We start from the raw sequence: 72,089 nt of genomic DNA, 5'->3' as shown, positions 1-72,089 counted from the left end.
ACAAGGTCAGCATTCATTGCTGATCTTTAATTACCCTGAGAGGTTGGCTTGGCTATTTCAGAGGCAGATTAAGAGTCAGCCACATTACTGTGGTCTGGAGTCACATGTAGGCCAGACAAGGGAGGATTGCAGACTTTCGAGCTTAAAGATCATTAATGAACCAGGTAGTTTTCGATAATGATCAACAGTGGTTACTTGGTCATCAATGCACTAGCTTTTGTGGCTACAATTAGGTTAGTGCTTTGAAATGGTCTACCAAGCCATTCACCTCAAGGGCAGTCAGTGATGGGCAACAAATGTGGGCCTTGTCTCATCTGATATAATAAATAACATATGTACATTACATAAAAAAGCAACCTTCAACAGGGCTGACGTACAGTGTCATAAACTCTGAATCTTACACACAGCTATGTACTGAAATATAACTTTAACTCAAAAAGTTAAATCTGGATAAGCATCTCTAGAGATGTATCCGTGGCATCCCGTTGCCATGGGGAGAGAAACTCAAACCTAAACCCATTGAACTGTGATGGCTTTTGACCCAGAGGAATCCGCAATTGTTTTATATTAAACATATATATATTTCAAATTGAAAGGGACATTTAAGCATATGTGGCACTTGTAAAAGGGTCAATTATAATTTTGTGGTAACAGACAATACTAGTCATGTGGCCTGGAGACCCTTGACCTGGAAACTACGAACAGAAAGTTAAAATACAGAAGCTGTACTGAAGATGGGTACAAAATGGAAAGGGGAAAGCTTAAATAGTAACATTCTGGTGGATCACAATTCGATGGGAGCTGAGGGTTAGGAGGGTTCTGGAAAGAAGCACACTCTATATGATGATTGCATAGGTGGAACCCTGTTGATATTGAACCTGTTGCCTGCAGTGAACAAGCTAAATGTGTGAAGGAAAGGCTTTGATATTCTGCTGGAAGGAACAATATGATTAAAAGTAGGATAGATACAGTAGACTGCCTATTAACTCTATTAGATAGAACAAAGACTGTCTATTGTTCTAGTATAATTTTATTTTTTGTTTTGACTGTGATTTGCCTGTTAATTATTATTTAATTGATGTTTGGACTGACTCATGTTAAAGTACAATTTACAAAAAGTGAAATTTTGCCAAGTAATTTCTTCACTTTATGGTGTTGCGGATGGGGCGTGGGAGTTGGAGGGTTTCAGTTCATTTAGTTGTTCTGGTTTATGGATTCCCACAGGGCCCACAGCAATAGGAAGAAAGTCTGACTGAACCTTGAGGGTCAGTTTACATTTTCGTGGATTGATTGTGGAGTCAAGCTGCATCATCTATTATTGGATTGCAGACAGTTCATCAACAGTACTGGTCAAGTGATCAAGCTGAATGTTCCAGTATGAGTACTCCAGTTTTCTGGAACAATCGAGGAATCGTACAGATAGGAAGTATTCTTCACAATTTTTAATCAGAATCTAGCATTGAGCCAAACAATCTTCCTAACTGATGAAATATGTGGATCCTTTTATTAATTAAATTATTTCTTTTCAATTGTGATCGTAGATGTTGCAAACAGTCATTCGCAGTTAAGGGCTCGAAATAAAATGTAAGAATTAAAAAACCATATAATCATTAATTATATTAGAGACAAAAAAAACTGCAGATGCTGGAATCCAAAGTAGACAGGTAGGAGGCTGGAATAATTCGGCAAGCCAGGCAGCACCAGGAGGTGGAGAAGTCAACATTTCGGGTATAACCCTTCTTCAGGACTAAAGAAGGGTTATACCCAAAACGTTGACTTCTCCACCTCCTGATGCTGCCTATCTTGTTGTGGTCTTCCAGCCTCCTGCTTGTCTACTAGTCATTAATTACAATGAATTTTTAATCATTTCACCAATCTAGATTTCTGATTGGGTTTTGTACTGCAGCCACTTTTCCATCAGTCTATATATAATTATTTTAATATTGGAGCTCAGTGACATTACACGTGAGTTTTTTAAGTAGATATGCTAATATGGAGCTCAGCCATCACCCAGCCCAGATAAAATTATGTCTAATATTCTGTGATAAGCAAACCTAGAAAAAAATGTATTTACATAGCAACTTTTGTAACTGTAACACATTCCAAAGCATTTTGCAACCAATTCAATAGATTTGAAATGTAGTAACCACTGCAATGTAGGAACCAAAACAGTTAATTTGCAAACAACAAACTCTGGCTAGCAGAAATTAGGTAAAACACCAAATAAATCAAAATTTCTAAAGGAACAGCTGATTGAAAAATACTGGCCAGAACACCAAAAATATTCTACTTGGTTTCTTCGAAATTGTGCCATGGAATCTTCTGTATCTGCTTGACAGCAGACAGGCCCACAGATTAAATCTCATCTGAAAACGATACCTCAGAGCGCAGCCACTCCTTCAGTGCTGCATGGGAGAATCAACCAATCAACCATGGTGCTGAATTTGTGAAGTGGGACTCATAACCTCTTGCTTCAGAGGTCAGGGTGTGACCAACTGAGGTCTGACTGATGTATAAATTGTATGGCATTTCCCACCCCAATTTCACATCCTTGCTCACTGGGCAAAACTCATTAAGAGCTACTTGCACGTAACACCTTATCATATTCTAGTGAACAACTAATGTCAGGCTATATCTTTGAGATTGACCTTGCTCACACCTATAAAATTAATTGAACTCAGCATATTAATGATTAAGCAGAAGCTATTAGTATGTTACCAACTAACAGCTGATTGAAGAATCTACTCTATGGGTTTAGAGGAAATGTAAAACTTTAAGCACAAATACATGTGTTAATGGTATGACGTCAAACATGAGTAATACAATGACCATTACTAAATAACCAAGGAATCACATTGCTTCATATATCAGTCATGTTGGTGTTTTATATTGTCCTCCAACTTACTGGCCTTTGCTCTCAGAAAGGTGCATCCTTTTAAGTTCTCAGAATCAATAACATTATTGACAGTGTAACGCTTAAACATTTAATTTCAGAAGGCAATCATTGAATGAAAAATAAACAAACTCAAAGAATGAAGAACAGGAGAAGGGACAAGGAGTGAAACAGTAATATGAATTAAAGTGACTCTGGCCACAAGCTTATAAAAGGTCGATTTTATAAGAAAGTAAATTTCTCTGATTACCCAGTGGGAATAAGACTCTGTCACAATCTGTTCTGTTTCAGTTCAGCTCAGATTGATGTTACTAATCTTTCAGCTTTGCTGTTGGCATCGCAAGCTGTTTTGCAAGTAGGTTCACATGCAATGTCAATGATACTGTGGGAGGAAAGTAGGCAGATTGATCAGAATCATTTCGTCTGCCAGTCTTTATTTAATGCAGAAGTTCCCATCCTGGTCTATCACAGTCCTTAAAAAGAGCTGGTATGGCAGTAACAATGAACGGTGGATCACCCTTGGTAATCAAGGATGTCTTAGAGAACCTCTGCATCACATTTTAATAATACCATCTCTCTCATTAGCTTAATTTGTGTGACAGAAAAGTATGACGTTGCATCGAATAAGGCAAATTAATGAACTGTCCGCGTAAACAGACCTTGTGGGCAATTCATCTGAACTCAGCCAGGAAATATTCTTTACTGACAATGGTCTCATAAAGCTAATGTTGAAGGTGCATTAATTTCCCTCCCTATGGCTCTTATTCAGGCAGTGCAATCTCAACAGCTCAAGAGTTTCATCTCCCAACAGTTGATAAAGGATATTTATATTCATTAACATACTCCTACTAGTATTGTGCTGCAGTTTATGGTTTATATATAATTCACATTTCAGCATGCAATTAAGACACTTGTTTTCATAGAACACATCAACAATGTTTGATCATTGCCTGTTGTATAAACATTTCAGTACAATTGGGGCAGCATTCAAGATTCATATTGTGCTTTACCACTCTAAAAAAACAATTTGAAAGTTGGGAGACTGGGACATAAGAGAGCATTTCTGGAAACCATGTCAAAACTTGTTGTGATCTATTGAGTTTCCCAACCCTCTCACTCCTTTGCTCTTACAGTCTGAGAATGGTAACAGCACAGAGAGAGGCCATTCGACCTGCCTTGCCAATGTAGGCTATCCATGATGACTACTCAGCTAGCTGTATTCATCATTGCAAGTCTGCAAGTCCTTTCTTTTCAAATTGTTATTCAACTCAATTTTAAAAGGGCAGGATTGAACCTGTCTCTCCCATACTCTGCATTCCAACTGAGGTTGAATTAGAACTCTGGAAGGGTTCATCATAACTTTGTTGCTTTTGCTGTCGGCTGTGCTCCCCCTGCCTCTCAACCTGCCACCTGCTCCTTCCCACTACCAGCACACAGATACTGCCAGGTCTTCCCCAGATTATCAGTTTCTGGATCAATGGTGCTGGAAGAGCACAGCAGTTCAGGCAGCATCTGAGCAGCTTCAGCAAAATCAGTCCCTGGCATACAAGTCTTAGTTGTTCTCGGTTAGTATTGAGAGATGATGTTGTATGGCCCCACCTGGAACCCTGCTCTGTTTACAGGACCACACTGGCCATCACACAGTGAGCAGTGGGAGCCACCTTCTGGGTTCGCCAGGTGAACATCTTCTTGAGCTCGCCCCTGAAGCTGTGGTGGAGCCAGGCGTAGATGAAGGCGTTGTAGCAGGCCGAGCTCATGGCCAGCCAGTGGCATAGCAGCTGGATGAGGTTGAAGTACTGCTTGTCGATCAGATCAAAGTCAATTTCCTTGATCATGTTGAAGAGGTGCAGGGGGAGCCAACAGAGACCGAAGACGGCCACCACCAGCACCAGGAGGCGGAAGGTCCTCCTGCGCCTGGCCCGGTCCCACTCGGCCTGGGACTGGGTGATGTTGCCAGGCACCACGCGGTTCTTCAGCTTGACGGAGATGCGGAGGTAGGACAGCGAGATGACCAAGAAGGGCAGCACGTAGGTGGCCAGCAGGGTGCTGTAGGCATAGAACAGCCTGGGTTTCTCCATGCTCACCCAGAACTCCTCGCAGATGGTCAGGTCCTGGTGGAAGAACTCCACGTAGTAGGTGTGCACCAAGGCCGGGGCTGTCAGCAGACATGCCAGCAGCCAGATGGTGACCAGCAGGTAGGCACAGCCGGGGATAGTCAACCTCTTCCTGAGGGGGTGCACTGTGGCATAGTAGCGATCCACGGCGATCACAGTCAGGGTGAAGACTGAGACAAAGACAGTGACTGGCTGCATGAGGAAGACAAAGTAACACATGAACCTGCCGTAGATCCAGCCCCGGGGCTCAAAGACATAGGCCAGGGTGAAGGGCACGCAAGTGGCACACATCAGCATGTCTGAGAAAGCCAGGTTGCCCAGCAGGAAGTTGGTGGTGTTGTGCATCTTCTTGGTCTTGCAGATCACGTAGATGAGCAGGTAGTTGCCGAGGATACCGACTAAGACCACCAGGGCGTAGCACGGGATGATGAGGGGCTTGAACTCCTGGATGAGCTGGATGCCCTGGAACAGCGAGGACAGGTTGGCGAACTCCTGCAGGAAGCTGAGCCGGGAGCTGCGATTCTCCCCCTGGGCCAGGCCGGCTGCCCGCTGCTCCATCGGCCCCTCTAGCAAATCCTCTCTCCTCTCTTTCTCTGTGTGCCCGCTCTGCCAACCAACCCCCTGCAGGGTTTCCAGAGACTGTTCCCAAAGCTTTCCGGCCAAAGTTCCGATCTGCTGGTTGCAACTTTGGACTTTTGGGCTGGTGCTGAGAGAGAGAAACCACAAGCGACCCGAAGTCCCACAGCAGTGGGGCCCACCAACGCTATCCCCGCGGGCTGAACCGTGTGGAAATTATCTCCTACTCGCACACCGATCCTTCTCCTGTATGAATTACTTACGGTTTTCTTTGCTCAGTTCAAGCTCGGCTGAATCCCCGAGTGGTTTTTATTTTGTCTGTCTCTCTCCTGCTTTTTGTTCACAGTCTGCTCGGTGTTCGCTGGATGAAAGCGCTTGGGTCTGATAGAGTGAGGGAGGAGATTCTCTCTCTCTCTCTGTTTGTGTGTGTGCGTGTGTATGTCCCAGCTTTCTCTCGCTGCCTTTCTAGCTCCGTGTGAACTCAGTCAGAGACCCCCCCACCCCCCCCTACCCCAGTACAAAGGTGTGTCTCCGGACCTGTCCAATACAGCCCTGTTTCTGTCGGCTCCGTCTGGACTCCGGTCAGTTCTGTTTCCTCCTTCTGCTGCTTTTTTTTTTCGCGAATGTTTTTTCTTCTGACTTTTGATGAGAAGGTACAGCCAGTCCCCTGCCTGCCATTGGTGGAAGGTATTAGCACGGCGGTCCACCTCAAACAAATCTATATCACAATCAATATTAGACACTCCCGAGCGGATTTAGGGAATAGGCATTTCAAAGTCACGCTCCCTTGAAATGATGTTTCAGTGTACTCGAGATCTTCAAGTAGTTGACAAAAGAGGGAAGTCAGGCAAAGTGGGTAAGGATTGACCTCTCGGCCCCTTTAACTTGCTTCGTCATACAATCAAGTTTGATTTTCCCTTGAATTTCATTTTTCCTGCCTGCCCCACTTCTCCCCTCCCCAACCCCAATCCCTCTCTGTCTTAAATACTCTCAATGCCGCAGCCCCCTCAGCTGCTTTCGGGTAAAAAAAGAAGTTGCAAAGATTAACCAGCATCCGAGAGGATTCCTGTCTCAGGACTTCCGAGGTTTAAATTCCATCGGGTTCCCGAAGTGAACGCGCCTGACCAGGCTGGTTAAAAATCTCCAAGTCCCCCTGAGAGAATCAAGTTCGCCCAATCAATTTGAAATGGACGGCTTCTTGTGCGCTCTCTACTTCTGGGTTCCCCATGACAAGAAACCCTTTAGTACTTACACTGTCAACCTCCCCAACCCCTCCACACACCCGCGCCCCAGATCCCAACTTTTTTCACTTAATTCTCCTGCTCTCCAATGCCCATAGGTCATTATGTTAACCTTGGGGATTTTTACACCGTTTAAAAGATGCACGCTAGCGGAGTAAAGGCAGATTCAGGGACAATCCTCAGGTGAATTGCCACTGTGCATGTGACAGTCACTGGCTTGCCTCGACGCCCAGCAGTGCGCCCCAGATACAGCCCAAAATCACAGCTATCACCTTGAGTCTCCGCCCCCTGACACTTTCCCCAGGGCATAACACAACACAAACTAACAATTGTGTTTGCAAAATTAAAGATATGGGGTTAAAAAAGACAATCTTCGAGGAGAAAGTGAGGACTGCAGATGCTGGAGATCAGAGCTGAAAATGTGTTGCTGGAAAAGCGCAGCAGGTCAGGCAGCATCCAGGGAACAGGAGAATCGACGTTTCGGGCATAAGCCCTTCTTCAGGATTCCTAAAGAAGGGCTTATGCCCGGAACGTCGATTCTCCTGTTCCTTGGATGCTGCCTGACCTGCTGCGCTTTTCCAGCAACACATTTTCAGCTCTTAAAAAAGACAATGGCAACAATTCCACAAATGGCTAAGGGACAGAATTGATGGTGGATATTTGTTCTTCAGGACTGGGCAATAGAATGGGATGGCATCTCCAAGTGTTGGAAACCATTGCATTTTTTGAAATGTCTCCATGACCTAGGTTCAGTGTACAGGACATTGTTTCTAAGCTTATGGATAACATAAATGTGCAGTAAGCAGCAAATAGATCAGTAACATGTATTGGGGGAACACAGATGCTAAAATGCATAATTGCAAGGCAGGTGCAAATGAATATAGAGAAATGTGACAAATATGTTTTATTGGGTAGAAAGAAAAGAGGAAATATGAAAGTAACATACAATGTTAAAGAGGTTACAGGAGCAGTAGGTTCATGGGGATATCTGTCCATGAACATTTGAAGATAATTCAAGAAGTCTATCAGAACAGCATATCAGGTTCTTTGCTTAATGAATGTTGTACAAAGGTAAGAGAATTAATGTTCAACATTTAAACAACATTGGTTAGGTCTCTGTTAAAGTGTTGTGCTCATGCTGCTTCAGAAAGGATATCCAGGTCTTGCAGATGGTGCAGAAGAGTTTCGTTACTGACAAGGACCTTCATTGATGAGAGACTGGAGAGGTTGCTAATGCTCTCCTCAGCAAACGAAAGGTTTGCAGGGAACCTGATAGAGCAGCTCAAAACCAGAAATAGTTTTAATCATGGAAATAATTGCTTCCAGCATCAGCATGTTCAGTAATCGGTGTGCACACACACAGTTAAAGAAGCAGAAGTTGCATAAAGAAACATTTTGTACCCAGTGAGTGTTGTCTGAAATGCACTGCCTGAGAAAGGTTATGGAAGCAGACTCAGTACTTCCTAAAGATAAAGGCTGAATCCAAGACTGGAAAAGGGGACGGGACTTTACGGGTCCCTCACTGGCAGGTTTGAGGGTGAGGTCTCTTAAATGTTGGCAATTCACCGTTCCAGTTTTTCAGGGGCAGCTGAGGAGATTTAGAGTGGCTTACCCATCTGTTGATGCTCCAGATGTAGCTCATTAATAACCTCACCGCACCTTTGCAGTATGTTTACCCATGGTGGGGGTAGGCCGCACCAGTTCAATGGGTTGGTGTCGGACAAGTGGAGGTAGGGAATACTTTGGTAATCCTTCAGAGAAAATCCCCCAGGTTATTTCCCTCCCTTTAATCCTCCCTCAGCCTCTTACATCTGCCCCACCCTCTGCATTTCCCTGAGACCACTGATCTTGTACTTACCTGGGCTCCTTAACAGGTCAGGACTGCTCCAGATCTCTGAGGCAAGCTTCCTCCAGAGAGTATAGCAGAATTCTCACCCTAAAGCAATTAACTCTACTCCCAAATTTAAATTGCTGCTGGACAGTGGGGGTGGGGGGGTGGGGGAGGTTGATGGGAAGTATCCTCTCTGACATTAGAGCTAAGCTAGTGCCAGGACTACAACACCCGATAAAATCTACTACAGGGGGATTCATTGCATAGCGCCTACCAAAGAGCTGGCACAGACTTGATGGGCCAAATGGCTTCTCGTACTTCCTAATTCTACAATCTTGCAATTGCAGGAATTTTGTACATATGGCACTGTGTTGGAATCATTATAGTGGGCAGTGGTATACTTGAACACAAGATTCTCAGTCAGGTGGAAGATATCAAGGGAATGCGATCACACCATGACCACATGCATAGCACAGTCCTGTTTAAAGAGCTTGTGCTTGAAGTGTCATCTCCTGGGATGCTGCCTGACCAGCTGTGCTTTTCCAGCACATTCACACTCTGATGTCTTTGAGCCTATTACAATGTACTCTTGCTTTCTACCACAAATAAATTTGTGGCCATTTTGGCTCTGTGCCAATGCAGACAGTGTATTCACCGACTGACAGAGGGTAGTTTGCTAACTGTGTTAAAGTGAGAGTTTTGCTTTCTTTAATAAAATCCCATTCCTTTGGGGTGAGTGGATTTTGATCTATTTTCTGATACATGTACATGCCTGATCAGTTGTAATGAAAGCAGAGTTTAGCCCCTTAAGCTTGCCCCACCGCTCTGGAAGACCATGGCTAATCTGTCCCAGGGTAGACTGGGCGTCTCCTAGCAGAGCGCTTTAGGGAACATCTCTGGGACACCTGCACCAATCAACCACACCGCCCCGTGGCCCAACATTTCAACTCGCCCTCCCACTCTGCCAAGGACATGGAGGTCCTGGGCCTCCTTCACCGCCGCTCCCACACCACCAGACGCCTGGAGGAAGCACGCCTCATCTTCCACCTCGGAACACTTCAACCCCAGGGCATCAATGTGGACTTCAACAGTTTCCTCATTTCCCCTTCCCCTACCTCACCCTAGTTCCAAACTTCCAGCTCAGCACTGGCCCCATGACTTGTCCGGAATTGTCCTACCTGCCTATCTCCTTTTCCACCTATCCACTCCACCCTCTCCTCCCTGACCTATCACCTTCATCCCCTCCCCGTTCACCTATTGTAGTCTATGCTACTTTCTCCCCACCTCAATCCTCCTCTAGCTTATTACTCCACGCTTCAGGCTCTCTGCCTTTATTCCTGATAAAGGGCTTTTGCCTGAAACGTCAATTTCACTGCTCCTTGGATGCTGCCTGAACTGCTGTGCTCTTCCAGCACCACTAATCCAAAATCCTCTTTAGTGCCAGCTACTCATTGCCCACAACATTTCAAACCTATCTCTAGCTTGTCTTTAAATACCTTCCGTGAACTTGCCTCTGCAACTCGCTGGATAGATCCAAATATTTCCTATCCTTTGAATGAAGAAACATCTTTCTCTCTCAGTTTTAAATGAATGTCCTTTATTCTGTAACTGTGTCACTGAGTTCAGGATTGTCCTACCACTGAAAACATCTTCTCAACATCCATGCTGTCAAGCCCTTTAAAAATGTTATACCTTTCAATAAGACCGCAGATCATTCTTCAAAACTCGAATGAATAAAGGACTCATCTGTTTTGTCAGATGTGATAAGCCAACCTCTTCATGCCAGATCAAAACTAGTGAACCTTTTTTGACTGTCTACAATACATGCCGTGCAAAGATAGTGACCATGCCCCAGAGCTAGGACGCGTACATTCAAATCCACCAGCTTTAGAGGTGAGTGTTATAACATCCCTGACCAGTTTTGACAGTGGCACTGACTCATTGCACTCTCCGTCCCTCTTGACAGTCTCCTTCCAGTCTGTTTCACTGTCATACGGACCCATGGAACACTCCTCCCAGTCTCTTTCACTGGGATACTGACTCACTACACACTCCTCCCAGTCTAAATCAGTCATACTGACCCACTGCACACTCCCCAGTCTATTACACTGTAATACTGACCCACTGCACACCAAAATCCACAAACCTGACTGCCCCGGCCGACCCACTGTCTCCGCCTGTTCCTGCCCCACCGAACTCATCTCCGCATACCTTGACACCGTCCTGTCCCCCTTAGTCCAAGAACTCCCCACCTACGTTCAGGACACCACCCATGCCCTCCACCTGCTCCATGATTTTCGCTTCCCCGGTCCCCAGTGCCTTATTTTCACCATGGACATCCAGTCCCTGTACACCTCCATCCCCCATCACGAAGGACTCAAAGCCCTCCGCTTCTTTCTTTCCCGCCGTACCGACCAGTACCCTTCCACTGACACCCTCCTACGACTGACTGAACTGGTCCTCACCCTGAACAACTTCTCTTTCCAATCCTCCCACTTCCTCCAAACGAAAGGAGTAGCCATGGGCACCCGCATAGGCCCCAGCTATGCCTGCCTCTTCGTAGGATATGTGGAACAGTCCATCTTCCGCAACTACACTGGCCCCAACCCCCACCTTTTCCTCCGCTACATCAATGACTGTATCGGCGCCGCCTCGTGCTCCCACGAGGAGGTTGAACAGTTCATCCACTTCACCAACACCTTCCACCCCGACCTCAAATTCACCTGGACAGTCTCAGATTCCTCCCTCCCCTTCCTCGACCCTTCTATTTCTATCTCAGGCGACCGAATCAACACGGACATCTACTACAAACCGACCAACTCCCACAGCTACCTGGACTACACCTCCTCCCACCCTGCCCCCTGTAAAAACGCCATCCCATTCTCCCAATTCCTTCGTCTCCGCCACATCTGCTCCCAGGAGGACCAGTTCCAAAAACGTACAACCCAGATGGCCTCCTTCTTCAAGGACCGCAATTTCTCCCCCGACGTGGTCGACGATGCCCTCCACCGCATCTCTTCCACTTCCCACTCCTCCGCCCTGGAGCCCCGCCCCTCCAACCGCCACCAGGACAGAACCCCACTGGTCCTCATCTACCACCCCACCAATCTCCATGTACAACGCATCATCCGCCGTCATTTCCGCCACCTCCAAACGGATCCCACCACCAAGGATAAATTTCCCTCCCCTCCCCTATCAGCATTCCGTAAAGACCACTCCCTCCGTGACTCCCTCATCAGATCCACACCCCCCACCAACCCAACCTCCACTCCCGGCACTTTCCCCTGCAACTGCAGGAGGTGCAAGACTTGCGCCCACACCTCCCCCCTCACCTCCCTCCAAGGCCCCAAAGGAAACTTCCATATCCGCCACAGATTCACCTGCACCTCCACACACATCATCTATTGCATCCTCTGCACCCGATGTGGCCTCTTCTATATTGGGGAGACAGGCCGCCTACTTGCAGAGCGTTTAGAGAACACCTCTGGGACACCCGGACCAACCAACCCAACCACCCTGTGGCTCAACACTTCAACTCCCCCTCCCACTCCACCAAGGATATGCAGGTCTTTGGACTCCTCCATCGCCAGACCACAACAACACGACGGTTGGAAGAAGAGCGCCTCATCTTCCGCCTAGGAACCCTCCAACCACAAGGGATGAACTCGGATTTCACCAGTTTCCTCATTTCCCCTCCCCCCACCTTGTCTCAGTCAAATCCATCGAATTCAGCACCGCCTTCCTAACCTGCAATCTTCTTCCTGACCTCTCCGCCCCCACCCCAGTCTGACCTATCACCCTCACCTTGACTCTTTCCACCTATCACATTTCCGACACCCCTCCCCCAAGTCCCTCCTCCCTACCTTTTATCTTAGCCTGCTGGACAAACTTTCCTCATTCCTGAAGAAGGGCTTATGCCTGAAACGTCGATTCTCCTGTTCCCTGGATGCTGCCTGACCTGCTGCGCTTTTCCAGCAACATTTTCAGCACTGCACACTTCTCCCAATCTATTCACAGTCGCATTGACTCACTGCACATTCCTTCCATTCTGTTTCACAGTAATACCAACTGATGGCACACTCCTCCCAGTCTGCTTCAGTGATACTGATTCACTGCACACTCCTCCCAGTCTGCTTCAGTGATACTGATTCACTGCACACTCCTCCCAGTCTACTTCACAGTGATACTGACTCATTGCACACAACTCCCATTTTGTTTTAGCAATCTTGACTCAGTGTATACACTTCCCAGTCTGCTTCAGCGATACCAACTCATTGCACACTCCTACTGTTTACTGCGATACTGCCCCACTACGCACTGCTCCCAGGCTGTTTCAGTGACACTGATTCACTGCACTCTCCTCACAATCTGTTTCACTGTGATAATGACTCACTACAGACTCCTTCCCAGTCTACTTCAGTGGTACTGACCCACTACGCACTCCTCCCAGTCTAAGTCATACTGACTTACTGCGTACAACTCCAGGTCCATTTTAGTGATAATGGTTCACTGCAGACTCCTCCCAGTTATTTCACAGTGACATACCTCCCAGTCTGTATCAGTGGTACTGACCCAATGCACACTCCTCCCTGTATGTTTCACTGTGATATGGACTCACTGCACACTCTTAGTCTGTTTCACAGCCATATTGACACACTGCACACTCTTCCCACTCCGAGTCACACTGATGGCCTCTCACTGCAGACTGATTCCAGTCTATTTCAGTAATACTGACCACTGCGCACTCCTCCCAGTCTGTATCAGTATGATAGTGACTCACTGCACACTCCTCCCAGTCTGTATCAGTATGATAGTGACTCACAACCTGGGTGGAGTGTGCAGTGAGTCACTATCATATTGATACAAACTGGGTGGAGTGTGCAGTATCAGTATGATAGTGACTCACTGCACACTACTCCCAGTCTGTATCAGTATGATAGTGACGCACTGCACACTCCTCCCAGTCTGTTTCACAGTGCTACTGACTCACTGCACACTCCTCCCAGTCTGTTTCACAGTGCTACTGGCTCACTGCACACTCCTCCCAGTCGATATCACAGTGATTCTGACTCACTGCACACTCCTCCCAGTCGATATCACAGTGATGCTGACTCACTGCACACTCCTCCCAGTCGATATCACAGTGATGCTGACTCACTGCACACTCCTCCCAGTCGATATCACAGTGCTACGGACTCACTGCACACTCCTCCCAGTCGATATCACAGTGATGCTGACTCAATGTACACTCCTCCCAGTCGATATCACAGTGCTACGGACTCACTGCACACTCCTCCCAGTCGATATCACAGTGATGCTGACTCACTGCACACTCCTCCCAGTCTGTTTCAGTATGATAGTGACTCAGTGCACACTCCTCCCAGTCTGTTTCAGTGATGCTGACTCACTGCACACTCCTCCCAGTCTGTTTCATTGTGATACTGATTCACTGCACACTCCTCCCAGTCTGTTTCACAGTGATACTGACTCACTGCACACTCCTCCCCGTCTGTTTCAGTGTGATACTGACTCACTGCACACTCCTCCCCGTCTGTTTCACAGTGATGCTGACTCACTGCACACTCCTCCCAGTCGATATCACAGTGATGCTGACTCACTGCACACTCCTCCCAGTCGATATCACAGTGATGCTGACTCACTGCACACTCCTTCCCATCTGTTTCCAATCTAGAATGCCTTAGGGTTTTCCTTAATCCTACACGCTAAAATGTTTGCATGCTCCCATCTCGTTCTCCTAAGTCCATTCTTCAGTCCCTTCATGGTTACCTTTTAACCCTCTCGAGCCTTACCTGTTCCTTTCCTCCTCAACCTTTAGTGAGCTTCCTTCTTCATCATGACTAGATGTTTCAGATCTCTTGTCACCCAAGGTTCTTTCAAACTACCATACCTTCCTTGCCTCAGTGGGACAAACCTTCCAGCACTTAGCAAGTGCTTCCTAAACAACCTCCACACTTGTCGTGCATTTCCCAGAGAACATCTGTTCCCAAATTAGCTACTCCAGTTCCTGCCTAATAGCATTGCATTTCCCCCTTCCCCAATTAAATACTTTCCCAAACCATCTGCTCCTATCCTTCTCCATGAGAATAGTAAACATCATGGAGCTGTGATCACTATCACCGAAATGCGCTCCCACCGAGAGCTCTGACACCTGGCATGGTTTGTTGCCAAGCACCAAATCCAATATGGCCACCCCTTTAGTCGGCCTGTCCACATATTGAGTCAGGAACCCTTCCTGGACACCTGACAAAAAGTGATCCATTCAAATTATTTGAACTAAGAAGGTTCCAATCAATATTAGGGAATTTAAAGTCACCCATGACGACAACTTGTTGCTACTGCACCTTTCCAAAATCTTCCTCACAATCTGCTCCTCCATGTCTCTGTTGATATTTGGGGATCTGTAGAAAGCTACCAATAAATTGACTGCTACTTTCCTGTGCACTGCACACTCCTCCCAGTCTGCTTCACAGTGATGATGACTCACTACACACTCCTTCCGGTCTGATTCATTGTGATACTGACACAATGCCCACTCCTCCCAGTGTGTTTCACAGCGATACGGACTCACTGCAGGCTCCTGCCAGCATATTACAGTAATACTAACTCACTGCACTCTCCTCCCAATCTGTTTCATTGTGGTACTTGACTCACTGCAGACCCCTCCCAATCTGCCTCACTGTGATTCTGACTTGCTGCACACTCAGCCTAGTTTGTTTCACAATGATATTGATGCACCACACTCCTCCCAGTTTGTTGCACAGTCATACGGACTCAATGAAACAGACTGGGAGGAGTGTGCAGCGTGATACTGACTCACTGCACACTCATCCCAGTCTGTCAGTGTGATACTGACTCATTGCACACTCCTCCCAGTCTGTTTCAGTGTGATACTGACTCACTGCACACTCCTCCCAGTCTGTTTCACAGTGATACTGACTCACTGCACACTCCTCCCAGTCTGTTTCATTTTGATACTGACTCACTGCATACTCCTCCCAGTCTTTTTCACAGTGATACTGACTCACTGAACACTCCTCCCAGTCTATTTCACAGTGATACTGACTCACTGCATACTCCTCCCAGTCTTTTTCACAGTGATACTGACTCACTGAACACTCCTCCCAGGCTGTTTCACAGTGATACTGACTCACTGCACACTCCTCCCAGTCGATATCACAGTGATGCTAACTCACTGCACACTACTTCCCATCTGTTTCCAATCTAGAATGCTTTAGGGTTTTCCTTAATCCTACCCGCTAAAACGTTTGCATACTCCCATCTCGTTCTCCTAAGTCCAGTCTCCTCCCAGTCTGTTTCATTGTGATACTGACTCACTGCACACTCCTCCCAGTCTGTTTCATTTTGATACTGACTCACTGCACACTCCTCCCAGTCTATTTCACAGTGATACTGACTCACTGCATACTCCTCCCAGTCTTTTTCACAGTGCTACTGACTCACTGCACACTCATCCCAGGCTGTTTCACAGCGATACTGACTCACTGCACACTCCTCCCAGTCTGTTTCAGTATGATAGTGACTCACTGCACACTCCTCCCAGCCTGTTTCACAGTGCTACTGACTCACTGCACACTCCTCCCAGCCTGTTTCATTGTGATACACACTCATTGCACACTCCTCCCAGTCTGTTTCAGTGTGATACTGACTCACTGCACACTCCTCCCAGTCTGTTTCACAGTGATACTGACTCGCTGCACACTCCTCCCAGTCGATATCACAGTGATGCTAACTCACTGCACACTCATCCCAGTCTGTCAGTGTGATACTGACTCATTGCACACTCCTCTCAGTCTGTTTCATTGTGATACTGACTCACTGCACACTCCTCCCAGTCTGTTTCATTTTGATACTGACTCATTGCACACTCCTCCCAGTCTGTTTCAGTGTGATACTGACTCACTACACACTCCTCCCAGTCTGTTTCAAAGTGATACTGACTCACTGCACACTCCTCCCAGTCGATATCACAGTGATGCTAACTCACTGGACACTCATCCCAGTCTGTCAGTGTGATACTGACTCATTGCACACTCCTCTCAGTCTGTTTCATTGTGATACTGACTCACTGCACACTCCTCCCAGTCTGTTTCATTTTGATACTGACTCATTGCACACTCCTCCCAGTCTATTTCACAGTGATACTGACTCACTGCACACTCCTCCCAGTCGATATCACAGTGATGCTAACTCACTGCACACTCCTTCCCATCTATTTCCAATCTAGAATGCCTTAGGGTTTTCCTTAATCCTACCCGCTAAAAAAGTTTGCATGCTCCCATCTCGTTCTCCTAAGTCCAGTCTCCTCCCAGTCTGTTTCATTTTGATACTGACTCACTACACACTCCTCCCAGTCTATTTCACAGTGATACTGACTCACTGCACACTCCTCCCAGGCTGTTTCACAGCGATACTGACTCACTGCATACTCCTCCCCCTCTGTTTCTCAGTGATACTGACTCACTGCACATGCCTCCCAGGCTGTTTCTCAGTGCTATTGACTCACTGCACACTCCTCCCAGTCTGTTTCACAGTGATACTGACTCACTGCCTGGCTCCTGCCAGTGTTTTCAGTAATTAGGTTGGATTCCCTACAGTGTGGAGAGAGGCCGGATGGCCCAACACGTTCACACCCACCCTCCGAAGAGTAACCCACCCAGACCCATTTCCCTCTGATTAATGCACCTAACACTATGGGCAATTTAGCATGACAAATTCACCTGGCCTGCACATCTTTGGACAGTGGGAGGAAACCGGAGCACCCAGAGGAAACCCACGCAGACACTGGGAGAATGTGCAAACTCCTCACACACAGTCACCCAAAGGTGGAATTGAACCTGGGTTCCTGGTGCTGTGAGGCAGCAGTGCTAACCACTGAGCCACTGTGCCGCCCTACTGTGAATAAACAAAGAGAAAATGGAGGGGGGTGCGCGGGTTGGGGAGTGCACACTCCTCCCCGTCTGTTTCGGTGTGATACTAACTCACTGCACACTCCTTCCAATCTGTTTCACAGTGATACTGACACACTGCAGGTTCCTCCCAGTCTGTTTAAGTGATACTGATTCAATGCAGACTCCTCCCAGTCTGCCTCAGCGATACTCATACACTGCACACTCCTCCCAGTCTGTTTCACAGTGATGCTGTCTCACTGCACACTCCTCCCAGTCTGTTTCACAGTGATGCTGTCTCACTGCACACTCCTCCCAATCTGCCTCAGTGATACTCACATGCTGCATACACCTTCTAGCTTGTTTCACTGTAATATCCACTCCCTGCACACTCCTCCCACACTGTTTCATTGTGATACTGACTCACTGCGCACTCCTTCCCGTCTGTTTCAGTGATACTGACTCAGTGCACACTCCTCCCAGTCTGTTTCAGTGATACTGACTCAGTGCACACTCCTCCCAGTCTGTTTCAGTGATGCTGACTCACTGCACACTCCTCCCAGTCTGTTTCATTGTGATACTGATTCACTGCACACTCCTCCCAGTCTGTTTCACAGTGATACTGACTCACTGCACACTCCTCCCAGTCTGTTTCAGTGTGATACTGACTCACTGCACACTCCTCCCCGTCTGTTTCACAGTGATGCTGACTCACTGCACACTCCTCCCAGTCGATATCACAGTGATGCTGACTGACTGCACACTCCTCCCAGTCGATATCACAGTGCTACGGACTCACTGCACACTCCTCCCAGTCGATATCACAGTGATGCTGACTCACTGCACACTCCTCCCAGTCGATATCACAGTGCTACGGACTCACTGCACACTCCTCCCAGTCGATATCACAGTGATGCTGACTCACTGTACACTCCTCCCAGTCGATATCACAGTGCTACGGACTCACTGCACACTCCTCCCAGTCGATATCACAGTGATGCTGACTCACTGCACACTCCTCCCAGTCTGTTTCAGTATGATAGTGACTCAGTGCACACTCCTCCCAGTCTGTTTCAGTATGATAGTGACTCAGTGCACACTCCTCCCAGTCTGTTTCAGTATGATAGTGACTCAGTGCACACTCCTCCCAGTCTGTTTCAGTGATGCTGACTCACTGCACACTCCTCCCAGTCTGTTTCATTGTGATACTGATTCACTGCACACTCCTCCCAGTCTGTTTCACAGTGATACTGACTCACTGCACACTCCTCCCAGTCTGTTTCAGTGTGATACTTAGAAAGTGCTTCCTAAACAACCTCCACATTTGTTGTGCATTTCCCAGAGAACATTTATTCCCAATTTAGGTACTCCAGTTCCTGCCTAATAGCATTGTAATTCCCCCTTCCCCAATTAAATACTTTCCCAAACCATCTGCTCCTATCCTTCTCCATGAGAATAGTAAACATCTTGGAGCTGTGATCACTATCACCGAAATGCGCTCCCACCGAGAGTTCTGACACCTGGCATGGTTTGTTGCCAAGCACCAAATCCAATATGGCAACCTCTTTAGTTGGCCTGTCCACATATTGAGTCAGGAACCCTTCCTGGACACACCTGACAAAATGTGCTCCATTCAAATTATTTGAACTAAGAAGGTTCCAATCAATATTAGGGAATTTAAAGTCACCCATGACGACAACTTGTTGCTACTGCACCTTTCCAAAATCTGCCTCACAATCTGCTCCTCCATGTCTCTGTTGATATTTGGGGATCTGTAGAAAACTTCCAATAAATTGACTGCTACTTTCCTGTGCACTGCACACTCCTCCCAGTCAGTTTTACTGATACTGACTCACTGCACACTCCTCCCCGTCTGTTTCTCAGTGTTACTGACTCACTGCACATTCCTCCCAGTCTGTTTCACAGTGATACAGACTCACTGCCTGGCTCCTGCCAGTGTTTTCAGTAATTAGATTGGATTCCCTACAGTGTGGAGAGAGGCCGGATGGCCCAACACGTCCAGACCGACCCTACGAAGAGTAACCCACCCAGACCCATTTCCCTCTGATTAATGCACCTAATACTATGGGCAATTTAGCATGACCAATTCACCTGGCCTGCACGTCTTTGGACAGTGAGAGGAAACCGGAGCACCCAGAGGAAACCCACGCAGACACTGGGAGAATGTGCAAACTCCTCACACACAGTCACCCAAAGGTGGAATCGAACCTGGGTTCCTGGTGCTGTGAGGCAGCAGTGCTAACCACTGAGCCACTGTGCCACCCTACTGTGAATAAACAAAGAGAAAAGGGGTGGGGGAGGGGGTGCGCGCGGGTTGGGGAGTGCACACTCCTCCCAGTTTGTTTCGGTGTGACACTAACTCACTGCACACTCTTTCCAATCTGTGTCACAGTGATACTGATTCAATGCAGACTCCTCCCAGTCTGTTTAAGTGTTACTGATTCAACGCAGACTCCTCCCAGTCTGCTTCAGCGATACTCATACACTGCACACTCCTCCCAGTCTGTTTCACAGTGATGTTGTCTCACTGCACACTCCTCCCAGTCTGTTTCACAGTGATGTTGTCTCACTGCACACTCCTCCCAGTCTGTTTCACAGTGATGCTGTCTCACTGCACACTCATCCCAGGCTATTTCACAGCGATACTGACTCACTGCACACTCCTCCCAGTCTGTTTCAGTATGATAGTGACTCACTGCACACTCCTCCCAGCCTGTTTCACAGTGCTACTGACTCACTGCACACTCCTCCCAGTCTGTTTCCTTGTGATACTGACTCACTGCACACTCCTCCCAGGCTGTTTCACTTTGATACTGACTCACTGCACACTCCTCCCAGTCTGTTTCAGTATGATAGTGACTCACTGCACACTCCTCCCAGCCTGTTTCACAGTGCTACTGACTCACTGCACACTCCTCCCAGCCTGTTTCATTGTGATACACACTCATTGCACACTCCTCCCAGTCTGTTTCAGTGTGATACTGACTCACTGCACACTCCTCCCAGTCTGTTTCACAGTGATACTGACTCAGTGCACACTCCTCCCAGTCGATATCACAGTGATGCTAACTCACTGCACACTCATCCCAGTCTGTCAGTGTGATACTGACTCATTGCACACTCCTCTCAGTCTGTTTCATTGTGATACTGACTCATTGCACACTCCTCCCAGTCTGTTTCAGTGTGATACTGACTCACTGCACACTCCTCCCAGTCTGTTTCACAGTGATACTGACTCACTGCACACTCCTCCCAGTCGATATCACAGTGATGCTAACTCACTGCACACTCATCCCAGTCTGTCAGTGTGATACTGACTCATTGCACACTCCTCTCAGTCTGTTTCATTGTGATACTGACTCACTGCACACTCCTCCCAGTCTGTTTCACAGTGATACTGACTCACTGCACACTCCTCCCAGTCGATATCACAGTGATGCTAACTCACTGCACACTCCTTCCCATCTGTTTCCAATCTAGAATGCCTTAGGGTTTTCCTTAATCCTACCCGCTAAAAAAGTTTGCATGCTCCCATCTCGTTCTCCTAAGTCCAGTCTCCTCCCAGTCTGTTTCATTTTGATACTGACTCACTACACACTCCTCCCAGTCTATTTCACAGTGATACTGACTCACTGCACACTCCTCCCAGGCTGTTTCACAGCGATACTGACTCACTGCACACTCCTACCAGGCTGTTTCACAGTGCTACTGACTCACTGCACACTCTCCCCAGTCTGTTTCACAGTGATACTGACTCACTGCATACTCCTCCCCCTCTGTTTCTCAGTGATACTGACTCACTGCACATGCCTCCCAGGCTGTTTCTCAGTGCTATTGACTCACTGCACACTCCTCCCAGTCGATATCACAGTGATGCTAACTCACTGCACACTCATCCCAGTCTGTCAGTGTGATACTGACTCATTGCACACTCCTCTCAGTCTGTTTCATTGTGATACTGACTCACTGCACACTCCTCCCAGTCTGTTTCATTTTGATACTGACTCATTGCACACTCCTCCCAGACTGTTTCAGTGTGATACTGACTCACTGCACACTCCTCCCAGTCTGTTTCACAGTGATACTGACTCACTGCACACTCCTCCCAGTCGATATCACAGTGATGCTAACTCACTGCACACTCATCCCAGTCTGTCAGTGTGATACTGACTCATTGCACACTCCTCTCAGTCTGTTTCATTGTGATACTGACTCACTGCACACTCCTCCCAGTCTGTTTCATTTTGATACTGACTCATTGCACACTCCTCCCAGTCTATTTCACAGTGATACTGACTCACTGCACACTCCTCCCAGTCGATATCACAGTGATGCTAACTCACTGCACACTCCTTCCCATCTGTTTCCAATCTAGAATGCCTTAGGGTTTTCCTTAATCCTACCCGCTAAAAAAGTTTGCATGCTCCCATCTCGTTCTCCTAAGTCCAGTCTCCTCCCAGTCTGTTTCATTTTGATACTGACTCACTACACACTCCTCCCAGTCTATTTCACAGTGATACTGACTCACTGCACACTCCTCCCAGGCTGTTTCACAGCGATACTGACTCACTGCACACTCCTACCAGGCTGTTTCACAGTGCTACTGACTCACTGCACACTCTCCCCAGTCTGTTTCACAGTGATACTGACTCACTGCATACTCCTCCCCCTCTGTTTCTCAGTGATACTGACTCACTGCACATGCCTCCCAGGCTGTTTCTCAGTGCTATTGACTCACTGCACACTCCTCCCAGTCTGTTTCACAGTGATACTGACTCACTGCCTGGCTCCTGCCAGTGTTTTCAGTAATTAGGTTGGATTCCCTACAGTGTGGAGAGAGGCCGGATGGCCCAACACGTTCACACCCACCCTCCGAAGAGTATCCCACCCAGACCCATTTCCCTCTGATTAATGCACCTAACACTATGGGCAATTTAGCATGACCAATTCACCTGGCCTGCACATCTTTGGACAGTGGGAGGAAACCGGAGCACCCAGAGGAAACCCACGCAGACACTGGGAGAATGTGCAAACTCCTCACACACAGTCACCCAAAGGTGGAATTGAACCTGGGTTCCTGGTGCTGTGAGGCAGCAGTGCTAACCACTGAGCCACTGTGCCGCCCTACTGTGAATAAACAAAGAGAAAATGGAGGGGGGTGCGCTGGTTGGGGAGTGCACACTCCTCCCCGTCTGTTTCGGTGTGATACTAACTCACTGCACACTCCTTCCAATCTGTTTCACAGTGATACTGACACACTGCAGGTTCCTCCCAGTCTGTTTAAGTGATACTGATTCAATGCAGTCTCCTCCCAGTCTGCCTCAGCGATACTCATACACTGCACATTCCTCCCAGTCTGTTTCACAGTGATGCTGTCTCACTGCACACTCCTCCCAGTCTGCCTCAGCGATACTCATACACTGCACACTCCTCCCAGTCTGTTTCACAGTGATGCTGTCTCACTGCACACTCCTCCCAGTCTGTTTCACAGTGATGCTGTCTCACTGCACACTCCTCCCAATCTGCCTCAGTGATACTCACATGCTGCATACACCTTCTAGCTTGTTTCACTGTAATATCCACTCCCTGCACACTCCTCCCACACTGTTTCATTGTGATACTGACTCACTGCGCACTCCTTCCCGTCTGTTTCACAGTGATACTGACTCAGTGCACACTCCTCCCAGTCGATATCACAGTGATGCTAACTCACTGCACACTCATCCCAGTCTGTCAGTGTGATACTGACTCATTGCACACTCCTCTCAGTCTGTTTCATTGTGATACTGACTCACTGCACACTCCTCCCAGTCTGTTTCATTTTGATACTGACTCATTGCACACTCCTCCCAGTCTATTTCACAGTGATACTGACTCACTGCACACTCCTCCCAGTCGATATCACAGTGATGCTAACTCACTGCACACTCCTTCCCATCTGTTTCCAATCTAGAATGCCTTAGGGTTTTCCTTAATCCTACCCGCTAAAAAAGTTTGCATGCTCCCATCTCGTTCTCCTAAGTCCAGTCTCCTCCCAGTCTGTTTCATTTTGATACTGACTCACTACACACTCCTCCCAGTCTATTTCACAGTGATACTGACTCACTGCACACTCCTCCCAGGCTGTTTCACAGCGATACTGACTCACTGCACACTCCTACCAGGCTGTTTCACAGTGCTACTGACTCACTGCACACTCTCCCCAGTCTGTTTCACAGTGATGTTGTCTCACTGCACACTCCTCCCAGTCTGTTTCACAGTGATGTTGTCTCACTGCACACTCCTCCCAGTCTGTTTCACAGTGATGCTGTCTCACTGCACACTCATTCCAGGCTGTTTCACAGCGATACTGACTCACTGCACACTCCTCCCAGTCTGTTTCAGTATGATAGTGACTCACTGCAAACTCCTCCCAGCCTGTTTCACAGTGCTACTGACTCACTGCACACTCCTCCCAGTCTGTTTCATTGTGATACTGACTCACTGCACACTCCTCCCAGTCTGTTTCATTTTGATACTGACTCACTGCACACTCCTCCCAGTCTATTTCACAGTGATACTGACTCACTGCATACTCCTCCCAGTCTTTTTCACAGTGATACTGACTCACTGCACACTCATCCCAGGCTGTTTCACAGCGATACTGACTCACTGCACACTCCTCCCAATCTGTTTCAGTATGATAGTGACTCACTGCACACTCCTCCCAGCCTGTTTCACAGTGCTACTGACTCACTGCACACTCCTCCCAGCCTGTTTCATTGTGATACACACTCATTGCACACTCCTCCCAGTCTGTTTCAGTGTGATACTGACTCACTGCACACTCCTCCCAGTCTGTTTCACAGTGATACTAACTCACTGCACACTCCTCCCAGTCGATATCACAGTGATGCTAACTCACTGCACACTCATCCCAGTCTGTCAGTGTGATACTGACTCATTGCACACTCCTCTCAGTCTGTTTCATTGTGATACTGACTCATTGCACACTCCTCCCAGTCTGTTTCAGTGTGATACTGACTCACTGCACACTCCTCCCAGTCTGTTTCACAGTGATACTGACTCACTGCACACTCCTCCCAGTCGATATCACAGTGATGCTAACTCACTGCACACTCATCCCAGTCTGTCAGTGTGATACTGACTCATTGCACACTCCTCTCAGTCTGTTTTATTGTGATACTGACTCACTGCACACTCCTCCCAGTCTGTTTCATTTTGATACTGACTCATTGCACACTCCTCCCAGTCTATTTCACAGTGATACTGACTCACTGCACACTCCTCCCAGTCGATATCACAGTGATGCTAACTCACTGCACACTCCTTCCCATCTGTTTCCAATCTAGAATGCCTTAGGGTTTTCCTTAATCCTACCCGCTAAAAAAGTTTGCATGCTCCCATCTCGTTCTCCTAAGTCCAGTCTCCTCCCAGTCTGTTTCATTTTGATACTGACTCACTACACACTCCTCCCAGTCTATTTCACAGTGATACTGACTCACTGCACACTCCTCCCAGGCTGTTTCACAGCGATACTGACTCACTGCACACTCCTACCAGGCTGTTTCACAGTGCTACTGACTCACTGCACACTCTCCCCAGTCTGTTTCACAGTGATACTGACTCACTGCATACTCCTCCCCCTCTGTTTCTCAGTGATACTGACTCACTGCACATGCCTCCCAGGCTGTTTCTCAGTGCTATTGACTCACTGCACACTCCTCCCAGTCGATATCACAGTGATGCTAACTCACTGCACACTCATCCCAGTCTGTCAGTGTGATACTGACTCATTGCACACTCCTCTCAGTCTGTTTCATTGTGATACTGACTCACTGCACACTCCTCCCAGTCTGTTTCATTTTGATACTGACTCATTGCACACTCCTCCCAGTCTGTTTCAGTGTGATACTGACTCACTGCACACTCCTCCCAGTCTGTTTCATTGTGATACTGACTCACTGCACACTCCTCCCAGTCTGTTTCATTTTGATACTGACTCATTGCACACTCCTCCCAGTCTGTTTCAATGTGATACTGACTCACTGAACACTCCTCCCAGTCTGTTTCACAGTGATACTGACTCACTGCACACTCCTCCCAGTCGATATCACAGTGATGCTAACTCACTGCACACTCATCCCAGTCTGTCAGTGTGACACTGACTCATTGCACACTCCTCTCAGTCTGTTTCATTGTGATACTGACTCACTGCACACTCCTCCCAGTCTGTTTCATTTTGATACTGACTCATTGCACACTCCTCCCAGTCTATTTCACAGTGATACTGACTCACTGCACACTCCTCCCAGTCGATATCACAGTGATGCTAACTCACTGCACACTCCTTCCCATTGTTTCCAATCTAGAATGCCTTAGGGTTTTCCTTAATCCTACCCGCTAAAAAAGTTTGCATGCTCCCATCTCGTTCTCCTAAGTCCAGTCTCCTCCCAGTCTGTTTCATTTTGATACTGACTCACTACACACTCCTCCCAGTCTATTTCACAGTGATACTGACTCACTGCACACTCCTCCCAGGCTGTTTCACAGCGATACTGACTCACTGCACACTCCTACCAGGCTGTTTCACAGTGCTACTGACTCACTGCACACTCTCCCCAGTCTGTTTCACAGTGATACTGACTCACTGCATACTCCTCCCCCTCTGTTTCTCAGTGATACTGACTCACTGCACATGCCTCCCAGGCTGTTTCTCAGTGCTATTGACTCACTGCACACTCCTCCCAGTCGATATCACAGTGATGCTAACTCACTGCACACTCATCCCAGTCTGTCAGTGTGATACTGACTCATTGCACACTCCTCTCAGTCTGTTTCATTGTGATACTGACTCACTGCACACTCCTCCCAGTCTGTTTCATTTTGATACTGACTCATTGCACACTCCTCCCAGTCTGTTTCAGTGTGATACTGACTCACTGCACACTCCTCCCAGTCTGTTTCATTGTGATACTGACTCACTGCACACTCCTCCCAGTCTGTTTCATTTTGATACTGACTCATTGCACACTCCTCCCAGTCTGTTTCAATGTGATACTGACTCACTGAACACTCCTCCCAGTCTGTTTCACAGTGATACTGACTCACTGCACACTCCTCCCAGTCGATATCACAGTGATGCTAACTCACTGCACACTCATCCCAGTCTGTCAGTGTGACACTGACTCATTGCACACTCCTCTCAGTCTGTTTCATTGTGATACTGACTCACTGCACACTCCTCCCAGTCTGTTTCATTTTGATACTGACTCATTGCACACTCCTCCCAGTCTATTTCACAGTGATACTGACTCACTGCACACTCCTCCCAGTCGATATCACAGTGATGCTAACTCACTGCACACTCCTTCCCATTGTTTCCAATCTAGAATGCCTTAGGGTTTTCCTTAATCCTACCCGCTAAAAAAGTTTGCATGCTCCCATCTCGTTCTCCTAAGTCCAGTCTCCTCCCAGTCTGTTTCATTTTGATACTGACTCACTACACACTCCTCCCAGTCTATTTCACAGTGATACTGACTCACTGCACACTCCTCCCAGGCTGTTTCACAGCGATACTGACTCACTGCACACTCCTACCAGGCTGTTTCACAGTGCTACTGACTCACTGCACACTCTCCCCAGTCTGTTTCACAGTGATACTGACTCACTGCATACTCCTCCCCCTCTGTTTCTCAGTGATACTGACTCACTGCACATGCCTCCCAGGCTGTTTCTCAGTGCTATTGACTCACTGCACACTCCTCCCAGTCTGTTTCACAGTGATACTGACTCACTGCCTGGCTCCTGCCAGTGTTTTCGAGTAATTAGATTGGATTCCCTACAGTGTGGAGAGAGGCCGGATGGCCCAACACGTTCACACCCACCCTCCGAAGAGTATCCCACCCAGACCCATTTCCCTCTGATTAATGCACCTAACACTATGGGCAATTTAGCATGACAAATTCACCTGGCCTGCACATCTTTGGACAGTGGGAGGAAACCGGAGCACCCAGAGGAAACCCACGCAGACACTGGGAGAATGTGCAAATTCCTCACACACAGTCACCCAAAGGTGGAATTGAACCTGGGTTCCTGGTGCTGTGAGGCAGCAGTGCTAACCACTGAGCCACTGTGCCGCCCTACTGTGAATAAACAAAGAGAAAATGGAGGGGGGTGCGCGGGTTGGGGAGTGCACACTCCTCCCCGTCTGTTTCGGTGTGATACTAACTCACTGCTCACTCCTTCCAATCTGTTTCACAGTGATACTGACACACTGCAGGTTCCTCCCAGTCTGTTTAAGTGATACTGATTCAATGCAGACTCCTCCCAGTCTGCCTCAGCGATACTCATACACTGCACACTCCTCCCAGTCTGTTTCACAGTGATGCTGTCTCACTGCACACTCCTCCCAGTCTGTTTCACAGTGATGCTGTCTCACTGCACACTCCTCCCAGTCTGTTTCACAGTGATGCTGTCTCACTGCACACTCCTCCCAATCTGCCTCAGTGATACTCACATGCTGCATACACCTTCTAGCTTGTTTCACTGTAATATCCACTCCCTGCACACTCCTCCCACACTGTTTCATTGTGATACTGACTCACTGCGCACTCCTTCCCGTCTGTTTCAGTGATACTGACTCAGTGCACACTCCTCCCAGTCTGTTTCAGTGATGCTGACTCACTGCACACTCCTCCCAGTCTGTTTCAGTGATGCTGACTCACTGCACACTCCTCCCAGTCTGTTTCATTGTGATACTGATTCACTGCACACTCCTCCCAGTCTGTTTCACAGTGATACTGACTCACTGCACACTCCTCCCAGTCTGTTTCAGTGTGATACTGACTCACTGCACACTCCTCCCCGTCTGTTTCACAGTGATGCTGACTCACTGCACACTCCTCCCAGTCGATATCACAGTGATGCTGACTGACTGCACACTCCTCCCAGTCGATATCACAGTGATGCTGACTCACTGCACACTCCTCCCAGTCGATATCACAGTGATGCTGACTCACTGCACACTCCTCCCAGTCGATATCACAGTGCTACGGACTCACTGCACACTCCTCCCAGTCGATATCACAGTGATGCTGACTCACTGCACACTCCTCCCAGTCTGTTTCAGTGATGCTGACTCACTGCACACTCCTCCCAGTCTGTTTCATTGTGATACTGATTCACTGCACACTCCTCCCAGTCTGTTTCACAGTGATACTGACTCACTGCACATTCCTCCCAGTCTGTTTCACAGTGATGTTGTCTCACTGCACACTCCTCCCAGTCTGTTTCACAGTGATGCTGTCTCACTGCACACTCCGCCCAGTCTGCCTCAGTGATACTCACATGCTGCATACACCTTCTAGCTTGTTTCACTGTAATATTCACTCCCTGCACACTCCTCCCACACTGTTTCATTGTGATACTGACTCACTGCGCACTCCTTCCCGTCTGTTTCAGTGAGATGCAGACTCATTGCACACTCCTTCCAGTCAGTTTCACAGTGATACTGACAGACTGCACACTTAGAAAGTGCTTCCTAAACAACCTCCACATTAGTTGTGCATTTCCCAGAGAACATCTATTCCCAATTTAGGTACTCCAGTTCCTGCCTAATAGCATTGTAATTCCCCCTTCCCCAATTGAATACTTTCCCAAACCATCTGCTCCTATCCTTCTCCATGAGAATAGTAAACATCATGGAGCTGTGATCACTATCACCGAAATGCGCTCCCACCGAGAGCTCTGACACCTGGCATGGTTTGTTGCCAAGCACCAAATCCAATATGGCAACCCCTTTAGTTGGCCTGTCCACATATTGAGTCAGGAACCCTTCCTGGACACACCTGACAAAATGTGCTCCATTCAAATTATTTGAACTAAGAAGGTTCCAATCAATATTAGGGAATTTAAAGTCACCCATGACGACAACTTGTTGCTACTGCACCTTTCCAAAATCTGCCTCACAATCTGCTCCTCCATGTCTCTGTTGATATTTGGGGATCTGTAGAAAACTTCCAATAAATTGACTGCTACTTTCCTGTGCACTGCACACTCCTCCCAGTCAGTTTTACTGATACTGACTCACTGCACACTCCTCCCCGTCTGTTTCTCAGTGATACTGACTCACTGCACACTCCTCCCAGTCTGTTTCACAGCGATACAGACTCACTGCCTGGCTCCTGCCAGTGTTTTCGAGTAATTAGATTGGATTCCCTACAGTGTGGAGAGAGGCCAGATGGCCCAACACGTCCACACCGACCCTACGAAGAATATCCCACCCAGACCCATTTCCCTCTGATTAATGCACCTAACACTATGGGCAATTTAGCATGACCAATTCACCTGGCCTGCACATCTTTGGACAGTGGGAGGAAACCGGAGCACCCAGAGGAAACCCACGCAGACACTGGGAGAATGTGCAAACTCCTCACACACAGTCACCCAAAGGTGGAATCGAACCTGGGTTCCTGGTGCTGTGAGGCAGCAGTGCTAACCACTGAGCCACTGTGCCACCCTACTGTGAATAAACAAAGAGAAAAGGGGGGGGGGGGGGTGCGCGCGGGTTGGGGAGTGCACACTCCTCCCAGTTTGTTTCGGTGTGACACTAACTCACTGCACACTCTTTCCAATCTGTGTCACAGTGATACTGATTCAATGCAGACACCTCCCAGTCTGTTTAAGTGTTACTGATTCAACGCAGACTCCTCCCAGTCTGCTTCAGCGATACTCATACACTGCACACTCCTCCCAGTCTGTTTCACAGTGATGCTGTCTCACTGCACACTCCTCCCAGTCTGCCTCAGTGATACTCACATGCTGCATACACCTTCTAGCTTGTTTCACTGTAATATTCACTCCCTGCACACTCCTCCTACACGGTTTCATTGTGATACTGACTCACTGCGCACTCCTCCCTGTCTGTTTCAGTGCGATGCAGACTCATTGTACACTCCTCCCAGTCTGTTTCACAGTGATGTTGTCTCACTGCACACTCCTCCCAGTCTGTTTCACAGTGATGCTGTCTCACTGCACACTCCTCCCAGTCTGCCTCAGTGATACTCACATGCTGCATACACCTTCTAGCTTGTTTCACTGTAATATTCACTCCCTGCACACTCCTCCTACACGGTTTCATTGTGATACTGACTCACTGCGCACTCCTCCCTGTCTGTTTCAGTGCGATGCAGACTCATTGTACACTCCTCCCAGTCTGTTTCACAGTGATGTTGTCTCACTGCACACTCCTCCCAGTCTGTTTCACAGTGATGCTGTCTCACTGCACACTCCTCCCAGTCTGTTTCATTGTGATACTGATACACTGCACACTCCTCCCAGTCTGTTTCCCAGTGATACTGACACACTGCACACTCCTCCCAGTCTGTTTCATTGTGATACTGATACACTGCACACTCCTCCCAGTCTGTTTCCCAGTGATACTGATACACTGCACACTCCTTCCAGTCAGTTTCACAGTGATACGGACTCACTGCACACTTCTCCTCGTCTGTTTCATTGTGATACTGATACACTGCACACTCCTCCCAGTCTGTTTCCCAGTGATACTGACTCACTGCACACTCCTCCCAGTCTGTTTCATTGTGATACTGATACACTGCACACTCCTCCCAGTCAGTTTCACAGTGATACGGACTCACTGCACACTTCTCCTCGTCTGTTTCATTGTGATACTGATACACTGCACACTCCTCCAAGTCTGTTTCACAGTGATGCTGACTCACTGCGCACTCCTCCCAGTCGATATCACTGTGATGCTGTCTCACTGCACACGCGCCTCAGTCTGTTTCACAGTGATTCTGACCCACCGCACACACCTCCCAGTCTGTTTCACAGTGATGCTGACTCACTGCACATTCCACCCAGTCTGTTTCAGTATGATAGTGACTCACTGCACACTCCTTCCAGTCCATTTAATTGTGATACTGACTCAATGCACACTTCTCCCAGTCTCTTTCAGAGTGATACTGACTCACTGCACCCTCCTCACAGTCTGTTTTGTGGTACTGACCCACTGCACACACCTCTCAGTCTGTTTTGTGATACTGACCCACTGCACACACCTCCCAGTCTGTTTCAGTGCAATACTGACCCACAGCACACTCCTCCCAGTCTGTTTCAGTGTGATACTGACCCACTGCACACACCTCCCAGTCTGTTTTGTGATACTGACCCGCTGCACACACCTCCCAGTCTGTTTCAGTGTAATACGGACCCACTACAGACACCTCCCAGTCTGTTTCACAGTGATAATGTCTGACTGCACACTCCTCCCAGTCTGTTTCACAGTGATACTGACTCACTGCACACTCCTCCCAGTCTGGTTCAGCGTGATACTGACTCACTGCACACTCCTCCCAGTCTGTTTCAGTGTGATACTGACTCACTGCACACTCCTCCCAGTCTGTTTCATTTTGATACTGACTCATTGCACACTCCTCCCAGTCTATTTCACAGTGATACTGACTCACTGCACACTCCTCCCAGTCGATATCACAGTGATGCTAACTCACTGCACACTTCTTCCCATCTGTTTCCAATCTAGAATGCCTTAGGGTTTTCCTTAATCCTACCCGCTAAAACGTTTGCATGCTCCCATTCGTTCTTCTAAGTCCAGTCTCCTCCCAGTCTGTTTCATTTTGATACTGACTCACTGCACACTCCTCCCAGGCTGTTTCACAGTGCTACTGACTCACTGCACACTCCCCCCAGTCTGTTTCACAGTGCTACTGACTCACTGCACACTCCCCCCAGTCTGTTTCACAGTGCTACTGACTCACTGCACACTTCCCCCAGTCTGTTTCACAGCGATACTGACTCACTGCACACTCCTACCAGGCTGTTTCACAGTGCTACTGACTCACTGCATACTCCTCCCCCTCTGTTTCTCAGTGATACTGACTCACTGCACATGCCTCCCAGGCTGTTTCACAGTGCTACTGACTCACTGCACACTCCCCCCAGTCTGTTTCACAGTGCTACTGACTCACTGCATACTCCTCCCCCTCTGTTTCTCAGTGATACTGACTCACTGCACACGCTTCCCAGGCTGTTTCTCAGTGATACTGACTCACTGCACACTCCTCCCAGTCTGTTTCACAGTGATACTGACTCACTGCCTGGCTCCTGCCAGTGTTTTCAGTAATTAGGTTGGATTCCCTACAGTGTGGAGAGAGGCCGGATGGCCCAACACGTTCACACCCACCCTCCGAAGAGTAACCCACCCAGACCCATTTCCCTCTGATTAATGCACCTAACACTATGGGCAATTTAGCATGACCAATTCACCTGGCCTGCACATCTTTGGACAGTGGGAGGAAACCGGAGCACCCAGAGGAAACCCACGCAGACACTGGGAGAATGTGCAAACTCCTCACACACAGTCACCCAAAGGTGGAATCGAACCTGGGTTCCTGGTGCTGTGAGGCAGCAGTGCTAACCACTGAGCCACTGTGCCACCCTACTGTGAATAAACAAAGAGAAAATGGAAGGGGGTGCGCGAGTTGGGGAGTGCACACTCCTCCCCGTCTGTTTCGGTGTGATACTAACTCACTGCACACTCCTTCCAATCTGTTTCACAGTGATACTGACACACTGCAGGTTCCTCCCAGTCTGTTTAAGTGATACTGATTCAATGCAGACTCCTCCCAGTCTGCCTCAGCGATACTCATACACTGCACATTCCTCCCAGTCTGTTTCACAGTGATGCTGTCTCACTGCACACTCCTCCCAGTCTGTTTCACAGTGATGCTGTCTCACTGCACACTCCTCCCAGTCTGTTTCACAGTGATGCTGTCTCACTGCACATTCCTCCCAGTCTGTTTCACAGTGATGTTGTCTCACTGCACACTCCTCCCAGTCTGTTTCACAGTGATGCTGTCTCACTGCACACTCCGCCCAGTCTGCCTCAGTGATACTCACATGCTGCATACACCTTCTAGCTTGTTTCACTGTAATATTCACTCCCTGCACACTCCTCCCAGTCTGTTTCATTGTGATACTGACTCACTGCGCACTCCTTCCCGTCTGTTTCAGTGAGATGCAGACTCATTGCACACTCCTTCCAGTCAGTTTCACAGTGATACTGACAGACTGCACACTTAGAAAGTGCTTCCTAAACAACCTCCACATTAGTTGTGCATTTCCCAGAGAACATCTATTCCCAATTTAGGTACTCCAGTTCCTGCCTAATAGCATTGTAATTCCCCCTTCCCCAATTGAATACTTTCCCAAACCATCTGCTCCTATCCTTCTCCATGAGAATAGTAAACATCATGGAGCTGTGATCACTATCACCGAAATGCGCTCCCACCGAGAGCTCTGACACCTGGCATGGTTTGTTGCCAAGCACCAAATCCAATATGGCAACCCCTTTAGTTGGCCTGTCCACATATTGAGTCAGGAACCCTTCCTGGACACACCTGACAAAATGTGCTCCATTCAAATTATTTGAACTAAGAAGGTTCCAATCAATATTAGGGAATTTAAAGTCACCCATGACGACAACTTGTTGCTACTGCACCTTTCCAAAATCTGCCTCAAATTTGCTCCTCCATGTCTCTGTTGATATTTGGGGATCTGTAGAAAACTTCCAATAAATTGACTGCTACTTTCCTGTGCACTGCACACTCCTCCCAGTCAGTTTTACTGATACTGACTCACTGCACACTCCTCCCCGTCTGTTTCTCAGTGATACTGACTCACTGCACACTCCTCCCAGTCAGTTTTACTGATACTGACTCACTGCACATTCCTCCCAGTCTGTTTCACAGCGATACAGACTCACTGCCAGTGTTTTCAGTAATTAGATTGGATTCCCTACAGTGTGGAGAGAGGCCGGATGGCCCAACACGTCCACACCGACCCTACGAAGAGTATCCCACCCAGACCCATTTCCCTCTGATTAATGCACCTAACACTATGGGCAATTTAGCATGACCAATTCACCTGGCCTGCACATCTTTGGACAGTGGGAGGAAACCGGAGCACCCAGAGGAAACCCATGCAGACACTGGGGGAATGTGCAAACTCCTCACACACAGTCACCCAAAGGTGGAATCGAACCTGGGTTCCTGGTGCTGTGAGGCAGCAGTGCTAACCACTGAGCCACTGTGCCACCCTACTGTGAATAAACAAAGAGAAAAGGGGGGGGGGGGTGCGCGCGAGTTGGGGAGTGCACACTCCTCCCAGTTTGTTTCGGTGTGACACTAACTCACTGCACACTCTTTCCAATCTGTGTCACAGTGATACTGATTCAATGCAGACTCCTCCCAGTCTGTTTAAGTGTTACTGATTCAACGCAGACTCCTCCCAGTCTGCTTCAGCGATACTCATACACTGCACACTCCTCCCAGTCTGTTTCACAGTGATGCTGTCTCACTGCACACTCCTCCCAGTCTGCCTCAGTGATACTCACATGCTGCATACACCTTCTCGCTTGTTTCACTGTAATATTCACTCCCTGCACACTCCTCCCACACGGTTTCATTGTGATACTGACTCGCTGCGCACTCCTCCCTGTCTGTTTCAGTGCGATGCAGACTCATTGTACACTCCTTCCAGTCAGTTTCACAGTGATACTGACTCGCTGCACACTTCTCCTCGTCTGTTTCAGTGTGATACTGACTCAGTGCACACTCCTCCCAGTCTGTTTTACAGTGATAATGCCTCACTGCACACTCCTCCCAGTCTGTTTCATTGTGATACTAATTCACTGCACACTCCTCCCAGTCTGTTTCACAGTGATAATGTCTCACTGCACACTCCTCCCAGTCTGTTTCACAGTGATAATGTCTCACTGCACACTCCTCCCAGTCTGTTTCATTGTGATACTGACCCACTGCACACACCTCCCAGTCTGTTTCAGTGTTATACTGACCAACTGCACACTCCTCCCAGTCTGTTTCAGTGTAATACGGACCCACTACAGACACCTCCCAGTCTGTTTCACAGTGATACTGACCCACTGCACACACCTCCCAGTCTGTTTCAGTGTTATACTGACCAACTGCACACACCTCCCAGTATGTTTTGTGATACTGACTCACTGCACACACCTCCCAGTCTGTTTCACAGTGATACTGACCCACTGCACACACCTCCCAGTATGTTTCAGTGTTATACTGACCCACTGCACACACCTCCCAGTCTGTTTTGTGATACTGACTCACTGCACACACCTCCCAGTCTGTTTCACAGTGATACTGACCCACGGCACACACCTCCCATTCTGTTTCACAGTGATACTGACCTACTGCACACACCTTCCAGTCTGTTTCAGTGTTATACTGACCCCAGTCTGTATCACAGTGATATTGACTCACTGCACACTCCCAGTCTGTATCACAATGATACTTACTCACTGCACACTCCTCCCAGTCTGTATCACAGTTACACTGACTCACTGCACACTCCTCTGTGTCAAATTTCCATGGGAAGGTCAGATATTGCCCTAAAGCATTGGCCCAATCAATGTTAATCCACGTAATCTCAGTGCCTTGTATGAACAGTGAAATGTTTGTTGTTGGTTGTGTATTCCAATTATGCTGTCTGTTAATGTTACAACATGAAAATTGTAAAATATATAACTGAGCCATGTAATACAGAAATCAGGCAATAGTTCGATCAAAATCCTCAATGTCCTTTAAAAACCCACTTTGTTACTGCATTTTCAAGGACAAATACGTGGACGTTCTCAATCTGCTGGAAATAACTGCCTTGTTTCTAATTTTTGAAGCTAAGAAAATGTGAGGAGATTGGATTGGAAACTATCCCTGCTGATACAATGCATGTCTGAAAGAGGCTTCCAACATCTTTTCTGTCCCTTCACGTGTGCAGTCTGGCAGTTGATTGTTTCAATTTCACATGTGACATGCTGCAACAATCAAAATTAATTATGGCATTAGTTATCATTCATTATTGCTTTTCGTGACACGTACAGGTGATGTTGTAGATATTGGCTCCTCTCTAACCAGGGCTGAGTTTTCACATTTACAGTTAAAGTGTTTTGTTAAGTGAGATTCAGGATTCCAATCTGTCAGGGCTCACAGTAACCTTTCTTATATAGTTATCAGCACTTCACCTCGTTAATTCTGGACCTGGGCTTTTGGACCCCTTTCTCAGGGAATGGTGTGATTGGAGAGTTGGAAATCCTCACCATGACTGAGACCATCTGGTGTTCATGTTGCTGGCATCACATTAAAATTCCCCTCACACTCCATTTCCAATTCTGCAAGCCAAGAGTGAGCCTTCACACTATAATGCTTGGCTATTATCTCTGACAACCTAGCTATTGGGAAGGTAAGCTTGCTGCTGCTTCATAGACAGAGGCCTGGAAGTCCTGGTGAATGAGATGGTGCTGTGGAGGGCATTCCTCTTTCTTGCAGCACAAAGTGAGTGAGTAGTAGGAATGCAAACTAACAGATATAATTTGTAAATACATCAGCTGCACATATGTTGATGTACATAAAACAACATAGCAGCAATATGTAGGTGGTCTGGAGCTCCAACGTAAAATATTAAAGGGTTGATGAGTGTCTGAGTTGAGCAATTAGAAGACATGATGGATTGGCAAGGCTGACCTGTGTGGATGGAGGGTTGAGGAGGATGGTGGTCAAGGAGCATTCAGAGATGATGTTGCACAGAAGCAGCTGGATGATGGCTAGGACAACAATTCGGTCAGCTGCAGCTCTGATTTATCTCAGGAATCCGCGCCACCTTGTTTCTTGGGAAGGTGGGGGAGTTGGAAATGGAATACAAATAAAGCAAGTTTATGAATTTTTGAGATGCAAGTTCATGGAGATAAGGTATTTGCCATTCAATGGCAAGTTCTAAAATCACCATTGAAGGTTTGTCAAGAAAATTACTATAAATTCCCTTGCAATTTTCTCTATTTTCCCATCTTTCCCAGTACTGCTCACAGCACACTCCCTCCCCCATTGTATATGTCACAAATTGATAAGCCATTCTTTACTATCCCAAATGCACAGGAAATCCTTCCGACCAGCAAGGAAAGCAGCAGGCAATTTCAACTGAACAACATCCTGATTCAAACTTTTTGGCATTATAACACAAGGTTACCATTTTTACCAAATTGTATTTAGGGTTCAAAATGGGATCATAGATCCAGTTCAGTTAAATATGTGCTTCAATAAAGAAAAACAGTTTTTACAATAGCATATTGTCACTGCTATTGCTCACACACTTCACTGCTGATATTAACATTGGGTCAGATTACATTACTATAACACATGTAGAATAAAGTATTATGCACTGCATAATTATTTTAAACGTGTTAATAGTCTCAGCAATGTAGGCTTTGTAAGAAGCATCAATTAATCTCAGAGTCTGCAGTTGACCTAAGGTAAAATCGTTACTCAATTGTTTACTGCACTTCTATTTACTGAACGTCTTGGTTTGCCTTACCAACATTACCACCAGTGACTGTATCAGACCCTTCATGCACCCATTGGCTTTTAGTTTTGGCTGCCTTTACTTTTTAGTCCTTGCTCGAATTCTTGCTTTACTTGGGCAGTGCCTCATTTAAGTCTGGCTAAAATCAATTTAATGTAACAAGGCCAACTCACACTTAATGCCATCCAGATAGGATGACCAGCCAATCCAATGAATTCATGAGGAGCCTTCTTTTCCCAGTGATTTATTTGGGTGTGCAACTCTATAGCTCAAGGAGTAGTTGAAATGTATGCTCTGATCTGTCTTTAAGAGGAAGCTAGGTAAGGCGAAGGGAGAAAGTGATAGAAGGATTTTGCTGATTGTGTTAAATTAAATAGAAGAGGTTTGTGTGGAGCATAAATACCAGAACAGAAAATGTTAAGTTTTAACCTGTTTCTTTATCTAATTTCCAAGCGATTGTACCTTGCTAATCAAAATAAAAATATACAGAGACTGTTGAAAATGAGGAAATCTGTGTAAAGTGTGTAAAATGAAAATACACCAATATTTTGGATGAGGCCTTAGAGAAGTAAAACATCTTACTTAGAAACTTTCAAGAATAAAGCAGATGATGAAACCCAGTTGTGGCAATACTATATTAATCTCTCCAGCAACCAGGCAGTTAATGGGCTTAATAGGTCCTCCAAGAACTATTACATCAAATTACAAAGAATATTTAGGTCTGATGAGTAAATGCTTTGTCTTTGTGCAACCTGACAGATATTGCTTTTATATATTCCAAAATTTCTCATCTTCTAGCTTTTGAGAAATGTTTACAAGCAATGAGCTTTCAGATTATCCACAGAGGGAGCTATCAAGTTGTACAGCAAGCTGTACCTGAATAAATGGTGTTATTCAACATCATCTTAGGTTGGTCTCAGTGGTGCATCAGCACTGTAATAATGTGTCAGATACACAAAATGTACTCCTTAAAGCGATGGGTAGCTGGTATATGTGGCATCAATATTCCTTACAACAGCGACTAAATAACTAAATCCAGAGAAATGTGAATCATCAGAGACTGTGAAACAGAAAGTACATTTACACAACAGTTCCCTGCACAGTGCAAAATTGTTAATTTTCTCTCTGAATATTTTGGTGAATCTCAGACCCCAGAGTAAGGCTAAGGCAAGGATAGAGTAATTTCTTTCACACTTCAACACTATAGTTTTATATCAGTTTTAAAATGTTGCCAATAGCAATTTCCATGTTCCATACTAGCCGGCTTCATAGTCTTTGTAAGTGATCTATCGACAGATGCCAAATAATGATTAATTTCATGTCTGTAATATAAGCCAACTGAAAACTGTTTGAAACCAGCTCATTTCATTTGTAGTTTATTAAATTTACAGCTCCAAACCAAAGCAACAGTTAGCACAGGCTGCAAGACTATGTTGCAATTTCAGTAAATGTTGAATGGGTTCAGATTGTCAGGCCGTCTTATGTCCTATTAAATTTTGTTTTATATTTTTAAATTGGCAGTTGTCTAGTTTGAGTGATCCTGTTCTACACAAAGTTACTTACTTTGACATCCATAGTTCTATGACCTTTAGAAGCATGTGTTTTTTTTAGTTCCATGATTTTTTTATTACACTTTCAGGGGATATGGGCTTTACTGACTGTGCCAGCATTTATTCCCTAACCCTAATTTTCCTTCAGAAGATGGTGGTGTAATTCCTTTTTATTTAAACTATTTCAATCCACAATTTTTATTTGAGGTTTAGCAATATAAATGGTGCTAATGCTCTGAGGCTGTACCAAGATGTGTTGGGTAGGTTAGAGGTTATTAAGGTGGACAAATCCCAGGACCGGATGGGGTCTATCCCAGGTTGCTGAGGGAGGCGAGAGAGGAGATAGCTGGGGCCCTGACAGATACCTTTGTGGCATCCTTAAATACAGGTGAAATGCTGGAGGACTGGAGGGTTGCTCATGTTGTCTCCTTGTACAAGAAGGAGCCTGACGTCAGTGGTGGGGAAGTTGCTGGAGAAGATACTGAGGGGTAGGATCTAGTTATATTTAGAAAAGAATGGGCTTATCAGTGATAGGCAACATGGTTTTGTGCAGGGGAGATTGTGCCTTACCAACTTAATAGAGTTCTTCAAGGAAGTGACCAAGTTGATAGATGAAGGAAGGGCTGTTGATGTCATATACATAGATTTTAGTAAGGTGTTTAATAAGGTTCCCCATGGTGGACTAATGGAGAAATTGAAGTCACATGGCGTGCAGGGTGTTCCAGCTAGGTGGATAAAGAACTGGTTGAGCAACAGGAGACAGAGAGTAGTAGTTGAAGGGAGTTTCTCGAAATGGGGAAAGGTGACCAGTGGTGTTCCACAGGGGTCAGTGTTGGGGCCACTGTTGTTTGTAATATACATAAATGATCTAGAAGAGGGCACTGTTGGTATGATTAGCAAGTTTGCAGAGGAGACGAAGATTGGTGGAGTAGCAGAAAGTATAAGGGACTGTCAGAGAATACAGGAGGATATAGATAGACTGGAGAGTTGGGCAGAAAAGTGGCAGATGGATTTCAATCCAGACAAATGTGAGGTGATGCATTTAGGCAAGTCTAATTCTAGAGCGAATTATACAATGAATGAAAAAGCCTTGGGAAATGTTGATGGGAAGAGTGATCTGAAAGTGCAGATCCATTGTACCCTGAGGTTTGCTGCACAGGTGGATAGAGTGGTCACGAAAGCATATTGTATGCTTGCCTTCATTGGACAGGGTATTGTGTATAAGAGCTGGCAAGTCTTGTTAAAATTGTACAAGACATTGGTTCAGCTGCATTTGGAATATTGTGTACAGCTTTGGTCGCCACATTACCAAAAGAATGTGGATGCTTTGGAGAGGGTGCCTAGAAGGTTTACGAGAGTGTTGCCTGGTATGGAAGGTGCTAGCTATGAAGAGATGTTAAGTAGGTTAGGTTTATTTTCATTAGAAGAAAGGAGATTGAGGGGGGGCCTGATTGAGGTTTACAAAATCATGAAGGGTATAGACAGGGTGGATAGAGACAAGCTTTTTCCCAGGGTGAAGGATTCAATAGGAGAGGTCACGCTTTTAAGGTGGAAAGTTTAAGGGGGATACACGAGGATGGTGGGCATTTGGAATGCGTTGCCAGCAGAGATGGTAGAGGCAGGCACGGTAGATTCATTTAAGATGCATCTGGACAGATGCATGAGTAGGTGGGGAGCAGAGGGATACAGAGGCTTAGGAATTGACTGACAGGTTTAGACAGTACATTTGGATCGGCTTAGGCTTGGAGGGCCGAAGGGCCTGTTCCTGGGTTGTAAATTTTCTTTGTTCTTTGTTCAAACAGGGTTGTCACCTACTCCAGATGCTTACATCATCAATTCCATAACAGTATTTGCATTATTATTTTTCAGTGCTCATACAGCCTTAGCCCTAGCCACGTTGGTTTGGGACGTAGCTAGTTCTATGTCCTTAACCTCCACACTGGTCTCAACAACCTCCTCCTCTTCTGTTTCCTCCTGTACAGTCGGAGACTGTGTAGGTGCTTGGATATTGTTAACAAGTTCACCCTGCAGCAGTTAATTGAGTTCGCTAAGATAAACCTTTAATCTCACTTTGCCAAAAGCATTATAGTTAACTTGACACAGGGCTGTTGTAGACTTATGATTTTGTGATAACAAACAAAGTGTTTTTTGATTTCCTTACAGAGACTCTGGTTACCCCAGTAACCTGGTGAAGCATTGGATTTGACATTGCTTTCCATGTCTTCTTTTCATTTCTCAACTTTTGTGATTTGCTGATTGGTCCTTCATCTATTTGAGCTGTAGCTGCAAGCAGGACTTGCTGTGCCACTGACTGCTTTGTGTCCTGGTCCTCCAATTCAGGAACTGGCTCATCACTGTCCGACTCTGTCCCAGACCCCATTTTAGCTCGTGGTTGCTACTTTACTTGCACTGTGACAGGAATAGTGGCTCAGCAGTTAGCACTGCTGCCTCACAGCACCAGGGATACGAGTTCAATTCCACCCTCAGGCAACTGTTTGTGTGGGGTTTGCACATTCTTTCTCCCTGTGTCTGCATGGGTTTCCTCCTGGTGCCCCAATTTCCTCCCACAATCCAAAGATGTGTAGGTTAGATAGATTGGCCATACCAAATTGCCCATAGTGAACAGGGATGTGTATGTTAGGTGGATTGGCCGTGCTGAATTGCCCATAGTGTTCAGGGATGTGTAGGTTAGGTGGATTGGCTGTGCTGAAATGCCCATAGTGTTCAGGGATGTGTAGCTTAGGTGATTGGCCGTGCTGAGTTGTCCATAATGTTCAGGGATGTGTAGGTTAGGTGGATTGGCCGTGCTGAATTGTCCATAATGTTCAGGGATGTGTAGCTTAGGTGATTGGCCATGCTGAATTGCCCATAGTGTTCAGGGATGTGTAGGTTAGGTGGATTGGCCGTGCTGAATTGTCCATAGTGTTCAGGGATGTGTAGTTTAAGTGGATTGGCCATGCTGAATTGCCCATAGTGTTCAGGGATGTGTAGTTAGGTGGATTGGCCATGCTGAATTGTCCATAGTGTTCAGGGATGTGTAGTTTAGGTGGATTGGCCGTGCTGAATTGCCCATAGTGTTCAGGGATGTGTAGTTAGGTGGATTGGCCGTGCTGAATTGCCCATAGTGTTCAGGGATGTGTAGTTAGGTGGATTGGCCGTGCTGAATTGTCCATAGTGTTCAGGGATGTGCAGGTTAGGTGGATTGGCCGTGCTGAACTGTCCACAGTGTTCAGGGATGTGCAGGTTAGGTGGATTGGCCGTGCTGAATTGTCCACAGTGTTCAGGGATGTGCAGGTTAGGTGGATTGGCCGTGCTGAACTGTCCACAGTGTTCAGGGATGTGCAGGTTAGGTGGATTGGCCGTGCTGAACTGTCCATAGTGTTCAGGGATGTGCAGGTTAGGTGGATTGGCCGTGCTGAACTGTCCACAGTGTTCAGGGATGTGCAGGTTAGGTGGATTGGCCGTGCTGAATTGCCCATAGTGTTCAGGGATGTGTAGTTAGGTGGATTGGCCGTGCTGAATTGTCCATAGTGTTCAGGGATGTGCAGGTTAGGTGGATTGGCCGTGCTGAACTGTCCACAGTGTTCAGGGATGTGTAGGTTAGGTGGATTGGCCGTGCTGAACTGTCCACAGTGTTCAGGGATGTGCAGGTTAGGTGGATTGGCCGTGCTGAACTGTCCACAGTGTTCAGGGATGTGCAGGTTAGGTGGATTGGCCGTGCTGAATTGTCCACAGTGTTCAGGGATGTGCAGGTTAGGTGGATTGGCCGTGCTGAACTGTCCACAGTGTTCAGGGATGTGCAGGTTAGGTGGATTGGCCGTGCTGAACTGTCCATAGTGTTCAGGGATGTGCAGGTTAGGTGGATTGGCCGTGCTGAACTGTCCATAGTGTTCAGGGATGTGCAGGTTAGGTGGATTGGCCGTGCTGAACTGTCCATAGTGTTTAGGGATGTGTTTTGGGCGGCACGGTGGCACAGTGGTTAGCACTGCTGCCTCACAGCGCCAGAGAACCGGGTTCAATTCCCGCCTCAGGCGACTGACTGTGTGGAGTTTGCACATTCTCCCCGTGTCTGCGTGGGTTTCCTCCGGGTGCTCCGGTTTCCTCCCACAGTCCAAAGATGTGCAGGTAAGGTGAATTGGCCATAATAAATTGCCCGTAGTGTTAGGTTAGGGGTATGGGTGGGTTGCGCTTCGGCGGGTCGGTGTGGACTTGTTGGGCTGAAGGGCCTGTTTCCACACTGTAATGTAATGTAAAATGTAATGTAATGTAAAAAAAAATGTAATGTAGTTAGGTGGATTGGCCGTGCTGAACTGCCCATAGTGTTCAGGGATGTGTAGTTAGGTGGATTGGCCGTGCTGAACTGCCCATAGTGTTCAGGGATGTGTAGTTAGGTGGATTGGCCGTGCTGAACTGTCCATAGTGTTCAGGGATGTGTAGTTAGGTGGATTGGCCGTGCTGAACTGTCCATAGTGTTCAGGGATGTGTAGTTAGGTGGATTGGCCGTGCTGAACTGTCCATAGTGTTCAGGGATGTGTAGTTAGGTGGATTGGCCGTGCTGAACTGCCCATAGTGTTCAGGGATGTGTAGTTAGGTGGATTGGCCGTGCTGAACTGTCCACAGTGTTCAGGGATGTGCAGGTTAGGTGGATCAGCTGTGGGGAATGCAGGGTTATAGGGTAGGTCTGATTGGGATGCCTTTTAGAGGGTCCATATGGGCCCAATGGCCTGTTTCTACTCAGTTTATGTGGCTTCATCAGGCATTTTGGTTCAATCTGTCACAGTCCTTGTGGTGTTGATACACCACTGAGTTTTGAGGAAGGAAGTTTCAGGATTTTAATGTCACATCAGTGAAGGAATCACACCAAAGTGAAGATGATGTGCCTGGGAGGGGATCTTGCAGGTAGTGCCATTCCTATGTATGTGCTGCTATTGCCAGCGGTGGAGACTGTGTTTTTGGAAGGTGCTATTGAAGGACCTTTGGATAGTTGTTGCCATGTACCTTGTGCACTGCTGTAATTGGGGTGCTAATCAAATGGGCTGCTTTGTCCTGGATGGGATCAAGCTCCTTGTGTGATGTTGGAGCTACTTTCATTCCGAGCAATTGGAGAATATTCTGTCACACTCCAGACTTGTGCCTCGAAAGTGGTGAACAACATCTGGAGAGTCAGAGGGTGGGTTACTCTCTGCAGAAAGCCCAACCCCTGATCTGCTGTGGTAGCCACCATGGTTATATAGCTGGTCCAGTTCACTTAAACACCAATAAAGGGACAAAATGATTCATGTTGCTGTTGAAGCATCCTGGTCAGTTTGTGTTGTTGGACAGTGTGCTGGTTTAGCAGCTGGGATCCAATTTACTTCACTAAAGGCCTGTTAAGGCCACTTATTGGAGACCAGCTTCCTGGAAATATCAGATAACAAGTTAAATACTTAGAAGTGCCCCCACAATAGTAGGTGAGTGAGCCAGCTCTCTAGGCCCTGCAGAGAGATTGCTCCCACATAGTTGGCTTTAACTGCAGCTGCAGACCATCTGCTATATTCCTGATTTGCCAGAAACATTGATTCTCCTGCTCCTCGGATGCTGCCTGACATGCTGTGCTTTTCCAGCATCACACTCTCTCGACTCTGATCTCCAGCATTGCAGTCCTCACTTTCTCCCATCTGCTACATTTGTTTGACTGCTGAGGCCATTCAAGTAAATGCAAAGCTAAAAAAAAATGCAGGGAGCAACTTCCATCAGGGAACATCTCCTCTCTCTCACTCGGCTGACAAATGTTTTGGAGATCCATCTATCATCCTTCAGTGTACAGTGAGCCCACCTTCTGGCCACTGGATGACTCTTTCAGTGAAAACTCACAGTCCATTAACTGTTCCCACTCCATAGGAGATCAACTCATATTCTGAATATTGCAAACCAATACAGCAAGAACAACTTGCATTTATAACAAAGAATAAAGAAAATTTACAGCCCAGGTACAGGCCCTTCAGCCCTCCAAGCCTGAGCTAACCCAAATCTACTGTCTAAATCTGTTGCCCAATTCTTAAGCATCTGTATCCCTCTGCTCCCCATTTACTCATGCATCTGTGCAGATGCATCTTAAGTCAATCTACCGTGCCTGCCTCTACTGCCTCTGCTGGCAAAGCATTTCAGGCACCTACCACCCTCTGTGTGAAGTACTTGCCGTGTGTATCCCCCTTAAACTTTTCACCTCTCACCTTGAAAGCATGACCTCTCGTTATTGAATCGTTTATCCTGGGAAAAAGCTTGTCTCTATCCACCCTGTCTATACCCTTCATGATTTTGTAGACCTCAATCAGGTCCCCTCTCAATCTCCTTTTTTCTAATGAAAACAAACCTAATCTACTCAACATCTCTTCATAGCTAACACCTTCCATACCAGGCAACACCCTCGTAACCTTCTCTGCATCCTCTCCAAAGCATCCACATCCTTTTGGTAATGTGGCGACAAGAGCTGTACACAATATTCTAAATATGGCTGAAGCAACTTCATGTTCAATTTTAACATGACTTGCCAGCTCTTATACCCAATACCCCATCCAATGAAGTGCTTCTTGACCACTTTATTCACCCATGCAGCAACCTTCAGGGTACAATGGACCTGCACTCCCAGGCCTCTCTGCTCATCAACATTTCCCAAGGCTCTTCCATTCATTGTATAATTCGCTCTAGAATTAGACTTGCCAAAATTCATTACTTCACATTTGCCTGGATTGAACTCCATGTGCCACTTTTCCGTCCAACTCTCCAGTCTATCTATATTCTCCTGTACTCTTTGACAGTCCCTTGTGTTTTCTGCTACTCCACCAATCTTCATGTCATCTACAAACTTGCTGATCATACCAACAGTGCCCTTTTCCAGATCATTTATGTATATCACAAACATCAGTGGCCCCAACACTGATCCCTGTGGAACACCACTGGTCACCTTTCTCCATTTCGAGAAACTCCCTTCAACTACTACTCTCGGTCTCCTGTTACTCAACCAGTTCTTTATCCACCTAGCTGGAACACCCTGCACACCATGTGACTTCACTTTCTCCATTAGTTTACCATGGAGAACCTTATCAAACGCCTTGCTAAAGTCCATGTATATAACATCTACAGCCCTTCCTTCATCTATCAACTTGATCACTTCCTTGAAGAACTCTTACGTTGGTAAGGCACGATTTCCCCTACACAAAACTATGTTGCCTATCCATGATAAGCCAATTCTTTTCCAAATATAAATAGATTTTCTCCCTCAGTACCTTCTCCAGCAACTTTCCCACCACTGACGTCAGGCTCACTGCTTTGTAGTTACCTGGAATATCCCTAGTACCCTTCTTGTACAAGGGGACAAGATGAGCAACCCTCCAGACCTCCGGCACCTTACCTGTGTTTAAGGATGCTACAGTGATATCTGTCAGGGCCCCAGCTATTTCCTCTCTTGCTTCCCTCAGCAACATGGGATGGATCCTATCCGGTCCTGGGATTTGTCCACCTTAATAACCTTTAGCCGACCCAACACATCTTCCCTACTTACATCAACGTGATCCACTCTAATGTCAACATTTATCATGTCCCTCTCCTCAGTGAACACTGATACAAAGTAATCATTCAGAATCTCACCCATTCTCTCAGGTTTGACACGTAGCCTTTCTTCATTATCCTTGAGTGGATCAATCCTTTTTCTAGTTACCCTCTTGCTTCTTATATAAGAATAAAATGCTTTGGGATTCTCCTTAATTCTGCTCGCTAAAGCTATTTAATGACCCCTTTTAGCCTGCTTGATTCCTCATTTAAGATTGGCCCATTCTGTTCTTAGCTGCCTGGACCTTACGTACGCTTCCCTTTTCATCTTGGCTAGTCATACGATTTCTCCTGTCATCCACGGTTTACAAATCTTGCCTTTCCTATCCTTTGCTTTCAATGGAACATGCCTATCCTGCACTATCTTTAACATATCTTTGAAAGCCTCCCACATACCAAATTGGACTTCCCTTCAAATAGCTGCGTCCAATCTACGTTTCCCAGCTCCTGCCTAATTTTGATATAATTGGCCTTGGCCCAGTTTAGTATTCTTCCTTTAGGACCACTCTCATCTTTGTCTACGAGAATTCTAAAACTTACAGAATTGTGGTCACTGTTCCCAAAGAAATCCCCCACTGCCACGTCTACCACCTGGCCTGGCCCATTCCCCTATGGCCCGTTCCCTCGTCGGACGATTGACGTACTGCTCTAGAAAACTTTCCTGGATGCTTCTTACAAATTCTACTCCATCCAGACCTCTGACACTAAATGTATCCCAGTCAATGTTGGGAAATTTAAAATCTCCCATCACCACTACCTTATTGCTTCTACATCTTTCCATCATCTGTTTACCTATTTGTTCTTCTACCTCATGCTCACTCTTGGGAGGCCTGTAGTACAGCCCTAACAATGTAACTGCACCCTTCTTATTTCTCAGCTCCATCCGTAATGCCATAATAACAGTGGTGACATGTCCCAAGGGACAAAATGTGACACTAAGCCAAAAAGAGAGACATGAGGAGGGGTGACATGAAATATGCCAACTCAGAAAAGCTTCAAAATATGGCTGAGAATGGCAAACCCAGCTTAGTGATTTGTAAAACATTTCCAATCTACCATGAGTGGATGGAAAGAGATAGTCTGAACATTGCAAAGTCCTTGATGCTTCCTCAGCCCATTGTTTGCATTAGGCAGTGTAATATGCTTGGTCAAAGTGAGGACTGCAGATGCTGGACAGAGTCGCGAGTGGAATGCTGGAAAAGCACAGCAGGTCAGGCAGCATCTGAGGATAATACAGAATAATGAAAGGCATAACAAGCATGTTACACTCGAGAGTGGGATGCTGGAAAAGCACAGCAGGTCAGGCAGCATCTGAGGAGCAGGAAAATCAATGTTTCAGGCAAGAGCCCTTCATCATGTGCTTTTCCAGCATCCCACTCTCGAGTGTAACATGCTTGTTATGCCTTTCATTATTCTGTATGTTTTTGACAAATGGTCCTTGCAAAAATTGAGGAAGTTATACAGCTGCCATTCCTATTCAAAATAGTCGTGCAAAATGTTGACCAAGGTTCAATGATGTGTGCCCATCTTTATTGCGCTTGAAGTGACCTTTCATCAACAAACTCAGCAATTAAGCTAGTAATGTAGAGCTTGAATATATTATGAGTGAGATTCCACACCATGTACTCCCAATTTCCTCTTTTATTCATGCTGCTCAATGAGGTTAAAAGTTTCCTTTGCTGTGAGAGCTAAATATGTGCTGAGAATACTCATTGTGAAAATGCCAACGTAAAAAACAAAGGCAGATGAAAATTTCATGCATGGGGAACATGCCACCACTTGTCTCTCTGACTGACAGTTATGATTCAGAACTCAAAAGACTTTTATTGACATATTTCATAAACGTTTTGTCAGCATTTCACAACATAACCTTGAGTTCCTCTGAATAATCTGAAAGTTGTATCTTTTGAAATGATGCATAAGCAGCTAAATGGGAACATTGCTCAAATGGGAAGTTTATTTTCTTTGCACATAAGGTATGTTGCATTCGGTGTTATTGTATTCGTGGTATTTATGTATTCATTAACAAGTGTTATTGTATCAAAAATTAATTATTGCTGATTCACTTCCTCGTTCTCTAAACTTTAGTAGGCCTTAATATATCAGGTTAAATTATATATCAACCTAGATTTTATGGTTGGAATGGCAATGAAACTGTCATTACTGGAAACCTCATTCCTTTTTAAAACAGACAGCAACTTCTGGCATCTACACATGGGCAGTTAAACATATAAATCCACACAATTATTGATAATTTGCTCTTCCATAAAGTGCAGCTTTTCAGTCTTCACAAATGGAATCAATACAGAATCCCCGATCTGACGTGAACGTTAGCTTTAACATGGTATATCCGTTGTAAAGAAAATAGTTCAACCATAGAGTCATACAGCATGGAAACAGACCCTTCAGTCCAAACAGTCCATGCCCACCATAGTCTCAAAGTAGGCTAATCCCACCTGCCTGTGCATGGCCCATATCCCTTCAAACATTTCTTATTCATATGCTTATCCAAATGTCTTTTAAACATTGCAACTGTACCACATCCACCACTTGCTCTGGATGTTCATTCCAATACTCACTACTGTGTGGGTCAAAAAGTTACCCCTTATATCTTTTTAAACCTTTTTCTTCACACCTTAAAAATATGCCCTTTAATCTTGAAGTCCCCAACCATAGGGACAAGATACCTGCCTATACACTGCATAATTTTATAAACCTCTATAAAGTCACCCCTCGACTTTCTAAGCTCTAGTGAAAAAAGTGCCAACCTATCCAGCCTCTCTGTATGACTCAAAGCCTCCATTCCCAGCAACATCATAGTAAATCGTTTCTGAACCCCCTCCAGCTTACTAATATAACAGGGTCCTCAGAACTGGACACAGTATTCCAGAAGAGACCTCACCAACATCCTGTACAACCTTAACATGATGTCCCAACTCCTACACTCAGTAGGCTGAGTAAGACTGTTTACCAGTGTATGCAGTCATAAATATTGCTGAACAAATTCTCTCACCCTGAAAAATGTATTTTACAATTTTGAGTATCTTTCCCTTCCAATGACATACCAAAATTACTTCATTTTAAAAATAATAAATACTTTTTGCTACCTTTTAAAGATTGTTATAATATTTCAGCTTCTTCTATAATTGCATGTATGAATCAAAACCAAAATTTTATTTTCAGTACACTTGTTAAAATGGGAGCCTTTTTTTAGACCAGAAAATATATGAGCAGAATTAGGCCATTCAGCCCATCTGGTCTGTTTGCTATTCGATCATGGCTGCTACATTCCTCAACCGTGTTCTCCAACCATCTCCCCGTAACCCTTGATCCCCTTACTTATCAAGAACCCAGCTATCTCTGTCTTAAATACATTCAATGTGAAGGGGCGTTTAGTTATGGGATATGATGAAATGGCCGAGGCATTGAACAGGTATTTTGTATCGGTCTTCACAGTGGAGGACACTAATAACATGCCAGTAATTGACAAAGAGACGGAAGTAGGTGAGGACCTGGGAACAATCATTATTATGGAAGAGGTAGTGTTGGGCAAACTAACGGAGCGAAGGATAAACCAGTCTCCTGGCCCTGATGGAATGCATCCCAGGGTACTAAAAGAGATGGCGGGAGAAATAGCAAGTGCTCTGGTGGTAATTTTCCAAAATTCCCAGCAGGTTGGAAAACAGCAAATGTTTAACAGCAAACGCCACTGTTTTTAAAAGGGAGGTAGACAAAAGATGGTGAATTATAGATGGAAAATTAGCTTAATCTCTGTAGTGGGGAAGATGCTTAGGTCTATTATCAAGGAGGAAATAGCAGGGCATCTAGATAGAAATTGTCCTATTGGGCAGACGCAGCATGGGTTTATGAAGGGCAGGTCATGCTTAACAAATCTACTGGAATTCTATGAAAACATTATGAGCATTCTATGAAAACATTAGATGTGGTGTACCTAGATTTCAAAAAGGCCTTCAACAAGGTGCTGCACAAGAGGCTGCTACATAAGATAATGATGCACCGTGTTACGGGTAAAGTATTAGCATGGATAGAGGTTAGTTGACTGACAAGAAGCAAAGAGTGGAGATAAATGAGCGCTATTCTGGTTGGCAATCAGTAACTAGTGATGTGCCTCAGGGATCGGTGTTGGGACCACAATTATTTCCAATTTATGTAGATGATTTGGAGTTGGGGACCACGTGTAGTGTGTCAAAGTTTGCAGGTACCACTAAAATGAGTGGCAAAGCAAAGTGTGCAGAGGATTGTGAAACTTTGCAGAAGAACATAGATACATTGAGTGAGTGGGCAAAGGTCTAGCAGTTGGAATACAATGTTAATCATTTTGGTCGGAGTAACAGTAAAAGGGACTATTATTGAATAGTAAAAAGTTGCAGCATGCTGCTATACAGAGGCTCCTTGGTGTCCTTGTGCATGAATCAAGGAAGGTTGGTTTGTAGGTACAACAGATAATTAGGAAGACAAATGGAATTTTGTCCTTCCATTGCTAAAGGGATTGAGTTTAAAAGCAGGGAGGTTATGTTGCAGCTCTACAGAATGCTGGTGAGACCACACCTGGAGTACTATGTGCAGTTTTGGTCTCCTTACTTAAGAAAGGATGTACTGGCATTAGAGGGGATGCAGAGGAGGTTCACTAGGTTGATTCTGGAGTTGAGGGGGTTGGCTTATGAGGAGAGATTGAGTAGACAGGGATTATATTCATTGGAATTCAGAAGAATGAGGGGGGGATCTTATACAAATATATAACATTTTGAAGGGAATTGATAAGATAGATGTAGAGAGGATGTTTCCACTGGTGGATGAAACTAGGACAAGAGAGCATAGTCTCAAGGTTAGAGGGGGCAGATTTTGGACTGAATTGAAAAGGAACTTCTTCACCCAGAGGGTTGTTACTCACTGCAGTATTCCTAACCTCTGACCTGCTTTTATAACCACTGCATTTATGTGGCGGGTTCATTTCAGTTTCTGGTCAGTGGTAGTCCCAGTATATTGTCGGAGGGGCATATAGTGATTATAATGCATTTGAACATCAGGGGGTGATAGTTTTTGTTGGTGGAGATGGACATCATCTAACGTTTGTGTGCTGTGAATGTTACTTGCCACTGTCAGTATAAATCTGGATATTGATCTTGCTGCATTTGGGAATGCACCCTTCAGTATCTGAGGAGTCACAAATGGTGCTGAACATTGTACAATCATTGGGCGAGCATCCCCACTTCTAACTTTATGATGGAGGTAAGGTCATTGGTGAAGCAGCTGAAGATGTTTGGGCCGAGAACACTCCCCCAAGGAACCCCTGCAGAGATGTCCTGGAGCTGAGATGACTGACCTCCAACAACCACAACCATTTGTTCGTGGCATATGCCAGAAATACACAGAGTAATTATACATTTGGAAAGTTACTGTTTCCACTACCCTTTTAGGTAGTGCACTGCCAAGCACAGTAAGTGCCAATGTAAAACAAAAACAAAAAGTGATTCGCATTGCTGCCTCACAGCACCAGGGTCACAGGTTCGAATCCAGCCTCGGGCAACTGTGTGTGGAGTTTGCACATTCTCCCCATGTCTGCGTGGGTTTCCTCCGGGTGTTCCGGTTTCCTCCCACAGTCCAAAGATGTGCAGGTTCAGTGAATTGGCCATGCTAAATTGCCCATAGTGTTCAGGCATATGTAGTTTAGATGCATTAGGCAAATATAGGGTAGGGGAATGCATCTGGGTGGGATACTCTTTGGAGGGTCGGTGTGGACTTGTTGGGCCGCGGGGCCTGTTTCCATACTGTAGAGATTCTAATTCTAATTCTAAAATCACCTTATTTCCTTTCTGGCCCATTTGCTAAAATTCTTAAATCTGCATCCTCTGCTATCCAACTCTAGTCAGTAAAAGTAGTTTCTATCTATTGATTCTAGTAAAATAAAACATTATTTCCATCATTGGATGTTTGTATCTGTTGACCTTTTGAAGGGTCAGTTGCTGTATACAGTCAGGACTTTAAAATAAATAATTTTCCTGAGCATTCTTTTCCTTTGAATAACCGGTGTTGCTTTTTTGCACATTAGATCTAAAGTGTTTCTGTGAGTGTATTCATATTTCGCAAATCTGTGTCAATTGTACAGCATTGCCTTAAGCATTGCCCACACAAACCCTGAAACCCAGATACCACTCTGCACTTAGGAATGTAACGTTGAGTCAGATTGTTTGTCAGGAAACTAATTCATTAAAGAGCAATGCTCTGTGTGACATTCTGCTCCTGAGGAGCAACATTCTGTGGCCAGATAAATACTTCATTCAACTCTTGTGGGAAATTCTGATTGAAGCTAGACATAATTTTTAAAAAAGCAGGTTGGAATCGGCACTCTCATAGCAAACCGGGGCTGCACCATATTGAACCAGATGGACCTCTCTATATTGTCAATGTAGATATCAACGCATGCTTGTTTTTTATCTGATCATGGGATGTAAGTAACATTGCCGAGGTCAGCAATTATTGTCCAGCGAGCAGTTAAGAATGAACCACATTGCTGTGAGTCTGAACTCACACTTACTGCCACCAGGTAATGATGACAGCTTCCCCTCCCTAAAGGACATTATTGAACTGAATGGGTTGTTACAACAATTGATAATGGTTACATGGTCACCATTCTGTCAAATTTTTCTAATTTTGCATTTTTTATTGAATTTAAATTTCACCATCTGTTATTTGGGATTCAAACCCATGCCCCCTCAGAGCATTAACTAGGGGTTAGTCAAATCAGGGGTCCTGGAATACCAGTCCAATGATGTAACTATTACAATAGTGGATGGAATGAACATATATTTCACTTCTGTTGTCCTTATAGAGGTTACAAAAAACATTCCAGTACTAGCTGTAATCAGGAGGTGGAAAGAAGAGAGGAATTTAGCAAAATTCCAATCATGGGGCAAGTGGTGCTGTGAAAGTTTCTGGATAGTTCATTCTAACATCTGAAACAAGGTAGCTAGTAAGGTAGTTGTGGAGTTAACTTTCCAAAATTCTCTAGATTTAGGAAAGGTTCCACCAGAGTGGAAAGTTGCAAGTATGACATCTCTAATCAAGAAGAGAGGGAGACAGAAAACAGGAAACTATAGGCTGGTACTTGACAGCTGTCATAGGGAAGGTGTTAGAATCGATCATTAAAAAGATTACAGCTGTATACTTATAAAACCTCAAGGTAACCGGGATGAGTCAACATTGCTCTGCCAAAAGAAAATCATGCTCCCAATTTATCCGAGTTCTATGATGGAGTAATATGAACTGTGGACAGAGGGTAGCCTGTATTATACTTGGTTTTGCAGAAGGCATTTGAAAAGGTGGCATAACAAAGTTCATAGCAGAAAATAAATGCTCTTGGTATAGAGGGCTATATAATAGCATGGATAGAAGATTAACTGGCTGACAGAAAACAGGGAATATGGATAAAGGGCCCTTTGTCTGATTGGCAGGATAATGAATGGGGTCCTATAGGGGTCTGTACTGGGGCTTCAACTGCTTCTAATTTATATAAATGACTGAAATGAGGGGAGCAAGTGAAACCACAACCTGTAGGAAAGCATGTTTTGAAGAAGGCATGAGGAGTTTGCAGATCGATATAGTTTAGTGAGTGGACAGAAATTCTGGGCAGATGGAGTATAATGTGGGAAAATGTGAAGTTGTACACTCTAGCAGCAAGCAGAGTGTTAGTTATATGGAGAATGACAGCAGAATTCCCAGGCACAGAAGGTTTTAGATATTCAAGTGCATGAGTCACATAAAGTTGGCACGCAGGTGCAGTACTTAATCTGGAGCTTATGCCCGAAACGTCGATTCTCCTGTTCCCTGGATGCTGCCTGACCTGCTGCGCTTTTCCAGCAACACATTTTCAGCTCTGATCTCCTCAGTACTTAATCTAGAAAGCTAATAGGATGCTATCATTTATAATAAAAAGGCACATTGATCTCTCTGCACCTTCTCGGCGGCTGTAACACTGTTTCCTGCACTCTGTGCTGTCCCCCTGTTCCTGAAGAAGGGCCTGTGCCCGAAACGTCGAATCTCCTGTTCCCTGGATGCTGCCTGACCTGCTGTGCTGTTCCAGCAATAAAGTTTCAACTTTGATCTCCAGCATCTGCAGACCTCACTTTCTCCTGTCCCCCTGATGCACTTGAATAGCCCATAAAACACATAAAACAACACTTTTCACTGTACTTCAGTACATGTACCAGTAATAAATCAGATCAAATCAAACTTTAAAGTAAGGATGTTATGTTTCAGTTATACAGGGCATTGGTGTGATTGTATTTTAAATACTATATGCATTTCTGTTCTCTCTGTTTAATGGTGAATGTAAATGCATTGAAAGTGGTTCTGAGGATGGTTTAATAAACTGGAAATGAATGGGTTATCTTATAAAGACCGGTTGGACAGATTGGATTGTTTCCACTTTGAAAAAGTGAAAAGTGACTTTATTAATATCTACAAGAACTTGAATGATCTTGGCAGAGTGGACATGGAAAAGTTAATCCTTTTTGTGGCTGCATCCAGGGCTAAGGGTCACTGTTTTAAAACGATGGTTGGTTCTGTCAGGACAAAGATGAGGAGAGCTGTTTCCTTTAAATGTCAGAGCATTGTGCAACTCCACCTCAGAAGCAGTGGATGCAAGGTGAATGAATATTTGTAAGACAGAGTTGGATGGATTTTTGTTAGACAGGGGAATCGATGGTTATCAGGAGCAGACGGGAATATGGAATTTGAAATACAAATGGATCAGCCATGATTGTGTTTAACGAAGGAACAGGTGTGACAGACAAATTATTTATCTCTGCTCCTAATTTATATGTTTGAATATTTGTAAGTCATGCCTTATCTGCTGTAGCTGGTGATTAACCAGTAAGTGAGAGCGTCAACTAGTCAAATCATTAGATTTTACATTAGAGTTACTTCATATGAGCGTTCTCAAATTGGGTCACTATCTCCACCAAACTTCTGCTGTTTACCTTATATCGTTAATATTAATGTCACAGGATAGTGTGGCTGCTGTCACACTGTTATCTCACACTGCAGAGATGGCCCTGCTCCTCTGACCATTCATCTCATGACGAAGTTTGTAAACCTTACAGCCTCAGTTAACGGGCACACTGTGAGCATGCATTCATCACTGGTTAAAGGCTGCAGTAAAACATCAACTTGGAGGATAAAGAAATCCTGCGTCCACTTTGAGTTTTGATGTAAATTATTTGCATTGATTTGCACCTGCAAAATAACCCTGTCGGGTAGGGATTTATGGGTTTCCACAGTCAAGGGTAACAATTTTAGGATTGAACATGGGGGAGAGATATTGATTAATGGGGTCTGGAAAATTAATTTTCATCTTGTGTTCAACATTCTTTCTCCACATTGACTGAGATTGCAACATTTCAGTAATCAAATATGACCTCTGTTTGGACAGATAAATGGAAAGTAAATGGTAAAATTTAGCAGAACCGTTCAATCGAAAAGTAGGTGTGTAGAATATGACAATGGACCAGGGCCTGCACTAGCAGTGATGTTACTGAGCACATTAATTTTGATCCTCCTGAATTCCCTAAATTCTAAAATGATTTCATGGCCTGGAATGCAACTAATGTAACCACCTGGCTAGAGAAAGGAAAGAGAGAGAACAAGGAACTGCAGGTCATATGAACATAAGAACTAGGAGCAGGAGTAGGCCGTCCGGCCCTTCGAGCCTGCTCCGCCATTCAATAAGATCATGGCTAATCTTTTCGTGGACTCAGCTCCACTTAGCCATCTGCTCACCATCACCCTTAATTCTTGTACTGTTCCAAAAATCTTTCTACCTATGCTTTAATCATTCAACAAGGTCGTTTCAACTGCTTCCCTGGGCAGGAAATTCCACAGATTCACAACCATTTGGGTGAAGAATTTCCCCCTCAACTCAGTTCTAAATCTGCACACCCTCCTCGTCCCTCCCCTTATTTTGAGGTCCATTTGCCTGACGTCAGTCAAAAAGAAAATGATCAAATCTATTGTTAAGAACATGTGAGATTGCTTTGGCAAATACAGTTAAGGAGAATCCAAAGAGTTTTTACAAATACATTAAGGACAAAAGGATAACTAGGGAGAGAATACGGTCCCTCAAAGATCAGCAAGGCGGCCTTTGTGTGGAGCTGCAGGACTTGGGGGAGATACTAAATGAGTATTTTACATCAGTGTTTACTGTGGAAAAGGACATGGAAGATATAGAATGTTGGGAAATAGACAGTGACATCTTGAAAAATGTTCGTATTACAGAGGAGGAAGTGCTGGATGTCTTGAAACACAAAAAATTGGATAAATCCCCAGGACCTGATCAGGTGTACCCTAGAACTCTGTGGGAAGCTAGGGAAGTGATTGCTGCGCCTCTTGCTGAGATATTTGTATCATCGATAGTCTCAGGTGAGGTGCCGGAAGACTGGAGGTTGGCTAACATGGTGTCACTGTTTAAGAAGGGCAGTAAGGACATATTAAGAAAAAGAGTAATTGTGCTCAACAAACATATTGGAGTCTTTGAGAATATAACTGGCAGAGTTGGTGGGGGGAATCAGCGAATGTATTTTGTTTGAATTTCCAGAAGCTCTTCAAATAGGTGCGGCACAAGAGGTTGTTACACAAGTTAGTTTTATGACACTGGAGGTGATGAATTATCACCGGATCAATGACTTGTTAAAGAACAGAAAACCAGACCGAGAAATAAAAGAGAATAAAAGATTGCCAGTGTATATCTAGGAGAAAGTGAGGACTGCAGATGCTGGAGATCAGAGCTGAAAATTGTGTTGCTGGAAAAGTGCAGCAGGTCAGGGCTTATGAAGAAGGGCTTATGCCCGAAACGTCGATTCTCCTGCTCCTTGGATGCTGCCTGACCTACTGCGCTTTTCCGGCAACACATTTTTCACCAGTGTGTATCTAGTAGAGTGCGTATGGTTAGTGATTGGACGTCAGCTCAGATTAATACTATAATTGTATGATTTTGTCTGCTTGCCTCTAAAGTATATATCAGCTGTCAATTCAAGAGGTAGGAAATCACATGCAGCACATATCGGAATTTCAGATATGCTTTTCTAATATATTCATCTACAAAGCACCAACAAATACTCTTTAAAAAATAACTCATTGTCTACATAAGTGGCAGGGAATCTGAAAGAACTTTATAAATGAAATTTCTTTCTGTCCCATATTATTTGGTTATTCATGGATTGATCAATTTCTTATTCATGATTTGAATGGGATTATGCTATGGTTATTGACATGCAGGTAATTTATTGCTTCTCTTGAATTTACATTTATGAACAATTCAGGGAGAACTACAAATTGAGATTGTAAATTATTTTGCAAATAATTCATTCGTCTCAAGTTATCTGCATACGTTATTCCCTCTGGTAAACACAAGTAATTAATCATTGAGCAAAAGCTTCAAAGTAATTTTGAGACAAACTACAAAATTCTATTTGAGTCAAGAGTGCGGTGCTGGAAAAGCACAGCAGGTCAGGCAGCATTTGAGGGAGCAGGAGAATCAACATCTCGGGCAAAAGCCCTTCATCAGGAAGCCTGATTTCTGATGAAGGGCTTTTTCCTGAAATGTCGAATCTCCTGCTCCTCGGATGCTGCCTGACCTGCAGTGCTTTTCCAGCACCGCACTCTCGACTCTAAACTCCAACATCTGCAATCCTCACTTTTGCCTTCAAAATTCTATTATAAGAACAAACTTCCAAGTGTTATGCTTTATTATAATTGAAAGAATCAATGGTCCTCGTCCAATTATTTTTGCCTGTATATCTATGAATAGTTTTCTAAAGCTGCTGTCATAAATCAACTTCAATTAAATATTATTGTTCGTTCCTACTGGCATCTGCAAATGAGTTTTCATCCAATGATTCCACCCTCTCATTAATTCTTAATGGGCATCGACACACATTGTTAGCTGTCAATAGAGGTACTGAACAATTGGAGCATACGTTAATCCTTGTGTACTGCAGAACAGAATTGCAGTAAAACCTACTCGAGCATGGTCATGTATGTGAACATTGAAACAGTTCCAGGTCATTGACAACGAGATTTAATTTGGGGCACGATGATACCAATTGTTGCTAATCATTTGCTCTCTTGAAAGTAAAGATCATTGAACCACTGTATCATTGCAGAGCTATTTTTACATTTTTGACAATTCCAATCAGATTGATGATGGATTCATGACTTGCTGTAAAAAGAGAAACTATGATTGTGAGATCAAGACCATAATAGGCTTAATTTGGTCCATTGTATTGGTGGTAGCTAATGAATAGGAACTCAGTATTAAGTCAACACAGTTCTCGAAGTTTCAGTCGACTTCTAATGAATTATTTTGGATTCAAATAGTATTAATTTGTGCTTACAGGGTTTTCCACCAAACAAAAGAGTTGAATCTTAACGTTTTTGGACAAACATGAGTTGTATTGATTTATTTTTGGAGGGACTTCTCACTATAAGGCACAGAACATTTTCTCGTCAAATCCTACCAAACATACCTCATTAATGTATGATGCCAATCCCTGTGCCATCTCTCACATTCAATTCCAACCCTGACTTACTGTGTACGCTTCCCGGACAGCTCGCTGCTCAACAGATGTTTACAAAGACTGGCATCCGTTGCACCTGCGCCATCTTTAAAAGGTCACTGTGAACCTGGACAAGGGTTGGCAATCCAGCGTTGTCCCTCCCCAGCAATGTAATGGTACAGCACTCACCAAGCCATACTACTTACAGTACTGACTGACACTCCAAAGCACATACAACCCCATTCTCTCACCTTAGTTACTGTTTAACCACCAGGTTCTGAGGTTTATCTGCTTTTAGCTACAACCCAACTGGGAAGGGGTATTAGTCAGCTCCTCTCATGTTTGTAGAGTCCAATGCAGCTCTGTCACAGACAAGGAGTTCTTCCTCCTCCCCAATGTCCTCATCCCCCCCCTCCTCAGAAGATTGGTCCTGTTGTCCTGGTTCCTCAGTATCCAGCAGATTACCTCCTTACCTGCTGTATTTGTGCAGAGTACAACAGCCAGGATGATGTGGTACACTCTGTCCAAACTACACTGGTAGGCAGCTGAACTGCATCTTCCAACCACATATTCCAAGATGCAGGTGTCATGGCAGCTGCCAGGGTAGTGGCACACATCTCCAGTAAGCAGCAATGGCGATCAGTGATCACCTGAACATTGATCAAATGGAATCCTTCCTTGTTGATGAATTCTGTAGTGCTGTCATATGGCCTTCTCAGTGCCATGTGTGTGCAGTCAACAGCACCCTGCAATTGGAGGAGATTTGAGGAAGTAACAAAGAGGATTGATGAGGGCAGAGCAGTAGATGTGATCTATATGGACTTCAGTAAGGCATTCGACAAGATTCCCCATGGGAGACTGATTAGCAAGGTTAGATCTCACGGAATACAGGGAGAACTAGCCATTTGGATACAAAACTGGCTCAAAGGTAGAAGACAGAGGGTAGTGGTGGAGGGTTGTTTTTCAGACTGGAGGCCTGTGACCAGTAGAGTGCCACAAGGATGGTGCTGGGCCCTCTACTTTTTGTCATTTACATAAATGCGAGCATAAGAAGTACAGTTAGTAAGTTTGCAGATGACACCAAAATTGGAGGTGTAGTGGACAGCGAAAAGTGTTACCTCAGATTACAACAGGATCTGGACCAGATGGGCCAATGGGCTGAGAAATGGCAGATGGAGTTTAATTCAGATAAATGCGAGGTGCTGCATTTTGGGAAAGCAAATCTTAGCAGGACTTATACACTTAATGGTAAGGTCCTAGGGATTGTTGCTGAACAAAGAGACCTTGGAGAGCAGGTTCATAGCTCCTTGAAAGTGGAGTCGCAGGTAGATAGAATAGTGAAGAAGGCATTTGGTATGCTTTCCTTTATTGGTCAGAGTATTGAGTACAGGAGTTGGGAGGTCATGTTGCGGTTGTACAGGACATTGGTTAGGCCACTGTTGGAATATTGGTCCTGTTCTCCTGGTTCCTCAGTATCCAGCAGATTACCTCCTTACCTGCTGTACTTGTGCAGAGTACAACAGCCAGGATGATGTGGTACACTCTGTCTGGACTACGCTGGTGGGGAGCTGAACTGCATCTTCCAACCACATATTCCTATCGGAAAGATGTTGTGAAACTTGAAAGGGCTCATAAAAGATGTTGCCAGGGTTGGAGGATTTGAGCTATTGGGAGAGGCTGAATAGGCTGGGGCTGTTTTCCATGGAGTGCCGGAGGCTAAGGGATGACCTTATAGAGGTTTACAAAATTATGAGGGGCATGGATAGGATAAATAGGCAAAGTCTTTTCCCTGGGGTCAGGGAGTCCAGAAGTAGAGGGCATAGGTTTAGGGTGAGAGGGGAAAGATATAAAAGTGACCTAAGGGGCAACGTTTTCACGCAGAGGGTGATGCGTGTATGGAATGAGCTGCCAGAGGATGTGGTGGAGGCTGGTACAATTGCAATATTTAAGAGGCATTTGGATGGGTATATGAATAGGAAGGGTTTGGAGGGATATGGGCTGGGTACTGACAGGTGGGACTAGATTGGGTTGGGATATCTGGTTGGTGTGTACAGGTTGGACCGAAGGACCTGTTTCCATGCTGTACATCTCTATGACTGTATGACTCATTCACAGTCTGTATTGTCCAGATTGCAGCACTGACTTTGGTGAGCACTAACTAGCCTGGGTTACCTTGCATAACTGGCACTGGTCACTGCTCTGATGCCTTTGTCAATGCACAAAGAGATCCTGCACAGGTCATGCATCACTTCCTGGAATGAGCCAGCTGCAGAGAGAATGGCAGTGATCTTCACAGTCCCTTGGAAAATTAGGCTTCCCACTCCTGCAGCCTTCAGGGCCACTTCAGCACTTTGGCTAACGTCTGGCACACAGCATCCTGGGACCTACAGAGCCTGCAATAACACTGCACCTTGCTCATCCCCTGGAAATGGTGTCTGGTAAGAAAACTCTGAGCATCCTGAGGACCCCAGCAGTGTGTGCTGTCCCCTTGATCTGGGAGCTCCTTTGTCCTCTGCAGTGGGGCCTGCTGTTTTTCCTGGGATTGTCAACAGCCCTGACCTTCCTGTGTCCATTTTCACCTGCTTAGGTAGGCAGTCACACTGACTGAGCCTAGCGTCTCACCAGTGGCCAGCTGCACTGCTCTTGGTGGGAATGACCAAACACTGAGAACAAGAGGAGTGAAAGTGGTCTCAGAATGTCAATGGTATGCCCTATAGGTGAGGCCTATACACACTCCTCCACCAGCGACCACCCAGATATTGCAGGCCGCGTCTCTATCATTCAGTCAACTTCAGCCTCAGCATGTGCTCCAACGTGGTGAATATGCCACACTGACTTCGTGACCAACACAGTGCCTGAAAACACAGTGCCTGCTTGCACTTTACCATTCCAGACCCACATCAACCGATAGTTCATGGAAGACACCCTCGCCTGGGCTCTACTGGTCACCAGGTTACCCCGCCAACCCCCACACCTTCCCAATCCTCCACAGGCTCATGTCCCTTATACCTCACACTACTCCACATCCCATTTCCACACACCTCCACCCCTACATCACCCCCCACCCCAACTCCTCATTTGCAGACTTATCACATTGAGCTTCACCTCTGAAAAACCTCCATAGAGGCCGGTATCCTGTCACCAAGTCACTCTTTATTTACATATGCATTGAACAAGGCACAGCATGGTGGCTCAGTGGTTAGCACTGTTGCCTCACAGCACCAGGGACCTGGGTTCGATTCCAGCCTTGGGCAACTGTCTGTGTAGAGTTTGCACATTCTCCCAGTGTCTGCATGGGTTTCCTCCGGTGCTCCGGTCTCCTCCTACAGTCCAAAGATGTGCAGATCAGGTGAATTGGCCATGCTAAATTGCCCATAGTGTTAGGTGCTTTAGTCAGGGGTATATATACGGTAGAGGGATGGGCCTGGGTGGGTTACTCTTTGGACGGTCAGTGTGGACTTGTTGGGCTGAAGCGCCTGTTTCCATAATCTAAACTGGCCAGCTTTCAGAGTGAACAGAAGCTCTGCCAGGGCTCCCTGATTGGACCAGATTAACAGCCCCAAATCTGAAAACTCATATTCTATGAGGTCTTCCCAGCTGATTTCATTTACAATCACTATAACTTCTGTCTGCCCTCCCTGCACCTTGACCCCTGACACTTAACCTTGATAATTCCCATCCTGCTCCTCTCTGCTTCCCCTTATGGCGGCCGTGGTATGGTTACTGCCAATAAACCCTCTTGTGTAACCTAACATACCGCCCAAAACCTGGAGATCCTACCCTCCCATCATCATTCTTGTCCCCACCACCCCGGGTGCCTTTGCTCCCATGCTGCTGTTTGTGCAGTGATTCCCACTGAAGCCCTTACAGGCCCTCCTTGCCCTTCTAGAATGATCAAAATATTCAGACCAGAAGCATCCATAAGCATCCCATACCAAGGACTGCCCAGACCCCTGATTCTTGTGTTTGCAGCTCCTGACTGAAGGTATGTGATCCCCTTGACTGTTGGTACTGGCCCTACAGCATTGACCATTGCCACTGCACAGACTGTCTTTGGACAGATCCCCTGACCATGGAACAGGCCCTTTGGCCCAACAAATCCACACCGACCCTCCGAAGAGCAACCCACCCAGACTCATTTCCCTATCCTATTACTCTGCATTTACCCTGAATACATCTAACCTACACATCCCTAAACACTATGGGCAATTTAACAAAGCGAGTTCACCTAACCTGCACATCATGAGAGGAAACCGGAGCACCCTGAGGAAACCCACGTAGACCTGAGCGAATGTGCAACCAGGCACCCAAGGCTGGAATCGAACTCGGATCCCCGGCGCTGTGAGGCAGTAATGCTAACAACTGAGCCACTGTGCCACCCCTCAGAGTGGACAACTACCTATGGCGGAAGGCCTGCACAGTGTGTGCACTGTGCCGGTGGGTACTAGGATCTCCTGACCAATCATGGACTGTGCACTGACCCCACCCAGGTTCTGACACAGTTGTTTAATTGAATGTACATATAATGTATTTGACGCACAGGAAGCTGGTACAGTGTAGGTGTTAGATTAACGTCCCGGTGTATTGTACAGAAAGATGCTCCCTCTCCCAGGGTCTGGGCATGTTGCTGCTGAGAAGTTGGCTTTCTATGTTTCTGTGCAAAACAGCATGTCAATACAGCAATACTGAGGGCCCTTGGCTCTGGCTGGAACATTAACAGACCCAGACCAGGCACTAACAGAGCAAGTGAACAGCCCTGAGATGTAGTCTGCATCAACCCATGAACCTTGTGCACAAAATGTCCTTGCAGCAGACTTCCAACGTGAGTTAGGCGAAAGTGAGGACTGCAGATGCTGGAGATCGGAATCTAGATTAGAGTGGTGCTGGAAAAGCACAGCAGGTCAGGCAGCATCCTGATAAATAAAAAGATGGCCCATCAATATACCCTGCATATTGATCTCACTCCCTCTTCCCAGACACTATCTCCAGCTGAACAACTTGGAACCTTGGTGTTCTTAATGAAACTGTGCTTCAAACCCTATAGCCTCTACATCATCAAGGGCTGCTGTGACAATGCCCGTCCCAGCCCAACTATCAACAAAACTCAGATTCCAGACCTTTATCAGCTCCTGATTCAACGATTCCAATGCTTTCCCAGCTGGTCTCTCATCGTCCTCACCAACCCAAGGATAGTGAATGTACAGCAGGACTTTGATACTTTTGCAAACTATGCCACTATGAAGAAAAGAGCTCAATGAATGATGCTGATGGGTTGCATGCTTCAATTAATGAAACTCCAAATGTAACCCTGTGCACATCTAGGAACACTGAGAACTCTGCCAAACTGTATCCAAGTTTATGGGACTTGAATATATATTGTGCTCTAGGAGAAAGTGAGGACTGCAAATGCTGGAGATCAGAGCTGAAAATGTGTCGCTGGAAAAGCGCAGCAGGTCAGTCTGCATCCAAGGAGCAAGAGAATTGACATTTCGGGCATGAGCCCTTCTTCATCAGGAATATGTTGTGCTCTACGAAGGCAGTGCTTGCACTAACCAGTCATCTTTACAAGGTTTACGATAACTTGTATGGTTTTGTATGTAGTGCCTCCATTTATAAAACAGAGGAACCAACATGCTTTTGTATTTTTAAAAATGTATCTGTGCTCAAGGAACTTCATTAGCATTAAGTTCAATGCTCCCAGATTTCACTTATTTGTCAAAAATGCCAAGTGAATTCTCAAGTGGTTTGATGGAAGTTACAGAGCACTTCGGTACATTGTGTACTGCAAAGGGTTGGTTGTCCCAATGGGTGACACTAAGAACTCCGGATGCTTGCGACTTCCCATGCTGTGTGGGCTCAGACCAGGGGGAATGCCATTCATTGGAAGATCATGCAGTTCCACTTAACCAGTTGAGGCGGAATAGGAATAGTCAACAAAAAAAATGAAACTTAAAAAAATTGAACAACAGTCACCAAAGCCTGAAAAGTTAATTGAGCGTTACAGAAAATGTTCCCACTGTTTCAAAGTGAACAAACAGCTCACCATTAATAATCAGGGGTGGAAAATTGTATGTGTGCAAGATTTCACATCAAATTCTTTGGGACCTTTTCGTCCACAAATGCACAATTTTGTTGGTGAAACCCCAGGACTGTCTGAGGGAACTTTCCATGGATCTGCTTGATGTCACCACAAGCTTCAACGCTCTCACAGTGGGGCTCAGTGAGGAAAGAAAACATGATCTTTGAATGGAGGACCCTTGAAAAATATCAACAACCATGAACCTGAATGCTATCTCAGTCAGGTCCTAGCTAAACACCCTTGAATGTTATTTATGCAAGAATTACAGAATAAGTGGCCTCCTACTGTTTTGTTAAGATAAGCAAAAGCATTAGTAAGTTTTTTTGTGCCTTTTAACAGATTTAGGCTGCAAAGAGTTTTTCGAAATTAGATTACTTTTTGGGATTTTGGGGTTACTTACCTGAGCGACCCCTGTGACAGTTAGTGCTACCCCCTCTGCGGTCTCTACATCCTCACACTTGGGCTGAAGCGTCATAATCTCAAGGGACATCCTGTGAAAAACGTAAAGCACTCGCAAATTCCAGGTCACACGACAGGCCTCAAGCCTCACTTGCTTTTTTCTCTCCAATCCTTCCATGGCTCACCTTTGACCCCAAGCAGAGGTACTGTACAGTGCTCAAAGAAAAAGCCAAGCTAAATACTTAATATCAAAGAAAAATCATTGCATGGCTCAAGAGAGGCTTCCCATATGAGATTGTTGCAGTGTGGGTGATCCCACTTAGTTAGAACACCTCCTGGAGAAATTGTTTCATCATTTTATACAAGACAACATGTACAAGAAACAAGCTGTTTTAAGAACACACAAACGTAACTTATAATTCAGGCCACTCAATAATCCATTGCATCAAGTCAATTCCCATGTTGTGGTGAGGAAGAGTGCTACTTTGCTCCAGAAATGAGTTCAGTCTGTCATCACTGCAATCAATGCATCTCACAATCAGAAGATTTTATGAACTCTGTTGAAATCTGGGAGTGCCCAATCAGTGCCCAGTAAAATTGCTCATTCTGAAGGGCATGAGATATATTCCTGTCCTTCTGACAGGGGCGATGGCAGGGATATGCAAACATGTTCAATATACAGCAATTTTGTTCATTCTTTTGCTATATTTTAAATCAGTCTGTCCCTTCTGACCTTTTTCTTCCCTCTTCATTTGGTTTAATCCATTTCCTTCTGTGCAATACGTACAGTGCTACAGGCCATGCCATTTGGCCGTGATGCTAGGGGAATAAAGCGGTGAAGGTGCTGCAGTTGAGGTCAGCATTCAGTTGCTGCTGGGAACAGGAAGGAGGGAATGGGTTGAGAATAGTAGGGGTGGTGAAGAGGAAGAGGGTAGAAAAAAAGACAATAAAAGAGCAAGGTTAAGTTCGAGTTACCTGTGCGACCCCTGTAACATATACAGAGACCCCCTCAATGGTTTCTATATCCTCACACTGACAGATGACGGTCATAATCTCCAGAGGTCGTCTATGCAGCAGGTGTTGGGAGTGGGTGGGGGGGAGGAGGTGGGACAGCACATATTCAGTCAGAGTAATTGTCAGAACAAAGTATGAGAAATCCAACTCCCAGAGACATTATTTCAAGTAAATTATTTCATGTTGGTGGTTGAATTGATTGAACCCTTTGAGAACTACAATAGCACTTTGACAGCCAAACATTTCTCCCCTCGCACGCAGGAAGGGCTGTTTGTTTTTGATTTCCTGAAACTGCAGTTCAGTCTGCTGGAGAGGACAAGAGTTGATTTTGGATTAGTGGTGCTGGAAGAGCACAGCAGTTCAGGCAGCATCCGAGGAGCTTCGAAATCGACGTTTCGGGCAAAAGCCCTTTAGAGAATCAACTGCCTTGAGGTTTGGGGTACACTTCTACATCTCCATTTCCTAAAACTAAATTTGGAAGTGTCAAATATCAGTTTGAAAATCACTATGCACAGAGTGAGAAATATGTGACAGCTGCAATGTGCTTCCAGTTTGCAAAGGATTACTTACGTTGAAATGAAAGGCAAGCTGAAAGTTTTTGGATAGCATTTTGTTTAAAAAAAGGCACTAATATCAGAGTTGGAGAGAGGTCCGTGTTCTTGGAACCTGCCTGACTGAATACAAGAAACTGTATGTCTGTGCTTACAGTGCTTCCCTAATTCAAACAAAGGGATACTAGAAACAGCCAGCGTTGAGTTCTGATGCCCTGTAAAAAGTATGCAAGTAAAATACAAACAAATCAGCCACATTTAAGATGACAGTCCATTACTATCAAGAAATAAAAATGAGAGTGAGCACATAACACACAATAATACATTATTAAACAAATATAAGTGGTGTGAAGTCATGAGTCATTTGAAAAACAATAGCTGGAAAACACAGCTCTGGCTGGAACACTAACAGACCCAGACCAGGCACTAACAGAGCAAGTGAACAGCCCTGAGATGTAGTCTGCATCAACCCATGAACCTTGTGCACAAAATGTCCTTGCAGCAGACTTCCAACGTGAGTTAGGCAAAAGTGAGGACTGCAGATGCTGGAGATCGGAATCTAGATTAGAGTGGTGCTGGAAAAGCACAGCAAGTCAGGCAGCACCCTGATGAAGGGCTTTTGCCTGAAACGTCGATTTTCCTGCTTCTCGGATGCAGCCTGACCTGCTGTGCTTTTCCAGCACCACTTCCAATGTGAGTTACCAATGTGGCCTGCAAGGTGAGGCTAAACTGCCTAAGGCACCTGTACATGGATCAGAGAGGTACCATGGTTGTTGTGAGGGGTTGGCAAGTGTTGGATGCCAGTATCTGTGGATGAGAACTGGCTGTGACTGCAGTCCATGGATCATGCTCTGAGGTGCTGAGCAACATGGGGAGGCTTGGCACACCCTGTGAATGAGATGAATTTGCCAGGGCTCTGTGCTGACTTCCATGTTGGGATTTCACACCATCTAACGTGCATTTGGTCAGATGAAGAAGCTGAAGATTTAAGAATTGTGGCACTGATGAGGTGTTTAATAAGCCCCAATCCCCTTTATTTGGCATCTTGTAGATGTCTAGCAAGAAATTTGCCTTGCTACTCGTCAAATGGAGAAACAGTACAGCAAGATGCTGTCAGAACTGACCAATTCTGCCTCAAGTCCCACTAGTGGCTGTTTCGCTCAGACTCTAAGATATCCCCCAAGTGCCTTAACTGTGGTTATATTAATGTTTCCATTGGTGGGTTGCTGTTGATTTCCTGAGAAATGCTGTTTTAGCAATAACTCACACAGTCCTCTTCCTTTCATTTTGCCCGACTTGTAATGATAAATAAACTTTCCTTTTTCATTAACTTGCATTAGTTCTGTTGCACAATGTGTGGAGGCATTACTTCTATCACTAAGTTTCCTTCTGTCCTTTTTTTCCCCTTGTGCAGGAGCTTTAAAACCTCTTCCCATAAATAATCATCCTTTCTGGAAAGGGAGTTGATTTTCTTAACAGTAATTGGTTGTATTTGGAACACAGTCTCACAGATTAAATTACGCCTGCTGAGGTCTGTAGTGGATAACAGGCTCTATTATTAATATCCAGCTCCTGTAATCTTCACAGTGTGAGTAAAGTGGACCCATAAGTACCTTTGTACATCTTCACGAGCTATTAGAGTGAGAGTCTATTGTTTGATAAGAATGAGTCTCACTACAACACAATAGCTAGCCACATGCAAACTGCATCTGTTCTCGTTTTGTCACAGCTCTTGTAGTCCAGTCTGCATTTTCCATATTTTTTGGTTCAAGTAATCATGATGACAGGTTTTGTAGCAATTTAGCAGCTTAGATCCTGATAATTAACCTGTCTATTAATAGCATTGCTTTTGTTGGAAACTCTGATTGTAAAAACAGAATATTTATTTGCTGCCTTTGTTCATAGAATCATAGAATTTTACACGACAGAAGGAGGCCATTTGACCCATCATATCTGTTCCAGCTCCCCAGTTAGCCCCATTTTCCAGCCCGGTGTAGCCCTCTGAACTGATCACTTTCAAATATATATCCAGCTATCTTTTGAAACCTTGTATCAAATATGCTTGCACCACTCTCCCAGGCAGAACATTCCAGATCCTAACAACGAAGAAGTTTCTCTTCAATCACTCATTGCTCTCTTTGCTGACAATAGGATCCTTCTTTACCACTCAAAATTGCTCATCATTTTGACTACCTCGGTAAGATCACCTCTTAATCTGCTCTTCTCCAAAGAGAATAAACCCAATCTCTTTTATCTTTCTTTGTGTCTAAAATCTCTCATTCCTGGTATCATTCTAGGAAATGTCCTTTGAACTCTCTTCAGAGAGTTCCTTAAATAAGGTGCTCTGAGCCAAACACAATACTCCAAATGTGGTCTGACTAATGATTTGTAGAGGTGTAGCATCAAATTCTTGCTTTTGTACTCTATGCCTTTATTTATAATCCGAAGGATCCTATATGCTTTTTTAACAACTGTTTCAACTTGCCTGGTCACCTTCAGAGAATTATGTACATGTGAACCCCAAAGACCCTTTGCTCCTGTACTCGCCTCAAAGTTGCACCATGAGCCTGTATTGTGTTTCCATGTCTCTCCTGCCAAAATGCATTACCTTATATTTCTCTGCATTGAGATGTCTGCCCATTTGTCCAATTTGTCAATGCTTTTCTGAAGTTGCTCAGCATCATCCTCACAGTTCACTGAGCTCTCCAGCTTAATATCATTCGCACAGTTAGAGATTTTGCCCTCAACGTCCATCTCCAAATTGTTTAAATGAATAAGAACAAGCAAGGGTCCCAACACAGATCCTTGGGGAACAACTCTTATCTCCAGTCTGAGAAATGCTCATCCATGCTCATCATCTGTTTCTTATCTTTTAACCAATTTCCAATCCATGCTGCTAAGGACCCATCAATCCCAAACATTTCTAATTTGCTAACCAACTTGCCATGTGGTGACGTAACAAATGCTTTCTGAAAGCCTAAATATACAATATCCACAGCAGTACCGTCATCCACTGCCTGTATCACTTTGTCAAAACAGTCAAACAAATTTATCAGATGTGACAGGCCTTTAACAAAGTCATGTTGACTATTTAAGATTAACTTATATTTGTCTCTTAGTGTGTGCTTACTTTAACCTTTATTATGGTCTCCATCAGTTTGCCTACTGATGTCAAGCTGATAGGCATGTGGTTTCCTATGGTTTCCCAGGTTACCCTTTGCCCCTCTCTTAAACAATGGTGTCACGCATGCAATCCTCCAGTCCCTTGCATTCAGGACTTCTGTCTGTTCTGTAGTTTAAATGACAATACACATTTTATTTCACCATTCCTTTAGGTTCTACAGCTTTCAGGAACTGAAGAACAAAATGTTTATCAATTATTTCCAGCTGACAAATATTCAGAATGTGTATTTTCCCAAGGGACTCGCCAACACCCACAATATTCAGAGGTTGGGAAGATTCTGTCCAAGATTTCTCCCAAATGGAGAAGCTGCTGAAGACTATGTCCTTCAAGAACAGCAGTAAATTGACAATTTTCTATTAGTTCAGCTGGAGCCCTTTCTAATGGGAAAGAAATCAGACTAAAGCAAAGAGAATTTAACAAGAAACAGTAGGTGCCAATAAATGAAGCAAATGCATGAGAAGCTTCATAACAGTTGTCCTTTAAAAAGTAATTCACTGTATGTGATTAACTTTCAAAAACCTCTCAGCATTTTCAGTTGATCTGTCAATTTGATTATCTTTGACGTTAAATATAAAAGATTTAAGAGATATAGTTTGAAACTCAAAACCTCTTGTGAGTCTCTCCACATCAACTGTGATACTTTCACACTAAAACTATTTGGTGTTGTGTCGGCTTGGTGAGTTATGCAACATGACTGCATCTTCTAAGGAATCAAACCACCAATGTGGGCTCAGAAACCATGTTTTCTTTTCCTTTTTCAATAATACTTTTCATTTCTCCCTCTCAAAGATCATAGTTCATGTTGGAGTGTTCTACTTTCTTTGGTAGACTTCTCAATCATGGCCATTTTTCATGTGCAATGCTAGATGAAAGGAAAAGGCTTTTGATTATACAACAGCTTATCAGATCTCAAATAAGCCTCTCAAAGTTAATCTTGGAGTTAGACAATTTGGAAGGGCAAGCTCTGTGGTTAATGCAGTCCTGTTGCCCTGAATAAAGTTCTACAAACAGTGACAAACAAGCAGTAAATCTGTTTTTTGATGATATGAATACAAGGGTTCATTGGATGCCTCCTTTCAAACTTGTGCCTTTACCCCCTGGAAGGACAAAGGCAGTA

At 45.4% G+C, this 72,089-nt stretch overlaps 1 protein-coding gene and 1 pseudogene across 2 annotated transcripts in view; both read right to left on the bottom strand.

Annotated features, from left to right (window-relative positions):
* The window catches only part of LOC122561239 (prolactin-releasing peptide receptor-like), a 7,182-nt gene extending 1,125 nt beyond the window's left edge, over positions 1-6,057 (bottom strand). The window contains exons 1-2 of one of the 2 annotated variants that reach the window (XR_015760906.1): positions 5,847-6,057; positions 1-1,571 (exon numbers count right to left, since the gene is read on the bottom strand). The exon at positions 1-1,571 is cut by the window's left edge and continues 1,125 nt beyond it. Coding sequence is in view for 1 of the 2 variants with exons in the window: in XM_043712849.2 (XP_043568784.1) it covers positions 4,510-5,565 (1,056 nt within the window). In the remaining variant the exon portion in view is untranslated. Of the gene's footprint in view, positions 1,572-4,492 lie in introns of both variants that reach the window. The other variant, XM_043712849.2, reaches the window with a different exon arrangement.
* Positions 6,058-41,458: 35,401 nt separating this feature from the next.
* LOC122561403 (nascent polypeptide-associated complex subunit alpha-like) lies at positions 41,459-70,542 on the bottom strand (annotated as a pseudogene).
* Positions 70,543-72,089: the final 1,547 nt, after the last annotated feature.

The sequence above is a fragment of the Chiloscyllium plagiosum genome, unplaced genomic scaffold (genome assembly GCF_037043375.1).
Source record: "Chiloscyllium plagiosum isolate Xiang-an unplaced genomic scaffold, Cpla_swu_hap1 HiC_scaffold_22, whole genome shotgun sequence".
NCBI classification, from domain to species: Eukaryota; Metazoa; Chordata; class Chondrichthyes; order Orectolobiformes; family Hemiscylliidae; genus Chiloscyllium; species Chiloscyllium plagiosum.
Note: the sequence above shows the minus strand (reverse complement) of the source record. Positions and strands in the feature narration are given on the sequence as shown.